This window comes from Ascaphus truei, chromosome 1 (assembly GCF_040206685.1).
Source record: "Ascaphus truei isolate aAscTru1 chromosome 1, aAscTru1.hap1, whole genome shotgun sequence".
NCBI classification, from domain to species: Eukaryota; Metazoa; Chordata; class Amphibia; order Anura; family Ascaphidae; genus Ascaphus; species Ascaphus truei.
The window spans coordinates 5,277,409-5,349,497 of record NC_134483.1 but is presented as its reverse complement, the minus strand read 5'-3'; the positions used below and the strand labels follow the sequence as shown (position 1 = coordinate 5,349,497).

Here is a 72,089-nt window from a genome sequence, read left to right as displayed (position 1 = left end):
AAACTTATCAACACTTTTTATATTTCTGGGTACTCGATTGAACACAACAAGGAGCAAAATAAATTGTGATTTATTTCCTTGCTAGACAAACACACGACAACATCAGAATACAATTAATACAACACTTACTGGGATTGGAAAACAAAATAAATTGTCCTTTGCGAGAAAGCGCAAGAAATGCAGTCTCTGTTGGAAGTACCGTTGGCCAGATCGCAAGTTGCCGATCTGATAACTTGACCAAATCAAAGTATTTCGTAAAAGTTCGTAAGAATTCGTTCGGGAGTCCTTAGGGCTAATGAATTCCGTAGTTTGGGGTAAATTCTTGGTTTCGATGGCATTAACCCCTTGCGTACTGGAACCGTTACCGCTGTGCTGGAACAAAGTCCTGCGTGAAGCGTAGTTACATTATGAATGGTATCTTGATCACATCTGGAACACACTGGGGGATAGTCCGGCGGGCACAGTTATAGGCTGTTCCAGGCTATACTAAACATGTGCACCCAATCCCCTCCGTGTGAATATTTCACCCACCAATGGCCGCGTTGCCGCAGTTTGCAAAACCGGCCAAAAACGCTTTCCGGTTTGCAAAGCGCATGTGTCGGCTTGACACCCATGCAACTTAGCATACCTGGGATACACCCTTTTCTTGGCGTCCTGTAGTCTGGGGTTTGGCCCAAATGTGTCAATAGCCCGGGATCTGCCACTTATCAGGATTCCGGACAGGTTTACATGATGGTGCTCTGAGGCTTTTCATTCCTGTCACTTCAGTAGACTGAGGGTCGCTGGCTCAGCGGGACCTCTTTGAAATGCAGGAAGTTAAATAACCTCAGCTCGTGCACCCTTAGCATATTTGCATGCCAACGCATTTCTTCCTGGGCTTACAGAAACAGTTCCTGCCTGTACATTTTAAATTCACAGTATTACACACTTTATTAAAACATTATGTTCTGGGTGTACCACCTGTAATTTTTATATGTATGTGCGTGTTTTATTTATTTATACTTGCACACCAAAAATCAGGGTGCTGGGTGCCTCCGTTCGCGAGTTAGCCTGCTTAATTGAAAAGGCTTTCTTGTGGGAACTCAAGTTCCCCGATTTCCCACATCAATTGACCTACTTCTCACGTCAATCGACCCACTGCCTTTCAAGTTCTGCAGGCTAACGAGGTACGGCTACATTGTATCTGTAAATCTAATCGCAAGCCAATTATTCAATTGCTATGCGGTTACAGAGTCAAGCACTTGAAATGGATACCCATCTAGTACAGCAGACCTCCCATACACAGTGCTGGCTTTGGTGCTCACACTCCATCTTGTGTCGCAATAGAATATAGCAGGTATTACATTCACTTCCATTACAGCAGGCAGAGAATAGCCTGCAAATGGGGGTTAAGAAGGCTGGGGCAGGGCAAAGACAGCAGTGCAAATACTTTTAACCCCTTCATTCCCAATGCGAGTTGGGGTTAATCAGCCAGGTATGATACCTTTATTTAGACATGATTACCCCTGTTCTCGCTACACTGCACAAGACTACTCCCAAATGTTTTTGGTGCAGACCGATGCCTCAGACTATGGCATCGGCGCTGTACTCAGCCAAGCGAGGGAGGAGGGCAGTGAACATCCAGTGGTTTATCTGAGCCGCAAGTTGCTGCCCAGAGAAGTGGCTTATGCCACCACTGAGAAAGAGTGTTTGGCGATCGTGTTGGCTCTGAGAAAGCTTCAGTCCTATCTCTACGGTCACCCATTCACTGTAATCACGGACCACAACCCGTTAAGTTGGCTTCAAAGTGTGTCTGGGGAAAATGCCAAGTTACTGCGCTGGAGTCTTGCTTTGCAGGAATTTGACTTTACCATCCAGCACAAGAAAGACAGTGAGCATGGCAATGCGGATGGCCTTTCCCGCCAGGACAATCCTTGCGAACTGATAACCTCAAGAGCTGCCAGGCCAGCCCAAACACCGGACGAGGTGGTCGGGGCACAGTCTGCGCTTTGACGTGGGGTGGTGTAGCGGGGAAGGGGTTAACCAGGCCAATAATAAAAGGTATTATACCTGGCTGGTTAACCCTAAACCTTGTTGGGACTGAAGGGGTTAATTGTGTGGCAACCAAAATGCCATGTTTCCCCTATACCATATCTTTATTGTCTCTTTTTTTGCAGCTCAGAAGCTAGCTGCAGTATTATGAATGAATGAGAAAATGTGCAAACTGTATTCGCGACACAAGGGGGAGCTTCTAGCGCTGTGCCAAGCGCTAATTGCATAAGTGTGCCTGCGAGTAAGTGGCTGCATTGAAGGTGGGTATCGTTTTCTAAACCGCAGACGTCTAAACCGCAAAGTAAATTGAATAAGTGGTCTGCGGTCTAGCTGAAGTACCTGAGCGCTACAATGCATCCAGCCGTCTTGTTATCCACTTAACGTGAATTGGTGAAGTGCGTCTGCGGTTACCGATCAAAGCCAGCACAGATACATTGCATGCCAGCTTGTAACCCAGAACGATTATAGGTCAAACCGCAACTCACATCACAGAGCCCCTTCAATTAAGTGGCTAACTTGTGCTAGGAAGGAGCTAGCACTCTAATTTTTGGAATGCCGTTACTTGCAAATGTAACATGCACATACATATTGTTTTTATGTCCCCCACACATACAGAAAGTATATATAAAAATACCATGTGTTTCAGTGGGGTTTTAAAATGTAAAGGCAGGAACCCTTTCCTTCCAGTCCGGCAATGAATCCATTAACATGTCAATATGTTATGGATGAATGAGCTGAGGGATTTTTCATCTCTGTACTTCAAAGGGCACCCTGCTGAGTTGGTGCCCCAGTGTCTAGAGAAGTCAGGAGTTGAAAAGCCTCAGAGACCCTAGGTGTTAGGGTGGCCGGGATATTGCTAAGTACCAGATACCGGTGCGAAGTATGGGCTATTCACATTTGGTAGCCAAACCCCAGACTTGCTGTCGCCAGGTAAGAGGTTGGGCAGGGTATGCTAAGCAGCTTAGGTGTCATCTTATCGCATGCCCTTAGCACACCGGAAAGCAACCTTTTTGTGAGCTACTGGCAAGTCGGGGATAGGCAGGAAAAGTTGTCTCCACGGGAGGGTTAGCTGGGTATATTTAAGATAGGACCCTTAGCCCTATAAAAATTCCTGAAGCCCAGTCCTAGAGAGATTCACCTGATTCAACCAAGATACGTCCATGTACAGCGTCAGCGGTTCCGGAGTGTGAGGAGTTAACTACATCGTAATGAAGATTCGCACCCCTCTTCCAGAATTCGTTTGAGCTAAGGATTCCCGAACGAATCCTGTAAGGACTAAACGAAATCTTTACTCCGGTGGAGATACAGGGGTGGCAACTTGTGCCCCTAGCCGAGGATTGTCGCATGACTCAAATCGAGCACCCACTTGCACACGTGCAGGGGTGCCCAGGTACTTTGTTTTCAACTCATTCATTCCGTGGACATTTGATTTTGTTTCCCCATCCCAGTAAGTGTCTATCCAGTGTAATTGTGAAGATGTGTGTTTGTCTGAAAATAAATAAATTACAATTTATTTTGCCCTTCTTGTTGTGCTCAATCCAGAATCCCGGTATTAATGTGTCGATGAGACCTGGTCTATTGTGACAATGTTTTTGCACTTTCCCTTCCCCTGACACGTTATTCACTTCCCTTACATGTTATTACACTTTCCCTTCCCCTGACACGTTATTGCACTTTCCCTTCCCCTGACACGTTATTGCACTTTCCCTTCTCCTGACACGTTATTGCGCTTTCCCTTCCCCTGACACGTTATTGCACTTTCCCTTCCCGACACGATATTGCGCTTTCCCTTCCCCTGACACGTTATTGCACTTTCCCTTCCCTTGACACGTTATTACACTTTCCCTTCCCCTGACACGTTATTGCAATTTCCCTTCCCTTGACACGTTATTGCACTTTCCCTTCCCCTGACACGTTATTGCACTTTCCCTTCCCCTGACACGTTATTGCGCTTTCCCTTCCCCTGACACGTTATTGCACTTTCCCTTCCCCTGACACGTTATTGCACTTTCCCTCCCCTGACACGTTATTGCACTTTCCCTTCCCCTGACACGTTATTGCACTTTCCCTTCCCCTGACGCGTTATTGCACTTTCCCTTCCCCTGACACGTTATTGCACTTTCCCTTCCCCTGACACGTTATTGCACTTTCCCTTCCCCTGACACGTTATTGCACTTTCCCTTCCCCTGACACGTTATTGCACTTTCCCTTCCCCTGACACGTTATTGCGCTTTCCCTTCCCCTGACACATTATTGCGCTATCCCTTCCCCTGACGTGTTATTGCACTTTCCCTTCCCCTGACACGTTATTGCACTTTCCCTTTCCCTGACACGTTATTGCGCTTTCCCTTCCCCCTGACACATTATAACACTTTCCCTTCCCCTGACACGTTATTACAATTTCCCTCCCCTGACATGTTATTGCACTTTCCCTTCCCCTGACACGTTATTACGCTTTCCCTTCCCCTGACACGTTATTGCACTTTCCCTTCCCCTGACACGTTATTGCGCTTTCCCTTCCCCTGACGTGTTATTGCACTTTCCCTTCCCCTGACACATTATTGCGCTTTCCCTTCCCGACGCGTTATTGCACTTTCCCTTCCCCTGACACGTTATTGCGCTTTCCCTTCCCCTGACACGTTATTGCACTTTCCCTTCCCCTGACACGTTATTGCACTTTCCCTTCCCCTGACACGTTATTGCACTTTCCTTTCCTCTGACACGTTATTGCGCTTTCCCTTCCCTGACACGTTATTGCACTTTCCCTTCCCCTGACACGTTATTGCACTTTCCCTTCCCCTGACACGTTATTGCGCTTTCCCTTCCCCTGACACGTTATTACACTTTCCCTTCCCCTGACACGTTATTACACTTTCCCTTCCCCTGACACGTTATTGCGCTTTCCCTTCCCCTGACACGTTATTGCGCTTTCCCTCCCCTGACACATTATTGCACTTTCCCTTCCCCTGACACGTTATTGCGCTTTCCCTCTCCTGACACATTATTGCACTTTCTCTTCCCCTGACACCTTATTGCACTTTCCCTCCCCTGACACGTTATAGCACTTTCCCTTCCCCTGACACGTTATTGCACTTTCCCTTCCCCTGACACATTATTGCACTTTCCCTTCCCCTGACACGTTATTGCACTTTCCCTCCCCTGACACGTTATTGCACTTTCCTTTCCTCTGACACGTTATTGCGCTTTCCCTTCCCTGACACGTTATTACACTTTCCCTTCCCCTGACACGTTATTACACTTTCCCTTCCCCTGACACGTTATTGCACTTTCCCTTCCCCTGACACGTTATTGCACTTTCCCTTCCCCTGACACGTTATTGCACTTTCCTTTCCTCTGACACGTTATTGCGCTTTCCCTTCCCTGACACGTTATTGCACTTTCCCTTCCCCTGACACGTTATTGCACTTTCCCTTCCCCTGACACGTTATTGCGCTTTCCCTTCCCCTGACACGTTATTACACTTTCCCTTCCCCTGACACGTTATTACACTTTCCCTTCCCCTGACACGTTATTGCGCTTTCCCTTCCCCTGACACGTTATTGCGCTTTCCCTCCCCTGACACATTATTGCACTTTCCCTTCCCCTGACACGTTATTGCACTTTCCCTTCCCCTGACACGTTATTGCGCTTTCCCTCTCCTGACACATTATTGCACTTTCTCTTCCCCTGACACCTTATTGCACTTTCCCTCCCCTGACACGTTATAGCACTTTCCCTTCCCCTGACACGTTATTGCACTTTCCCTTCAACTGACACATTATTGCACTTTCCCTTCCCCTGACACGTTATTGCACTTTCCCTTCCCCTGACACGTTATTGCACTTTCCTTTCCTCTGACACGTTATTGCGCTTTCCCTTCCCTGACACGTTATTACACTTTCCCTTCCCCTGACACGTTATTGCGCTTTCCCTTCCCCTGACACGTTATTGCGCTTTCCCTTCCCCTGACACGTTATTGCGCTTTCCCTCCCCTGACACATTATTGCACTTTCCCTTCCCCTGACACGTTATTGCGCTTTCCCTCTCCTGACACATTATTGCACTTTCTCTTCCCCTGACACCTTATTGCACTTTCCCTCCCCTGACACGTTATAGCACTTTCCCTTCCCCTGACACGTTATTGCACTTTCCCTTCCCCTGACACATTATTGCACTTTCCCTTCCCCTGACACGTTATTGCACTTTCCCTTCCCCTGACACGTTATTGCACTTTTCTTTCCTCTGACACATTATTGCGCTTTCCCTTCCCTGACACGTTATTGCACTTTCCCTTCCCCTGACACGTTATTGCACTTTCCCTTCCCCTGACACGTTATTGCGCTTTCCCTTCCCCTGACACGTTATTGCGCTTTCCCTTCCCTGACACGTTATTGCACTTTCCCTTCCCCTGACACGTTATTGCACTTTCCTTTCCTCTGACACGTTATTGCGCTTTCCCTTCCCTGACACGTTATTGCACTTTCCCTTCCCCTGACACGTTATTGCACTTTCCCTTCCCCTGACACGTTATTGCGCTTTCCCTTCCCCTGACACGTTATTGCGCTTTCCCTTCCCCTGACACGTTATTGCCCTTTCCCTTCCCCTGACACGTTATTGCACTTTCCCTTCCCCTGACACGTTATTGCACTTTCCCTTCCCCTGACACGTTATTGCACTTTCCTTTCCTCTGACACGTTATTGCACTTTCCCTTCCCTGACACGTTATTGCACTTTCCCTTCCCCTGACACGTTATTGCACTTTCCATTCCCCTGACACGTTATTGCGCTTTCCCTTCCCCTGACACGTTATTGCGCTTTCCCTTCCCTGACACGTTATTGCACTTTCCCTTCCCCTGACACGTTATTGCACTTTCCCTTCCCTGACACGTTATTGCACTTTCCCTTCCCCTGACACGTTATTGCACTTTCCCTTCCCCTGACACGTTATTGCGCTTTCCCTTCCCTGACACGTTATTGCACTTTCCCTTCCCCTGACACGTTATTGCACTTTCCCTTCCCCTGACACGTTATTGCACTTTCCCTTCCCCTGACACGTTATTGCGCTTTCCCTTCCCCTGACACGTTATTACACTTTCCCTTCCCCTGACACGTTATTACACTTTCCCTTCCCCTGACACGTTATTGCGCTTTCCCTTCCCCTGACACGTTATTGCGCTTTCCCTTCCCCTGACACGTTATTGCGCTTTCCCTTCCCCTGACACGTTATTGCGCTTTCCCTCCCCTGACACGTTATTGCGCTTTCCCTTCCCCTGACACGTTATTGCGCTTTCCCTCCCCTGACACGTTATTGCGCTTTCCCTTCCCCTGACACATTATTGCACTTTCTCTTCCCCTGACACGTTATTGCACTTTCCCTTCCCCTGACACGTTATTGCGCTTTCCCTCTCCTGACACATTATTGCACTTTCTCTTCCCCTGACACCTTATTGCACTTTCCCTCCCCTGACACGTTATAGCACTTTCCCTTCCCCTGACACGTTATTACACTTTCCCTTCCCCTGACACGTTATTGCACTTTCCCTTCCCCTGACACGTTATTGCGCTTTCCCTCCCCTGACACGTTATTGCGCTTTCCCTTCCCCTGACACGTTATTGCGCTTTCCCTCCCCTGACACGTTATTGCGCTTTCCCTTCCCCTGACACATTATTGCACTTTCTCTTCCCCTGACACGTTATTGCGCTTTCCCTTCCCCTGACACGTTATTGCGCTTTCCCTTCCCCTGACACGTTATTGCGCTTTCCCTTCCCCTGACACGTTATTGCGCTTTCCCTTCCCCTGACACGTTAATGCACTTTCCCTTCCCCTGACACGTTATTGCGCTTTCCCTTCCCCTGACACGTTATTGCGCTTTCCCTTCCCCTGACACGTTATTGCGCTTTCCCTTCCCCTGACACGTTATTGCGCTTTCTCTTCCCCTGACACGTTATTGCGCTTTCCCTTCCCCTGACACGTTATTACGCTTTCCCTCCCCTGACACGTTATTGCACTTTCCCTCCCCTGACACGTTATTGCGCTTTCCCTTCCCCTGACACGTTATTACGCTTTCCCTCCCCTGACACGTTATTACACTTTCCCTTCCCCTGACACGTTATTGTACTTTCCCTTCCCCTGACACGTTATTGCACTTTCCCTTCCCCTGACACGTTATTGCACTCTCCCTTCCCCTGACACGTTATTGCGCTTCACCTGACACATTATTGCGCTTTCCCTTCCCCTGACACGTTATTACGCTTTCCCTTCCCCTGACACGTTATTGCGCTCTCCCTTCCCCTGACACGTTATTGCGCTTTCCCTTCCCCCGACACGTTATTACGCTTTCCCTCCCCTGACACGTTATTACACTTTCCCTTCCCCTGACACGTTATTGCACTTTCCCTTCCCCTGACACGTTATTGCGCTTCACCTGACACATTATTGCGCTTTCCCTTCCCCTGACACGTTATTGCGCTTTCCCTTCCCCTGACACGTTATTACGCTTTCCCTTCCCCTGACACGTAATTGCGCTCTCCCTTCCCCTGACACGTTATTGCGCTTTCCCTTCCCCTGACACGTTATTACGCTTTCCCTTCCCCTGACACGTTATTACGCTTTCCCTTCCCCTGACACGTTATTACGCTTTCCCTTCCCCTGACACGTTATTGCGCTTTCCCTCCCCTGACACGTTATTACAATTTCCCTCCCCCTGACACGTTATTGCACTTTCCCTTCCCCTGACACGTTATTGCACTTTCCCTTCCCCTGACATGTTATTGCTCTTTCCCTTCCCCGGACACGTTATTGCACTTTCCCTTCCCCTGACACGTTATTGCGCTTTCCCTTCCCCTAACATGTTATTACACTTTCCCTTCCCCTGACACGTTATTGCACTTTCCCTTCCCCATGACACGTTATTGCACTTTCCCTTCCCCTGACACGTTATTGCAATTTCCCTTCCCCTGACACGTTATTGGCTCTCCCTTCCCCTGACACGTTATTGCGCTTTCCCTTCCCCTGACACGTTATTGCGCTTTCCCTTCCCCTGACACGTTATTGCGCTTTCCCTTCCCCTGACACGTTATTACACTTTCCCTTCCCCTGACACGTTATTGCGCTTTCCCTTCCCCTGACACATTTTTGCGCTTTCCCTTCCCCTGACACGTTATTGCACTTTCCCTTCCCCTGACACGTTAATGCACTTTCCCTTCCCCTGACACGTTATTGCGCTTTCCCTTCCCCTGACACGTTAATGCACTTTCCCTTCCCCTGACACGTTATTGCGCTTTCCCTTCCCCTGACACGTTAATGCACTTTCCCTTCCCCTGACACGTTATTGCGCTTTCCCTTCCCCTGACACGTTAATGCACTTTCCCTTCCCCTGACACGTTATTGCGCTTTCCCTTCCCCTGACACGTTATTGCACTTTCCCTTCCCCTGACACGTTATTGCGCTTTCCCTTCCCCTGACACATTATTGCACTTTCCCTTCCCCTGACAAGTTATTGCGCTTTCCCTTCCCCTAACATGTTATTACACTTTCCCTTCCCCTGACACGTTATTGCACTTTCCCTTCCCCTGACACGTTATTGCAATTTCCCTTCCCCTGACACGTTATTGCGCTCTCCCTTCCCCTGACACGTTATTGCGCTTTCCCTTCCCCTGACACGTTATTGCGCTTTCCCTCCCCTGACACATTATTGCACTTTCCCTTCCCCTGACACGTTATTGCGCTTTCCCTCTCCTGACACATTATTGCACTTTCTCTTCCCCTGACACCTTATTGCACTTTCCCTCCCCTGACACGTTATAGCACTTTCCCTTCCCCTGACACGTTATTGCACTTTCCCTTCCCCTGACACATTATTGCACTTTCCCTTCCCCTGACACGTTATTGCACTTTCCCTTCCCCTGACACGTTATTGCACTTTTCTTTCCTCTGACACATTATTGCGCTTTCCCTTCCCTGACACGTTATTGCACTTTCCCTTCCCCTGACACGTTATTGCACTTTCCCTTCCCCTGACACGTTATTGCGCTTTCCCTTCCCCTGACACGTTATTGCGCTTTCCCTTCCCTGACACGTTATTGCACTTTCCCTTCCCCTGACACGTTATTGCACTTTCCTTTCCTCTGACACGTTATTGCGCTTTCCCTTCCCTGACACGTTATTGCACTTTCCCTTCCCCTGACACGTTATTGCACTTTCCCTTCCCCTGACACGTTATTGCGCTTTCCCTTCCCCTGACACGTTATTGCGCTTTCCCTTCCCCTGACACGTTATTGCCCTTTCCCTTCCCCTGACACGTTATTGCACTTTCCCTTCCCCTGACACGTTATTGCACTTTCCCTTCCCCTGACACGTTATTGCACTTTCCTTTCCTCTGACACGTTATTGCACTTTCCCTTCCCTGACACGTTATTGCACTTTCCCTTCCCCTGACACGTTATTGCACTTTCCATTCCCCTGACACGTTATTGCGCTTTCCCTTCCCCTGACACGTTATTGCGCTTTCCCTTCCCTGACACGTTATTGCACTTTCCCTTCCCCTGACACGTTATTGCACTTTCCCTTCCCTGACACGTTATTGCACTTTCCCTTCCCCTGACACGTTATTGCACTTTCCCTTCCCCTGACACGTTATTGCGCTTTCCCTTCCCTGACACGTTATTGCACTTTCCCTTCCCCTGACACGTTATTGCACTTTCCCTTCCCCTGACACGTTATTGCACTTTCCCTTCCCCTGACACGTTATTGCGCTTTCCCTTCCCCTGACACGTTATTACACTTTCCCTTCCCCTGACACGTTATTACACTTTCCCTTCCCCTGACACGTTATTGCGCTTTCCCTTCCCCTGACACGTTATTGCGCTTTCCCTTCCCCTGACACGTTATTGCGCTTTCCCTTCCCCTGACACGTTATTGCGCTTTCCCTCCCCTGACACGTTATTGCGCTTTCCCTTCCCCTGACACGTTATTGCGCTTTCCCTCCCCTGACACGTTATTGCGCTTTCCCTTCCCCTGACACATTATTGCACTTTCTCTTCCCCTGACACGTTATTGCACTTTCCCTTCCCCTGACACGTTATTGCGCTTTCCCTCTCCTGACACATTATTGCACTTTCTCTTCCCCTGACACCTTATTGCACTTTCCCTCCCCTGACACGTTATAGCACTTTCCCTTCCCCTGACACGTTATTACACTTTCCCTTCCCCTGACACGTTATTGCACTTTCCCTTCCCCTGACACGTTATTGCGCTTTCCCTCCCCTGACACGTTATTGCGCTTTCCCTTCCCCTGACACGTTATTGCGCTTTCCCTCCCCTGACACGTTATTGCGCTTTCCCTTCCCCTGACACATTATTGCACTTTCTCTTCCCCTGACACGTTATTGCGCTTTCCCTTCCCCTGACACGTTATTGCGCTTTCCCTTCCCCTGACACGTTATTGCGCTTTCCCTTCCCCTGACACGTTATTGCGCTTTCCCTTCCCCTGACACGTTAATGCACTTTCCCTTCCCCTGACACGTTATTGCGCTTTCCCTTCCCCTGACACGTTATTGCGCTTTCCCTTCCCCTGACACGTTATTGCGCTTTCCCTTCCCCTGACACGTTATTGCGCTTTCTCTTCCCCTGACACGTTATTGCGCTTTCCCTTCCCCTGACACGTTATTACGCTTTCCCTCCCCTGACACGTTATTGCACTTTCCCTCCCCTGACACGTTATTGCGCTTTCCCTTCCCCTGACACGTTATTCCGCTTTCCCTCCCCTGACACGTTATTACACTTTCCCTTCCCCTGACACGTTATTGTACTTTCCCTTCCCCTGACACGTTATTGCACTTTCCCTTCCCCTGACACGTTATTGCACTCTCCCTTCCCCTGACACGTTATTGCGCTTCACCTGACACATTATTGCGCTTTCCCTTCCCCTGACACGTTATTACGCTTTCCCTTCCCCTGACACGTTATTGCGCTCTCCCTTCCCCTGACACGTTATTACGCTTTCCCTCCCCTGACACGTTATTACACTTTCCCTTCCCCTGACACGTTATTGCACTTTCCCTTCCCCTGACACGTTATTGCACTCTCCCTTCCCCTGACACGTTATTGCGCTTCACCTGACACATTATTGCGCTTTCCCTTCCCCTGACACGTTATTGCGCTTTCCCTTCCCCTGACACGTTATTACGCTTTCCCTTCCCCTGACACGTAATTGCGCTCTCCCTTCCCCTGACACGTTATTGCGCTTTCCCTTCCCCTGACACGTTATTACGCTTTCCCTTCCCCTGACACGTTATTACGCTTTCCCTTCCCCTGACACGTTATTACGCTTTCCCTTCCCCTGACACGTTATTGCGCTTTCCCTCCCCTGACACGTTATTACAATTTCCCTCCCCCTGACACGTTATTGCACTTTCCCTTCCCCTGACACGTTATTGCACTTTCCCTTCCCCTGACATGTTATTGCTCTTTCCCTTCCCCGGACACGTTATTGCACTTTCCCTTCCCCTGACACGTTATTGCGCTTTCCCTTCCCCTAACATGTTATTACACTTTCCCTTCCCCTGACACGTTATTGCACTTTCCCTTCCCCATGACACGTTATTGCACTTTCCCTTCCCCTGACACGTTATTGCAATTTCCCTTCCCCTGACACGTTATTGGCTCTCCCTTCCCCTGACACGTTATTGCGCTTTCCCTTCCCCTGACACGTTATTGCGCTTTCCCTTCCCCTGACACGTTATTGCGCTTTCCCTTCCCCTGACACGTTATTACACTTTCCCTTCCCCTGACACGTTATTGCGCTTTCCCTTCCCCTGACACATTTTTGCGCTTTCCCTTCCCCTGACACGTTATTGCACTTTCCCTTCCCCTGACACGTTAATGCACTTTCCCTTCCCCTGACACGTTATTGCGCTTTCCCTTCCCCTGACACGTTAATGCACTTTCCCTTCCCCTGACACGTTATTGCGCTTTCCCTTCCCCTGACACGTTAATGCACTTTCCCTTCCCCTGACACGTTATTGCGCTTTCCCTTCCCCTGACACGTTAATGCACTTTCCCTTCCCCTGACACGTTATTGCGCTTTCCCTTCCCCTGACACGTTATTGCACTTTCCCTTCCCCTGACACGTTATTGCGCTTTCCCTTCCCCTGACACGTTATTGCACTTTCCCTTCCCCTGACAAGTTATTGCGCTTTCCCTTCCCCTAACATGTTATTACACTTTCCCTTCCCCTGACACGTTATTGCACTTTCCCTTCCCCTGACACGTTATTGCAATTTCCCTTCCCCTGACACGTTATTGCGCTCTCCCTTCCCCTGACACGTTATTGCGCTTTCCCTTCCCCTGACACGTTATTGCGCTTTCCCTTCCCCTGACACGTTATTGCGCTTTCCCTTCCCCTGACACGTTATTGCGCTTTCCCTTCCCCTGACACGTTATTACACTTTCCCTTCCCCTGACACGTTTTTGCGCTTTCCCTTCCCCTGACACGTTATTGCACTTTCCCTTCCCCTGACACGTTAATGCACTTTCCCTTCCCCTGACACGTTATTGCGCTTTCCCTTCCCCTGACACGTTAATGCACTTTCCCTTCCCCTGACACGTTTTTGCGCTTTCCCTTCCCCTGACACGTTAATGCACTTTCCCTTCCCCTGACACGTTATTGCGCTTTCCCTTCCCCTGACACGTTAATGCACTTTCCCTTCCCCTGACACGTTATTGCGCTTTCCCTTCCCCTGACACGTTATTGCGCTTTCCCTTCCCCTGACACGTTATTGCACTTTCCCTTCCCCTGACACGTTATTGCGCTTTCCCTTCCCCTGACACGTTATTACACTTTCCCTTCCCCTGACACGTTATTGCGCTTTCCCTTCCCCTGACACGTTATTGCGCTTTCCCTTCCCCTGACACGTTATTACACTTTCCCTTCCCCTGATACGTTATTGCGCTTTCCCTTTCCCTGACACGTTATTGCGCTTTCCCTTCCCCTGACACGTTATTACGCTTTCCCTTCCCCTGACACGTTATTGCGCTTTCCCTTCCCCTGACACGTTATTGCGCTTTCCCTTCCCCTGATACGTTATTGCGCTTTCCCTTCCCCTGACACGTTATAGCACTTTCCCTTCCCCTGACACGTTATTGCACTTTCTCTTCCCCTGACACGTTATTACGCTTTCCCTTCCCCTGACACGTTATTGCGCTTTCCCTTCCCCTGACACGTTATTACACTTTCCCTTCCCCTGACACGTTATTGCACTTTCCCTTCCCCTGACACGTTATTGCACTTTCCCTTCCCCTGACACGTTATTGCACTTTCCCTTCCCCTGACACGTTATTGCGCTTTCCCTTCCCCTGACACGTTATTGCGCTTTCCCTTCCCCTGACACGTTATTGCGCTTTCCCTTCCCCTGACACGTTATTGCACTTTCCCTTCCCCTGACACGTTATTGCACTTTCCCTTCGCCTGACACGTTATTGCGCTTTCCCTTCCCCTGACACGTTATTGCGCTTTCCCTCCCCTGACACGTTATTACGCTTTCCCTTCCCCTGACATGTTATTGCACTTTCCCTTCCCCTGACACGTTATTGCACTTTCCCTTCCCCTGACACGTTATTGCACTTTCCCTTCCCCTGACACGTTATTGCACTTTCCCTTCCCCTGACACGTTATTGCACTTTCCCTTCCCCTGACACGTTATTGCACTTTCCCTTCCTCTGACACGTTATTGCACTTTCCCTTCCCCTGACACGTTATTGCACTTTCCTTTCCCCTGACACGTTATTGCACTTTCCCTTCCCCTGACACGTTACTGTGCTTTCCCTTCCCCTGACACGTTATTGCGCTTTCCCTTCCCCTGACACGTTAATGCACTTTCCCTTCCCCTGACACGTTATTGCGCTTTCCCTTCCCCTGACACGTTAATGCACTTTCCCTTCCCCTGACACGTTATTGCGCTTTCCCTTCCCCTGACACGTTAATGCACTTTCCCTTCCCCTGACACGTTATTGCGCTTTCCCTTCCCCTGACACGTTATTGCGCTTTCCCTTCCCCTGACACGTTATTGCACTTTCCCTTCCCCTGACACGTTATTGCGCTTTCCCTTCCCCTGACACGTTATTACACTTTCCCTTCCCCTGACACGTTATTGCGCTTTCCCTTCCCCTGACACGTTATTACACTTTCCCTTCCCCTGATACGTTATTGCGCTTTCCCTTCCCCTGACACGTTATTACGCTTTCCCTTCCCCTGACACGTTATTGCGCTTTCCCTTCCCCTGATACGTTATTGCGCTTTCCCTTTCCCTGACACGTTAATGCACTTTCCTTCCCCTGACACGTTATTGCGCTTTCCCTTCCCCTGACACGTTATTGCACTTTCCCTTCCCCTGACACGTTATTGCGCTATCCCTTCCCCTGACACGTTATTACGCTTTCCCTTCCCCTGACACGTTATTGCGCTTTCCCTTCCCCTGACACGTTATTGCGCTTTCCCTTCCCCTGACACGTTATAGCACTTTCCCTTCCCCTGACACGTTATTGCACTTTCTCTTCCCCTGACACGTTATTACGCTTTCCCTTCCCCTGACACGTTATTGCACTTTCCCTTCCCCTGACACGTTATTGCACTTTCCCTTCCCCTGACACGTTATTGCACTTTCTCTACCCCTGACACGTTATTACGCTTTCCCTTCCCCTGACACGTTATTGCACTTTCCCTTCCCCTGACACGTTATTGCACTTTCCCTTCCCCTGACACGTTATTGCACTTTCCCTTCCCCTGACACGTTATTGCGCTTTCCCTTCCCCTGATACGTTATTGCGCTTTCCCTTCCCCTGACACGTTATAGCACTTTCCCTTCCCCTGACACGTTATTGCACTTTCCCTTCCCCTGACACGTTATTGCGCTTTCCCTTCCCCTGACACGTTATTGCGCTTTCCCTTCCCCTGACACGTTATTGCACTTTCCCTTCCCCTGACACGTTATTGCACTTTCCCTTCCCCTGACACGTTATTACACTTTCCCTTCCCCTGACACGTTATTGCACTTTCCCTTCCCCTGACACGTTATTGCACTTTCCCTTCCCCTGACACGTTATTGCACTTTCCCTTCCCCTGACACGTTATTGCGCTTTCCCTTCCCCTGACACGTTATTGCGCTTTCCCTTCCCCTGACACGTTATTGCACTTTCCCTTCCCCTGACACGTTATTGCGCTTTCCCTTCCCCTGACACGTTATTGCACTTTCCCTTCCCCTGACACGTTATTGCGCTATCCCTTCCCCTGACACGTTATTACGCTTTCCCTTCCCCTGACACGTTATTGCGCTTTCCCTTCCCCTGACACGTTATTGCGCTTTCCCTTCCCCTGATACGTTATTGCGCTTTCCCTTCCCCTGACACGTTATAGCACTTTCCCTTCCCCTGACACGTTATTGCACTTTCTCTTCCCCTGACACGTTATTACGCTTTCCCTTCCCCTGACATGTTATTGCACTTTCCCTTCCCCTGACACGTTATTGCACTTTCCCTTCCCCTGACACGTTATTGCACTTTCTCTACCCCTGACACGTTATTACGCTTTCCCTTCCCCTGACACGTTATTGCACTTTCCCTTCCCCTGACACGTTATTGCACTTTCCCTTCCCCTGACACGTTATTGCACTTTCCCTTCCCCTGACACGTTATTGCGCTTTCCCTTCCCCTGATACGTTATTGCGCTTTCCCTTCCCCTGACACGTTATTGCACTTTCCCTTCCCCTGACACGTTATTGCACTTTCCCTTCCCCTGACACGTTATTGCGCTTTCCCTTCCCCTGACACGTTATTGCGCTTTCCCTTCCCCTGACACGTTATTGCACTTTCCCTTCCCCTGACACGTTATTGCACTTTCCCTTCCCCTGACACGTTATTACACTTTCCCTTCCCCTGACACGTTATTGCACTTTCCCTTCCCCTGACACGTTATTGCACTTTCCCTTCCCCTGACACGTTATTGCACTTTCCCTTCCCCTGACACGTTATTGCACTTTCCCTTCCCCTGACACGTTATTGCACTTTCCCTTCCCCTGACACGTTATTGCGCTTTCCCTTCCCCTGACACGTTATTGCGCTTTCCCTTCACTGACACGTTATTGCACTTTCCCTTCCCTGACACGTTATTGCACTTTCCCTTCCCCTGACACGTTATTGCACTTTCCCTTCCCCTGACACGTTATTGCACTTTCCCTTCCCCTGACACGTTATTGCACTTTCCCTTCCCCTGACACGTTATTGCACTTTCCCTTCCCCTGACACGTTATTGCACTTTCCCTTCCCCTGACACGTTATTGCGCTTTCCCTTCCCCTGACATGTTATTGCGCTTTCCCTTCCCCTGACACGTTATTGCACTTTCCCTCCCCTGACACGTTATTGCACTTTCCCTCCCCTGACACGTTATTGCACTTTCCCTCCCCTGACACGTTATTGCACTTTCCCTTCCCCTGACACGTTATTGCGCTTTCCCTTCCCCTGACACGTTATTGCTCTTTCCCTTCCCCTGACACGTTATTGCGCTTTCCCTTCCCCTGACACGTTATTGCGCTTTCCCTTCCCCTGACACGTTATTACACTTTCCCTCCCCTGACACGTTATTGCGCTTTCCCTCCCCTGACACGTTATTGCGCTTTCCCTCCCCTGACACGTTATTACACTTTCCCTTCCGCTGACACGTTATTGCGCTTTCCCTTCCCCTGACACGTTATTGCGCTTTCCCTTCCCCTGACACGTTATTGCGCTTTCCCTTCCCGACACGTTATTGCGCTTTCCCTCCCCTGACACGTTATTGCGCTTTCCCTTCCCCTGACACGTTATTGCACTTTCCCTTCCCCTGACACGTTATTGCACTTTCCCTTCCCCTGACACGTTATTGCACTTTCCCTTCCCCTGACACGTTATTGCACTTTCCCTTCCCCCGACACGTAATTACACTTTCCCTTCCCCTCACACGTTATTGCACTTTCCCTTCCCCTGACACGTTATTGCGCTTTCCCTTCCCCTGACACGTTATTGCGCTTTCCCTTCCCCTGACACGTTATTACGCTTTCCCTTCCCCTGACACGTTATTGCACTTTCCCTTCCCCTGACACGTTATTGCGCTTTCCCTTCCCCTGACACGTTATTGCGCTTTCCCTTCCCCTGACACGTTATTGCGCTTTCCTTTCCCCTGACACGTTATTGCGCTTTCCCTTCCCCGGACACGTTATTGCGCTTTCCCTTCCCCTGACACGTTATTGCGCTTTCCCTTCCCCGGACACGTTATTGCGCTTTCCCTTCCCCTGACACGTTATTGCACTTTCCCTTCCCCTGACACGTTATTGCGCTTTCCCTTCCCCTGACACGTTATTGCGCTTTCCCTTCCCCTGACACGTTATTGCGCTTTCCCTTCCCCTGACACGTTATTGCACTTTCCCTTCCCCTGACACGTTATTGCACTTTCCCTCCCCTGACACGTTATTGCACTTTCCCTCCCCTGACACGTTATTGCAATTTCCCTTCCCCTGACACGTTATTGCACTTTCCCTTCCCCTGACACGTTAATGCACTTTCCCTTCCCCTGACACGTTATTGCACTTTCCCTTCCCCTGACACGTTATTGCGCTTTCCCTTCCCCTGACACGTTATTGCGCTTTCCCTTCCCCTGACACGTTATTGCGCTTTCCCTCCCCCTGACACGTTATTGCACTTTCCCTTCCCCTGACACGTAATTACACTTTCCCTTCCCCTCACACGTTATTGCACTTTCCCTTCCCCTGACACGTTATTGCGCTTTCCCTTCCCCTGACACGTTATTGCGCTTTCCCTTCCCCTGACACGTTATTGCACTTTCCCTTCCCCTGACACGTTATTGCGCTTTCCCTTCCCCTGACACGTTATTGAGCTTTCCCTCCCCTGACACGTTATTGCTCTTTCCCTTCCCCTGACACGTTATTGCACTTTCCCTTCCCCTGACACGTTATTACACTTTCCCTTCCCCTGACACGTTATTGCGCTTTCCCTTCCCCTGACACGTTATTGCGCTTTCCCTTCCCCTGACACGTTATTGCACTTTCCCTTCCCCTGACACGTTATTGCACTTTCCCTTCCCCTGACACGTAATTACACTTTCCCTTCCCCTGACACGTTATTGCGCTTTCCCTTCCCCTGACACGTTATTGCGCTTTCCCTTCCCCTGACACGTTATTGCGCTTTCCCTTCCCCTGACACGTTATTACGCTTTCCCTTCCCCTGACACGTTATTGCACTTTCCCTTCCCCTGACACGTTATTGCGCTTTCCCTTCCCCTGACACGTTATTGCGCTTTCCCTTCCCCTGACACGTTATTGCGCTTTCCCTTCCCCTGACACGTTATTGCGCTTTCCCTTCCCCTGACACGTTATTGCGCTTTCCCTTCCCGACACGTTATTGCGCTTTCCCTCCCCTGACACGTTATTGCGCTTTCCCTTCCCCTGACACGTTATTGCACTTTCCCTTCCCCTGACACGTTATTGCACTTTCCCTTCCCCTGACACGTTAATGCACTTTCCCTTCCCCTGACACGTTATTACACTTTCCCTTCCCCTGACACGTAATTACACTTTCCCTTCCCCTCACACGTTATTGCACTTTCCCTTCCCCTGACACGTTATTGCGCTTTCCCTTCCCCTGACACGTTATTGCGCTTTCCCTTCCCCTGACACGTTATTGCGCTTTCCCTTCCCCTGACACGTTATTGCGCTTTCCCTTCCCCTGACACGTTATTGCGCTTTCCCTTCCCCTGACACGTTATTGCGCTTTCCCTTCCCCTGACACGTTATTGCGCTTTCCTTTCCCCTGACACGTTATTGCGCTTTCCCTTCCCCGGACACGTTATTGCGCTTTCCCTTCCCCTGACACGTTATTGCGCTTTCCCTTCCCCGGACACGTTATTGCGCTTTCCCTTCCCCTGACACGTTATTGCACTTTCCCTTCCCCTGACACGTTATTGCGCTTTCCCTTCCCCTGACACGTCATTGCGCTTTCCCTTCCCCTGACACGTTATTGCGCTTTCCCTTCCCCTGACACGTTATTGCACTTTCCCTTCCCCTGACACGTTATTGCGCTTTCCCTTCCCCTGACACGTTATTGAGCTTTCCCTCCCCTGACACGTTATTGCTCTTTCCCTTCCCCTGACACGTTATTGAACTTTCCCTTCCCCTGACACGTTAATGCACTTTCCCTTCCCCTGACACGTTATTGCACTTTCCCTTCCCCTGACACGTAATTACACTTTCCCTTCCCCTCACACGTTATTGCACTTTCCCTTCCCCTGACACGTTATTGCGCTTTCCCTTCCCCTGACACGTTATTGCGCTTTCCCTTCCCCTGACACGTTATTGCGCTTTCCCTTCCCCTGACACGTTATTACGCTTTCCCTTCCCCTGACACGTTATTGCACTTTCCCTTCCCCTGACACGTTATTGCGCTTTCCCTTCCCCTGACACGTTATTGCGCTTTCCCTTCCCCTGACACGTTATTGCGCTTTCCCTTCCCCTGACACGTTATTGCACTTTCCCTTCCCCTGACACGTTATTGCACTTTCCCTTCCCCTGACACGTTATTGCACTTTCCCTTCCCCTGACACGTTATTGCGCTTTCCCTTCCCCTGACACGTTATTGCGCTTTGCCTTCCCCTGAAACGTTATTGCGCTTTCCCTCCCCTGACACGTTATTGCACTTTCCCTTCCCCTGACACGTTATTGCACTTTCCCTTCCCTGACACGTTATTGCACTTTCCCTTCCCCTGACACGTTATTGCACTTTCCCTTCCCTGACACGTTATTGCACTTTCCCTTCCCCTGACACGTTATTGCACTTTCCCTTCCCCTGACACGTTATTGCCCTTGTCCCACTCTTGCCCCTTTATTAAGTCCCACAGACAGGGTGTGAGTGATATTTGGGGCAGCAGAATGCAGGCTCAGGGCTCTGATAAGAACTTTATAGCTCAGCTCTGCTCAGTGGGGGTGGGGGGAGTCCTCGGTGTTGAGAGCAGTGGGGCGGGGGGGCTCTGTGTGGGGAGCTCTGTGTGGGGGGGGGTGCTCTGTGTGGGGAGCTCTGGGGGGTGCTTTGTGTGGGGAGCAGTGGGGGGGCTTTGTGTGGGGAGCAGTGGGGGGGGCTCTGTGTGGGGAGCAGTGGGGGGGGCTTGTTATTGTCTTGGCTGCAACTTGGAAAAGAAATGAGGAAATCAAAGCAATCAGCAATTCAAAGGCAAAAACAACAGCTCTGTTACTGCTCCCGCCCTGCCCTGTTACTGCCTCAGCCCTGCCCTGTTACTGCCCCAGCCCTGCCCTGTTTCTCCCCCTGTCCTGCTCTTTGAGAGGGAAAGGCTGGAAAGAGATTCATAGAGAACAGGGGATATATCTGTATATATATATGTAGCCATGTCACCCTTTGCCCCATACGACCCCCCTCTGAGCCTCCGTGGCCAGGAGAGATGCAGGGTGCTGCCGGAGGCCAGCGGCAGACCCGACGGCAATCCCAAGGGTGGGGGCCGTTGCAGGGAGCGGTGCTCTGTCTCCGCGAGTGGGCTGGTTGCCGGGGACGCGATCGGGCCATTGCTAAGGCCGCGGTCGCGTCTCTAAGGTCCCGGCGGCCGGCGAGGAGAGCGCCGCCATTACTCCACCACTCGCGCATGCGCAGTGATCGCGCGAGTGTAGGAGCCAGCCAGGAGAGTCGCGCGAGAGGTAGGGAGAGATTGCGGCGGCCATTAGGGGTTAGTGTAGGTGCAGGAAAGACACGTACGCGGTCCCAATGTTATTGCAGGCGCCCAGGGACTACAATTCCCATAGTGCTTAGCGAGGGAGGCACCAGGTGCCTCATAGGAGCCAATAGGGCTGCAGGACGGTCAGGAGAGCAAGTGGATACATTTTCGCGGGCAGAGAGCCTGCGAGTCAGTCAGAGGAAGGGGCAGACAAGGGAAGGAGGTAGGGTACCAGAGAGAGGGACCCTGTACTAGGCCAGCACCCCCTTGGCCCAAGGAGATAAGGCCCTAGTTAGCCCTGTAGTCCCCAGTAGTGTGAGTGTTGCCAGGGATAGTCTCAGGTTAGAGACCCTGTCACTCATTGTAGTCAGAGCTGGGGAATAGCAAGGGATAAGGGGGCGTAAGGTTAGTCTGCAGACGCATTGCGGCAGGCTTTCGGTGAATTAGTGGCACGAGACAGCTGGGGGGTTCATAGCGGTAACCTGTCCGGGGAGCCATAGCCCAGGGTCCGTGTTGCGAGTGGCGAGGCAACTGGGGGGGTTCATAGCGGTAACCAATCCGGGGAGCCATTGCCCAGGGCGGCGTTGCGCGTAGTACGAGGCAACTGGGGGGGTTCATAGCGGTAACCAATCCGGGGAGCCATGGCCCAGGGCCCGTATTATGAGTAGGGTGGGTACAAGACCTACCTATATAGGATAGGCAACCCCGAATGCCCTAGGAGATTGACCCTTAAGCCACTTAAGGATGCTGTGCTATAGGGATGGCCTATAGTGCAGGGTGTGTCACGTTGCTGTATCGTTAGAGAGGGACTCAGCGGATGCTGCGGTTCCAGTGACGGAGTTCGGACCCACGTTGGGGTCACAGAGAATATCGCCAGGATAGGATCAGACGGATTCATCACACGTCTGACCCTTTGTGAAGCGTTGCTGATCCGAGCACTGGAGTGCTCGGCAGGTATCTACAGTTCTAAGTGCACCACCGGGCCCTTAGCTTAATAGTGACTGCGCAGTCACCCATTGACTCTCTGCAAGAGTGCGGGACATTGGGTGGGGTTCTTTGGACACTGGGTGGGATCACCTAGTGTGGGGGAATCGTCCTGCGAGACGTCACGGTTAGTGTCTCCTCCTGAGAGGGACACAGGTTATGTTATGAATGTCATGTGTCGTATTACATGTTAGTAAAGTCCTTAGTTATTATACCCCATTGTGTATGTGATCATTGTGTTTGTCCTGCGAGGATCCACTCCCCCTCTGGTGGGAGCCATCGCAGGTGGAGGCGCTGCATCGTGTAAGTGAATACCCATAGTGTTGGGTTATACCCCAGGTTCCCCGTGGCGGAAGCTCAGCCCTCCTGTGAGCCAACAGGTAACGCACCACACCAAAGGTAACCCTGTATGTTCCCCGCACTCACACTGTATATGCGATTGGGTGGGGTGGAATACCCGTTATATTTGGAGGCACTGCTGAGAGAGACCTGGGGTGCCCTGTTCTTTTTTTTTTCAAATTGTCCAAGTCCTATTTTTTTGTCCACCATGGTTGTCAAGTCCGGACACGAGGTCCTCGTCTGGGCCTTGAGGATAAATAATATTAGTCCCCGCCGTGTGGTGGCTTTAGAAGGCGTTCCCGCCAATATATCTGAAGATGAGATCTATGAGCATATGCGTAAAATCCCCGGATGGCAGCACGCTCTTCTTATAGACCTACAGCTAGCTTCCACATTCTCGTGGAGATCGCGGATTTTTGTCGTGTCATCATCAAGGGATATATGCCCGTCCGAGTCACCGTCCACGTTATTTATGCCCGGGTGTCCCCCTGAGGGTTACCCTTTAGTATACGCTGACCCCGCGCCATGGCAACTTCCTCCAAGTGAGATGCATGCACGTGATACCGCTCCCAAGGCGCAGAATGATTTTGCAGAAAACCATCCGGGATTGGCGGGAAAACCAGAGCCCCGCCCCCGTAATGTGAGTGACTCAGTGCAGAGCCAGAGCAACTCAGTGATAGAGCACACCCCTCCTTTAAATTCCACCAGGGGGAGTGAGCACAGTGAACAGCCATTAGACCCGTCTGTTCACCAGGAGGAGGAGGAAGGCATTGTCGTAGACATGGAATATTTTCTTTCTGAGCAGGAAACCGAGATAGACTGTCAAGGGATACACCCTAGTGTGTATGTGGCCTGGCGCGCGCCCGGAGTAGATTCTCTTCATATGCTCCTGCCTGCAAGAAGCCCACGCTCAGGGAGCCAACGTGGCTCAGGGACCCCTCGACTTCAGGACCATCGAGGTGGAAGGAGAAATAGGCATACAGTGTTTTAGCCCCACGTGCGGCTGTTCTAGAGAGACATTGACATGGTGGTCTTACTGTGAATGTTGCGGTGTGCGGTTACTGAGGTCTATTGTGCCCCAGCATGCAGAAGTTTCCAGTGAAGAGGTTGAAGTTCCATCGGTGGCGATGCGCCTACCGGCGAACCACCCCAACGATGATACAGAGGAGACAGAGGAATCACAGGGTAAGGTGTCTATACCCCCAACTTCTTCTAGTGAATCCAGCGACCCGTCACTTGTGGTGATGCGCCTGCCAGCGGACCACTTTAGTGACACCAATGAACACACTATCTCGGCGAATGCAGAGCCTGCTGTGGGCCCGTGTGCCCTACAATGGTCAGTCCGACCTACTACAGAGGTACCATCAGTCCTAGGCTTGGGACTAGTACCTACAGACGACAAGGGTGAGTCGACTGCCCCAGGGGTGTTGGGGGTGAGCCTCCAGGTGACCGCGGAGCACGATGGCTCCTTAAGTCTGGTCGCCCGGGCAAAGGGCTCCCCTCTGCATCGCGTCCTGGTGGAGGTGTCCTCATTAGAAGGTAGCTGTCCAGAGAAGAGAGTGGACCCGTGTCTACCGCCGATCCTTCCGGAAGAAGGGAAGCCCATCGTCAGCCAGCCGAGTGGTAAGGAACTCCCTTGTTCCCCACAGACTCCGATGGAGGTGGCCGAGAAGAAGGCCAAAGCCACGGTTCCTGAGCGGAGTGTGAGCCCGTGCGCTCCGACACAAGTGGTCCCAGGACTGGGATCCAACGCGCCCGAAGTTCGAGTCAGTGAGTGGACTGTCCCAGAAGAATTGGGGACAGGTCCCAATACCGCCAAGGTGGGAACTGACAGCGTCCCCGAGGACCTGTTGGCCACCGTGAATCACCGCAGTGGTAAGGTATCTACCCTTTATCCCCTGCCGGGTGAACCAGAGACAGTGAGAAAAGAGACATGGTTTACTTTTCGCTTCCCAGTGGAAGCTTCGCAAGCTCTTAAGGAAAAGGACTGTGTTATGAGTGGTGTAGTAGAAGTTGCCTCCTGTAAGCCCAAAAAGAAGCGGCACATTCACCACGTAGTGGACCGCGGGAAAGGTCCTGGCCGCCTGGCCTGCTGCTTACAGGCTCTGGATGACCAAGTAAAGGTTGGTGTGAAGGACACTGTGCTATTCCTTCCACCAGGGGGAGGAAGTAGCACTGAACCAGTGACTGTTACGCCAGAGTGTGCTTTCCGAGAGATTCACCCCGGGGAGGCTCACGGACGCAAAAGTGAGGTACCCCCATCTGATCAGTAGGGGCACCCCACAAATGGTCTCAGCAAGCAGCTGATACTCAGCTGGCCTCGGGTACTATGGGGTGTGATGTGACATGTTTTGGTGAGGTTAAAGTCGACCTAATAAGTGTACCGGTTATACCCTGCAGTTTTTCATTGTGTAAAATTGTGCCATGTTATGTCATTCCCCAAGCGAGGGCGTTGGGTTTTTCACCAGGGGGAGAGTGTAGCCATGTCACCCTTTGCCCCATACGACCCCCCTCTGAGCCTCCGTGGCCAGGAGAGATGCAGGGTGCTGCCGGAGGCCAGCGGCAGACCCGACGGCCATCCCAAGGGTGGGGGCCGTTGCAGGGAGCGGTGCTCTGTCTCCGCGAGCGGGCCGGTTGCCGGGGACGCGATCGGGCCTTTGCTAAGGCCGCGGTCGCGTCTCTAAGGTCCCGGCGGCCGGCGAGGAGAGCGCCGCCATTACTCCACCACTCGCGCATGCGCAGTGATCGCGCGAGTGTAGGAGCCAGCCAGGAGAGTCGCGCGAGAGGTAGGGAGAGATTGCGGCGGCCATTAGGGGTTAGTGTAGGTGCAGGAAAGACACGCACGCGGCCCCAATGTTATTGCAGGCGCCCAGGGACTACAATTCCCATAGTGCTTAGCGAGGGAGGCACCAGGTGCCTCATAGGAGCCAATAGGGCTGCAGGACGGTCAGGAGAGCAAGTGGATACATTTTCGCGGGCAGAGAGCCTGCGAGTCAGTCAGAGGAAGGGGCAGACAAGGGAAGGAGGTAGGGTACCAGAGAGAGGGACCCTGTACTAGGCCAGCACCCCCTTGGCCCAAGGAGATAAGGCCCTAGTTAGCCCTGTAGTCCCCAGTAGTGTGAGTGTTGCCAGGGATAGTCTCAGGTTAGGGACCCTGTCACTCATTGTAGTCAGAGCTGGGGAATAGCAAGGGATAAGGGGGCGTAAGGTTAGTCTGCAGACACATTGCGGCAGGCTTTCGGTGAATTAGTGGCACGAGACAGCTGGGGGGTTCATAGTGGTAACCAGTCCGGGGAGCCATAGCCCAGGGTCCGTGTTGCGAGTGGCGAGGCAACTGGGGGGGTTCATAGCGGTAACCAATCCGGGGAGCCATTGCCCAGGGCGGCGTTGCGCGTAGTACGAGGCAACTGGGGGGGTTCATAGCGGTAACCAATCCGGGGAGCCATGGCCCAGGGCCCGTATTATGAGTAGGGTGGGTACAAGACCTACCTATATAGGATAGGCAACCCCGAATGCCCTAGGAGATTGACCCTTAAGCCACTTAAGGATGCTGTGCTATAGGGATGGCCTATAGTGCAGGGTGTGTCACGTTGCTGTATCGTTAGAGAGGGACTCAGCGGATGCTGCGGTTCCAGTGACGGAGTTCGGACCCACGTTGGGGTCACAGAGAATATCGCCAGGATAGGATCAGACGGATTCATCACGCGTCTGACCCTTTGTGAAGCGTTGCTGATCCGAGCACTGTAGTGCTCGGCAGGTATCTACAGTTCTAAGTGCACCACCGGGCCCTTAGCTTAATAGTGACTGCGCAGTCACCCATTGACTCTCTGCAAGAGTGCGGGACATTGGGTGGGGTTCTTTGGACACTGGGTGGGATCACCTAGTGTGGGGGAATCGTCCTGCGAGACGTCACGGTTAGTGTCTCCTCCTGAGAGGGACACAGGTTATGTTATGAATGTGATGTGTCGTATTACATGTTAGTAAAGTCCTTAGTTATTATACCCCATTGTGTATGTGATCATTGTGTTTGTCCTGCGAGGATCCACTCCCCCTCTGGTGGGAGCCATCGCAGGTGGAGGCGCTGCATCGTGTAAGTGAATACCCATAGTGTTGGGTTATACCCCAGGTTCCCCGTGGCGGAAGCTCAGCCCTCCTGTGAGCCAACAGGTAACGCACCACACCAAAGGTAACCCTGTATGTTCCCCGCACTCACACTGTATATGCGATTGGGTGGGGTGGAATACCCGTTACATATATATATATATGTATATATATGTGTAAGGATGTGCATATATTAAAGGTTCCGCGCTGTCAATTACATAGGCAGCGCCATATTGTCCCTGTTTGCCAGCGAAGTTACTGCGTACCAGTTGGGCTGCGCATGCGCGAGGGAAGCGCGCGAAGGGGTTGAACTATGAACTCTGATGGTGAGAAGGTCAGCTGAGGCTGAGGACCAATGGGATGCGAGACTGTGTATGCAGGAACCGGATGCGTGTGGGCGGTGGGGCAGAGCAGCAAGGGAGGTGAAGGAGGAGGTTGGCGGAACCTCGGGTGCGAGAGCAGAGGGTCAGTGACCCGTCTGTTTAGGTAGGATAGGCCCACAGCCCCAGGAGTCTTCCCCCCGCCATCGTAGGGTGCTGTATTTGTAAGGACGCCCATAGTCGTCAGGGACGTTCCCCTTTAGTGAGGTTCATATGCGGAGCTGCGGAGTTGCGGCCGCCATCTTGGATTTCCCCGTCTGATGGTGCTGCAGAAGGGAGAGACGGCGCAAGGCTGGATTATCACTGGGGCCCTGTGGAGTGTCAAGGTCATCGTAGTGACCGGAAGGTATCCTTGTCTACATGTGCACCTACACCGGTCACCAGGCGCTGATCCCGCCTCCCACTAACTAATTGGGTTTCCTAAGAGAATTGCATATGGTACTATACTTTACTGGTTATGAGACATACTCCTAAGGAGAGCGGCAGAGTTGCTTATGTACAGGACACTATCCCAATAAGGTGTGGCCGAGCCACGTTGTGTGTGTGTATGTAAATGTTATATGATAAGTCTGCATATCATTTGTTATTGTGTGATATAAAAAGGTTGCTGTTGCATACTGCTGTTGTTAGGTTCTTGCTCAGGGCATAATCTCTATAATGGGGATCCTGGGTAAGTGGAGGCGCTGCACCACAAGTGATAAAGGTATACCCCCAGGCTCCCAATATGCGGAGGCTCAGAGCTCCTGAAGCCACAGGTTTATGCACCGTAGTCCCTTAGTTCAGACGTTCACAAAAAGGGCTACATTTGGAGGCGCTGCTGAGATCTTAGACCTGGGGTGCCCCCACATATTTTTTTTGTCTCTATTGTGCAACCAACCCACATCATGTCGGTGCCCTCGGCGCTCGAGGTGCGCAAGTGGGCCCAACGGCGCGGGATCCCCTTGAACCGTGTTTTCGCGCTGGGCCATGTCCCCGCCATGATCTCGTTAGGCACAGTGACCGAACAGGTCCGAAAGCTTCCTCTCCTGGACAATGCCCAAGTACAAGACCACTTTTATGACCATGACCAGACCTGGCGCCGGATCTTGTATGCCACTGAACAAGATATATGCCCCGAGGCTTTGCCCCATATACTGCTGCTGCCCGAGGCTCCGGGGGTGCGCTGCCCACTAGTCCAGGCGGACACCTCTGCGCCCCTGGCCACCTCTACCCCTAGGAGAGAATATGCTCCCACCACAGGTGCCGCGACGGGAGGCCCCGACCACTTCCCTGACAGTGGCCTACACCCTCGTTGGCCAGCCACCCTGAGCCTAGGCTCGTCGTCCACCCCGTCCGGCCTGCGGGCTGGCCTCAACCGCCTTAGCGTATCAAGATTGGACGCTTACCCTGCAGTCGGGGACAGCTTACCAGGAGACACCTCTATTCCCGCCATAGCCGCCGCTATCCACAACACCACCCAGTCGCTCCAGTACAGGAAGTTAAAAGCCTTCTCCGGCGAGAAACCCACGCCTCCAGGGGAAGTAGGGATAGAGGACTGGTTGGATCATACCGAACAGGTACTGCCTGAATGGACCTGCACGGACGCGGTCCGCAGACAACGCATAGTTGAGTGCTTACGGCCCCCCGCGTCCCATATGGTGCACTACTACCGAGATGACAATCCGGAAGCTGACGCGGCCGATCTTATCTACTGCCTGACCAAGGCCTATGGAGCCCCGGTGGACACGTACACGTTGATGTCCAAATTTCATGCGTTAACCCAGAAAGAGGGAGAAATGGTGTCCGATTTTCTCAGACGATTGCACCTGGACCTCTGGAATCTGGTGAGGAAAGGCGTATTACCAAGGATAGAAGCTAACGGACTACGCACCACTCAGCTGTTGCGGGGCCTCTTACCCCTACACCCCGTGTCGGTGCGGGTCAGTAGCTGCCTAACGCCTGGACAAGCGTTGTCGTTTCACGACCTAATGGACCGGGTTCAAGCGCATGAGACGGTGCTGCTGGGGCGTGACCTAGCCACCGGGAAGAAGCCCCAGCTCGGAGGTAAGGAGGCCAAGAAAGTGGAACCCAAAACCGATGCGCCTGAATCTGGGGACCCTGACCCCGAGGATGCCCCCACCCCCGTGACACCCAGACCTCGTCCCCCGACCAGGCGGAGCCCCCCCACCAGGAGAGACGAGGCTTACCTCAGCCAAATACAGTGTTATGCCTGTGGAAAGATGGGACACTTGCGGGCCCACTGCCCCACCTCACGAAGAACGTCGTCCCGACCGGCGCATTCAATGCCGTGCCAACCCCTGAAGGATGACCAGGCATCACCGCGTCCTCAGGGCTCCCGAATCGGCCCCGCCTCCATTATTCGCGTAGTTATCGAAGGCATCTACGCCGCCGCATTGTTGGACACGGGATCCCAAGTAACGATCGTATACCGGCCCTTCTACGACCAACACCTACATCAACTACCGTTGCTATCGGCGGATGCCCTGCGGCTACGGGGACTGAGTCATGAAGATTACCCCATAGACGGAGTAGTAAAGGTGCAGTTAGATATTCTCCAGCTGAATACTGGTAAACATCACCCCATGGAAGTAGAGGCCCTAGTGTGCCCCGAGCCGCAGGACCACCCCAGCGCCCCAATCATCTTGGGGACCAACGCTGACATTGTGCGCGCGGTATTCCGCCAGTTTTTGCAGGAAGCAGGAGAAGCCCCACTGCTGGCCCTGGCGGCCTGTCCCGCCCTTCAAGAGGTCTGCGGTAAAATTGCGACCGAGGAAGAGCATGGTGTCCTCTACAGTCAAGAATGGGGACTGACCCAGATTCCCCCGGGGGAAGGACGAATGATGGTCGCCGCTTGCCATTACCCCCGTCGACGGTCGGAGGATCAGCTCTTCACCTTGGAGAGTGTGGCCCAGGACGAACAACGTTTGGGCTACAAGGTACTAACCTCGGTCAAGGAATGGCCCGGGAAGATCCCGAAGCGCACCTGGGTATATGTGCAGAATATATCCCCGTACCCGATGACTATTGACCGGCGACAGACGCTAGGGAGGATATACCCGGTAACTTCCGAGGAGGAGGCCTCGACGGAACTAGCTAGGAGCTCGCCGGCTACCATAGCGCCGGCATTGGAATTTGACTTTGGCGACTCGCCCCTCCCGGATGAGTGGAGGAAGAGGCTACAGGATGAGCTACACGACCGAAGGGGGGTGTTCTCCACTGGTGACATGGATGTGGGGTGCAGTCGCAGTGCCCACCATACCATCCGACTGAGCGACGCCACCCCCTTCCGGGAGCGCTCCCGCCGGCTTGCCTCAAAGGATGCTGACGAAGTGAGGGGATTAATCGACGAGATGAAAACGGCTGGCATCGTGCGGGAATCTCGGAGCCCGTACGCCTCACCCATTGTGGTAGTCCGCAAGAAGAACGGGACGGTCCGTCTATGTGTGGATTACAGAACGCTGAATAACCGTACTATCCCCGACCAGTATACACTGCCCCGAATCGAGGACCTCCTGAATGCATTGACCGGGAGTAAATGGTTCAGTGTGCTCGACCTCAGGTCCGGGTATTATCAAGTGCCCATGGGCCCGGAAGACCAAGAAAAAACGGCCTTCATCTGTCCTTTAGGGTTTTACCAGTTTACCCGCATGCCTCAAGGGATCTGCGGTGCCCCGGCCACGTTCCAGAGACTAATGGAAAAAACCCTCGGAGACCTTAACCCGCGAGAGTGCTTAGTGTACCTGGACGACATTATTGTGTTTGGGCGGACGCTGGAAGAGCATTCCGAGAGACTGATGAAGGTGCTGGATAGGCTTGAGGGGGAGGGCCTAAAACTGTCGCTAGACAAGTGCAAATTCTGTCGGACCTCCGTAACGTATGTGGGCCACATTGTGTCAGCTGATGGGGTGTCCACCGACCCCGGAAAGATCGAGGCGGTGATGAACTGGCCCAGACCTCAAAATGTTCAGGAGCTGCGGTCTTTCTTGGGGTTTTGTGGCTATTATCGGCGGTTCGTGGAGGGGTATTCCAGCAAGGCCAAGAGACTGAATGACCTTCTCAAGGTGCCTCCGGGAGAAACCGGGAGAAAGGGGAGCTCGGCGCAGACACCCTTTGGGAAGACATGGACTGCAGAATGTGAACAGGCCTTCAAACACTTAAAGACCAGCCTCACTCAGGCCCCCGTCTTGGCCTACGCGGATCCTGAGCGAGACTATGTCCTACATGTCGATGCTAGCCTCAGCGGGCTAGGAGCGGTTTTGCATCAGAAGTATGAGACCGGGCTACGTCCAGTGGCCTACGCGAGCCGAAGTTTAACCCCTAGCGAGCAGAATTACCCGGTCCATAAGTTGGAATTTTTGGCGCTAAAATGGGCGGTGGTGGACAAGCTGCATGACTACCTATATGGGGTGCAGTTCGAAGTACGTACGGACAACAACCCCATGACCTATATAAACACGTCTGCCAAATTAGACGCCACGGGGCACCGTTGGTTAGCTGCTCTAGCCAACTACAGGTTCAACCTTAAATACAAACCCGGACCCACCAACATAGGTGCCGACGCCCTGTCTCGTCGCCCGGGCCTTCAGTCCACCCCTGATGAGGAAGTTTGGGAAGAGATACCGGGTCCAGGAATTCGTGCCCTCTGCTCCGTGGCTGCGGTAGTCGACGACCACGTAGCATTCTCAGAATTGCGGATTGTTGACTCGTTGGGATGTAACTCGCGGGCTATCCCCCTGGCCTATCAAGGTCGAGAAGGGATGAACATCACTGAGGATAATATCATCTCGTGGAGGGACCTAGTGCATTATCAAACACAAGACCCCATAGTGGAGTTAGCCCGTCAAGCGGTACAACAAGATAACCCTTCTATACTGAAGCGAGCCCCCGGAGACTTGGTGAAACTCCTGCTAAATGAGTTTGGGAAGTTTGAGATGGACAATTGTTTGCTATATCGGGTGATATCCTATCATAACCATCCCGATCGGCGTCAGTTGTTTTTGCCGGAACGTTTGAGAACCCTAGTCCTCAGGGCCCTTCACGATGACCATGGTCACCTGGGCATTGACAAGACGTTTGGGCTACTACAGGATAGGTTCTATTGGCCGAGAATGAGGGAGTCTGTGGAGCAACATTGCCGGAGGTGTAATCGCTGTTTACAACGAAAGACACTGCCCACCAGGGCGGCTCCCATGGCACACTTGAAAAGCTCGGGTCCAATGGATTTGGTGTGTATGGATTTTCTCTGTATCGAGCCCGACAGTCGGGGAGTTAGTAATGTTCTTGTGATCACTGACCACTACACTAGGTACGCCCAAGCGTTCCCTACGAAAGACCAGAAGGCCGTAACGGTGGCCCGAGTACTATGGGAGAAATATTTCATTCATTATGGACTACCAAATCGTCTTCACTCCGATCAGGGCAGGGATTTTGAGAGTACCCTGATACGGGAGTTGCTCACTCTATTGAACATTGCCAAATCGCGTACTACCCCGTACCACCCCGAAGGGGATGCTCTGCCTGAACGGTTCAATCGCACTCTGTTAGATATGTTAGGAACCTTGACGAGCCCGAAAAAGACGGAGTGGAGTAAACACGTCGAAGCATTGGTACATGCGTATAATTGTACCCGACATGAGTCCACCGGGTATACTCCGTATTTCTTGATGTTCGGAAGAGAAGCCCGTTTACCGGTGGATGTGCGCCTGCGGATATCTACCGATGGGGTATCCAATAGGACGCACTTTCGATATGTCCAGCGACTAAGGGACAGTTTACAGCTGGCCTATAGATTGGCTGAACGGACGACTGCGAAATTGAATGCGGGAAATAAAAGGCGCTACGATCACAAAGTACGTCACAAGGAAATTCACCCCGGAGATGCGGTCCTCTTACGCAACTTAGGTGTTCCTGGGAAGCATAAATTGGCCGACCGGTGGCGGGAGGGTGTGTATGAGGTGGAGTCACAGATGCCTGGTCTTCCTGTGTACCGAATCAAGGATTCTGAAGGCCGCGTAAAGGTGTGGCATAGGAATCATCTGCTTCCCATACCTCAAGTAGGGACGGACGAATTGGAAATTCCAGCCACGGCCATAGATGGAGAAGTTGAACACACAGAGGATGGCCCAGAGACTGTAAAAATTGCCACCTCTGAGGATCCAATGGAAGGAACCTCTCAAAGGGGCCTTCCGGCCGTGGAGGCATCTCCCGAAGGAGCCACGGGTAAAGAGCCTTTTGGCCCGAACATTGATCAATTGACTCCCGTGAGTCAGCCTCTAGACCCCCAAAGTCCATGTTTTACACCCCAAAGAGACTGTGCTAATGCTGAACACCCCTCAAGGGTAGAGATGGAAATACCAGTTGAGACTGAGCACTCTGCAGAGGAAGATCAACCCCGCCGAAGTCAAAGAAACAGTCAACCTCCCATGCGAATGGCATATGATCAGTTTGGGGCACCCCATTATGAGGCTCAGCAGTGGGCTCGGCATAGGATGCAAGCTATGATGGTACTGTTTAATGAGATGTGTAACCTAATCTAGGAAGAGAGGGTTGTGTACATAGTTAATATATGTGCTTAGGTAGTCCAGCGGGGACGCTGGATTCTGGGGGGGGGAGAATGTAAGGATGTGCATATATTAAAGGTTCCGCGCTGTCAATTACATAGGCAGCGCCATATTGTCCCTGTTTGCCAGCGAAGTTACTGCGTACCAGTTGGGCTGCGCATGCGCGAGGGAAGCGCGCGAAGGGGTTGAACTATGAACTCTGATGGTGAGAAGGTCAGCTGAGGCTGAGGACCAATGGGATGCGAGACTGTGTATGCAGGAACCGGATGCGTGTGGGCGGTGGGGCAGAGCAGCAAGGGAGGTGAAGGAGGAGGTTGGCGGAACCTCGGGTGCGAGAGCAGAGGGTCAGTGACCCGTCTGTTTAGGTAGGATAGGCCCACAGCCCCAGGAGTCTTCCCCCCGCCATCGTAGGGTGCTGTATTTGTAAGGACGCCCATAGTCGTCAGGGACGTTCCCCTTTAGTGAGGTTCATATGCGGAGCTGCGGAGTTGCGGCCGCCATCTTGGATTTCCCCGTCTGATGGTGCTGCAGAAGGGAGAGACGGCGCAAGGCTGGATTATCACTGGGGCCCTGTGGAGTGTCAAGGTCATCGTAGTGACCGGAAGGTATCCTTGTCTACATGTGCACCTACACCGGTCACCAGGCGCTGATCCCGCCTCCCACTAACTAATTGGGTTTCCTAAGAGAATTGCATATGGTACTATACTTTACTGGTTATGAGACATACTCCTAAGGAGAGCGGCAGAGTTGCTTATGTACAGGACACTATCCCAATAAGGTGTGGCCGAGCCACGTTGTGTGTGTGTATGTAAATGTTATATGATAAGTCTGCATATCATTTGTTATTGTGTGATATAAAAAGGTTGCTGTTGCATACTGCTGTTGTTAGGTTCTTGCTCAGGGCATAATCTCTATAATGGGGATCCTGGGTAAGTGGAGGCGCTGCACCACAAGTGATAAAGGTATACCCCCAGGCTCCCAATATGCGGAGGCTCAGAGCTCCTGAAGCCACAGGTTTATGCACCGTAGTCCCTTAGTTCAGACGTTCACAAAAAGGGCTACATATGTTATTTTCTCAGCTTCAATTTGAAAAGAAATGTGGAAATCAGAGGCAAAACTAACAGCCCTGTCTGTTACGGCCCCAGCCCTGCTCTGTTACTGCCCCAGCCCTTCTGTGTTGCTGCCCCAGCCCTGCTCTGTTACTGCCCCAGCCCTGCTCTGTTAATGCCCCAGCCTTGCTCTGTTACTGCCCCAGGCTTGCTCTGTTACTGCCCCAGGCTTGCTCTGTTACTGCTCCAGCCCTGCTCTGTTACTGCCCCAGCCCTGCTCTGTTACTGCCCCAGCCCTGCTCTGTTATTGCCTCAGCCTTGCTGTTACTGCCCCTGCCCTGTTACTGTCCCAGCCCTGCTCTGTTACTGCCCCAGCCCCATGTGAGAGAGAAAGGGAGGGGGGAGACAGAGGGAACATTATGGATATATGTTTAATCCTCTAGCTTTATTACAACCTCAGGGGTTATGTTATCCCCAGGTTACCCCCTTCATATCATTGGCCAAAAGGGAGCAGTGAGGGAGCAGGCGGTGTATACACCGCTACATGCAGAAGTAACTCTCTCTCCCTAGCACAGTGTCTGGGAAATGTTACTGTGCTGCTTCTATGTGTCACTGGTACTGAAGGCTAGAAAACTACAACTCCCATGATGCCCTGCGTGTGAGCATGCGCAGTAGGACATAGTGCTGTGACCCGGATGTAGCAGGCAGTGATACAGGGAGGGTGTGAGAGCTGCACATTGCCCTCACCCGGTAGGAGGAGATTACTGGTAATACAGATACTTCCATGTCTCAGTGCGCTTAGCATAGTGTGGGGACCAGTCCCAATTAGGGGCCCCTATAAATTACAGTCACTTATCTGTGTGAGTTAAGCCTCTCTGCCCTATCCAGTAGGAGGTTACAGCTCAGCAAGCATCTGATCATCTCCCCAGCACCCACCCTGCACCCACAGAGGGGAACCACAGGTCCTGCACCCAGCCTGCACCCACAGAGGGGAACCACAGGTCCAACTGTTACCCACCCTGCTCCCACAGAGGGGAACCACAGGTCCAGCACCCATCCTGCACCCACAGAGGGGAACCACAGGTCCAGCACCCACCTGCACCCACAGAGGGGAACCACAGGTCTAGCACCCATCCTGCACGCACAGAGGGGAACCACAGGTCCAGCACCCATCCTGCACCCACAGGGGAGAACCACGGGTCCAGCACCCACAGAGGAGATCCACAGGTCCAGCACCCATCCTGCACCCACAGAGGGGAACCACAGGTCCAGCACCCAGCCCTGCACCCACAGAGGGGAACCACAGGTCCAGCTGTTACCCATCCTGCACCCACAGAGGGGAACCACAGGTCCAGCTGTTACCCATCCTGCACCCACAGAGGGGAACCACAGTTCCAGCTGCTGCCCATCCTGCACCCACAGAGGGGAACCACAGGTCCAGCTGTTACCCATCCTGCACCCACAGAGGGGAACCACAGGTCCAGCTGTTACCCATCCTGCACCCACAGAGGAGAGCTGCCGGTACCAGAGGGCCCATGAGCTGTGAGTCACAGGGATCTCTCCCACATTGTAATATTTAGATAGAGATGTTGGTGGATTAACCACTGACGACTGTAATATACATGTAGCCCTCTTTCACCCTAGTGTGAAGAGTGTACTGGTGCTGGCATTACCTGTTGGCTCACAGAGGTCCCAAGCCTTCGCCACGGGGAGCTATAGTAACAACAATCTCAGTGCAGCGCCTCCACCTGGCAGTGATCCCAACATAGGGGGAGGAGCCCCTAACAGGAACCAAAATACTGATACGCACACACACTATATGATAACCATAACCTTTACTAAGAACATAGATAAATGAGTGAATGAGAATAATAATGCTACTGGTTACAGCTACCCTCTATAGCCTCACACGGCCGTACCCCACCACTGTGTTACCCCCACACCGTGTCCACAGTACCTGATGGGGCCCTCGGGCGCTCCACCACCCTGGTGTCCACAAGCAGATAAACCCCCACACTTACATGTGGTCAATGCTGCCACTATGAGGTGTGTTTATAGGTTGGTGCACTTATTGAAGTAGGTACCTGCCGGGTGCTCCAGCACACGGGCGCGCCGACTGGTAGCTTTACAGGATCTGCTGATCCAACCATGATGACGGCCTCAATGATGGGTCCTCCCCCGTGTGGGTTGTATCCAGCTGGAGTATCCCACATACAGTCCATACACCTTGCAATGGGATTTAATCCCAGATCCCAATTTTCAGGGCTGTGCAGTGTCGCAGCTGTGTCCCTGATCTATCAAACAGCTAATGGAGCAGAGTCCCTACCTAAGGGCTTGTCTCTACAGCAGCCACAAGCTGAGCAATTGAGTCGGGCCTAGCTGGGGTCTAGGGGGAATCTGGCTTAGTGCAGAGGGTCGCGGACCCCTGCACCTACCTGCTACCCTGTCAGAGTCCCAGCTCCAACTGACTAGCGTGATCTCTGCGCCCGAAATCTATCCACTCCCTGCAGCAGGGAATCCTGGAGCCCTATTGACTCTCGCGCAGCATGTGGTCCCTTGCCCCTGTGCCTTTTATGGGACTTGTAGTTCCCCACGGAGCCTCCTATTACTCTTGTGCCTTGCGCGCCTGTACTGCGCATGCACAACATAGCCCAAGATGGTGGCGCAATGCGGAGTAAGCCTCCGGCGAGCCGTTCACCGCTCCCTACTCCCCCGCGGTGCCGCCCCCACCTGCCTCCGGTGCTAGGCGCGACCGCGCCGGGAGGTGAGGGGCACCAGGGGAACCCATGACACATACTGTAAAGCGTGTTGTGTATTACACATATATCCTCTGGGTTAGAGAGAGACCAGCAGGACTGCACCTTGGTTATCTTGGGGAGGATACAAGACTGATTCACCTTTATATATTCTGCCCCAAAGTGGGTTTCATGGGATGCTTTAATTAGTTGCATTGTCAGCGAGGGTTGAATACAGAAGTGAGGGGTTTGGTGACTATTGAGTGAAAGAGAGTTCCGTAGGGAGTGAGGGATTATGGGAAAGGCTGTAACATGGGAGAGGGCTGTGTAGGTAAATGGTGCAGAGATGAGGCGTCCTGGTGTTGAGTTTAGGAGGCGAGTACGGGTGTAACAAGAGATCTGAGGTGAGATATATGGAGGTGCAGAGGAGTTTAGAGCCTCAGAGGACAGGGTTATAATTGGCACACTAAGCCCCACCCTAACTCATCTCTCTAACCTCTCACCTCTGGCACACTAAGCCCCACCCTCACTCATCTCTCTAACCTCTCACCTCTGGCACACTAAGCCCCACCCTCACTCATCTCTCTAACCTCTCACCTCTGGCACACTAAGCCCCACCCTAACTCATCTCTCTAACCTCTCACCTCTGGCACACTAAGCCCCACCCTCACTCATCTCTCTAACCTCTCACCTCTGGCACACTAAGCCCCACCCTCACTCATCTCTCTAACCTCTCACCTCTGGCACACTAAGCCCCACCCTAACTCATCTCTCTAACCTCTCACCTCTGGCACACTAAGCCCCACCCTAACTCATCTCTCTAACCTCTCACATCTGGCACACTAAGCCCCACCCTCACTCATCTCTCTAACCTCTCACCTCTGGCACACTAAGCCCCACCCTCACTCATCTCTCTAACCTCTCACCTCTGGCACACTAAGCCCCACTCTAACTCATCTCTCTAACCTCTCACCTCTGGCACACTAAGCCCCACCCTAACTCATCTCTCTAACCTCTCACCTCTGGCACACTAAGCCCCACCCTAACTCATCTCTCTAACCTCTCACCTCTGGCACACTAAGCCCCACCCTCACTCATCTCTCTAACCTCTCACCTCTGGCACACTAAGCCCCACCCTCACTCATCTCTCTAACCTCTCACCTCTGGCACACTAAGCCCCACCTTCACTCATTTCTCTAACCTCTCACCACTTGCACACTAAGCCCCGCCCTAACTCATCTCTCTAACCTCTCACCTCTGGCACACTAAGCCCCGCCCTAACTCATCTCTCTAACCTCTCACCTCTGGCACACTAAGCCCCGCCCTAACTCATCTCTCTAACCTCTCACCTCTGGCACACTAAGCCCCGCCCTAACTCATCTCTCTAACCTCTCACCTCTGGCACACTAAGCCCCGCCCTAACTCATCTCTCTAACCTCTCACCTCTGGCACACTAAACCCCACCCTAACTCATCTCTCTAACCTCTCACCTCTGGCACACTAAGCCCCACCCTAACTCATCCTCTCACCTCTGGCACACTCCCATTTTCTTTCTAAAGAAACCCTCACTTCACTTATCCCCCCCCCTCTAACGACTTATCTCTCTTCTCTCTTTTGCCTCTAAGCTACTTAAGCGATTTGTATATACAGGCACACCACGCATTAACATACGCAATGGGACCGGAGCATGTATGTAACTATGTAACACAGGCATACCCCGCATTAACATACGCAATGGGACCGGAGCGTGTATGTAACTATGTAACACAGGCATACCCCGCATTAACGTACGCAATGGGACCGGAGCATGTATGTAACTATGTAACACAGGCATACCCCGCATTAACGTACGCAATGGGATCGGAGCATGTATGTAACTATGTAACACAGGCATACCCCGCATTAACGTACGCAATGGGACCGGAGCATGTATGTAACTGTGTAACACAGGCATACCCCGCTTTAACGTACGCAATGGGACCGGAGCATGTATATAACACAGGCATACCCCGCATTAACGTACGCAATGGAACCGGAGCATGTATGTAACTATGTAACACAGGCATACCCCGCATTAACGTACGCAATGGGACCGGCACATGTATGTAACTATGTAACACAGGCATACCCCGCATTAACGTACGCAATGGGACCGGAGCATGTATATAACACAGGCATACCCCGCATTAACGTACGCAATGGGACCGGAGCATGTATGTAACTATGTAACACAGGCATACCCCGCATTAACGTACGCAATGGGACCGGCACATGTATGTAACTATATAACACAGGCACACCCCGCATTAACGTACGCAATGGGACCGGAGCATGTATATAACACAGGCATACCCCGCATTAACGTACGCAATGGGACCGGCACATGTATGTAACTATGTAACACAGGCACACCCCGCATTAACGTAAGCAATTGGACCGGAGCATGTATGTAACTATGTAACACAGGCATACCCCGCATTAACGTACGCAATGGGACCGGAGCATGTATGTAACTATGTAACACAAGCATACCCCGCATTAACGTGCGCAATGGGACCGGAGCATGTATGTAACTATGTGACACAGGCATACCCCGCTTTAACGCACGCAATGGGACCGGCACATGTATGTAACTATGTAACACAGGCACACCCCGCATTAACATACGCAATGGGACCGGCACATGTATGTAACTATGTAACACAGGCACACCCCGCATTAACGTACGCAATGGGACCGGAGCATGTATGTAACTATGTAACAAAGGCATACCCCGCATTAACGTACGCAATGGGACCGGAGCATGTATGTAACTATGTAACACAGGCATACCCCGCATTAACGTACGAAATGGGACCGGAGCATGTATGTAACACAGGCATACCCCGCTTTAACATACGCAATGGGACCGGAGCATGTATGTAACACAGGCACACCCCGCTTTAACATACGCAATGGGACCGGAGCATGTATGTAACACAGGCACACCCCGCTTTAACACACGCAATGGGACCGGCACATGTATGTAACTATGTAACACAGGCACACCCCGCATTAACATACGCAATGGGACCGGCACATGTATGTAACTATGTAACACAGGCACACCCCGCATTAACGTACGCAATGGGACCGGAGCATGTATGTAACTATGTAACAAAGGCATACCCCGCATTAACGTACGCAATGGGACCGGAGCATGTATGTAACTATGTAACACAGGCATACCCCGCATTAACGTACGAAATGGGACCGGAGCATGTATGTAACACAGGCATACCCCGCTTTAACATACGCAATGGGACCGGAGCATGTATGTAACACAGGCACACCCCGCTTTAACATACGCAATGTGACCGGAGCATGTATGTAACACAGGCACACCCCGCTTTAACATACGCAATGGGACCGGAGCATGTATGTTACTATGTAACACAGGCATACCCCGCATTAACGTACGCAATGGGACCGGAGCATGTATGTAACTATGTAACACAGGCATACCCCGCATTAACGTACGCAATGGGACCGGAGCATGTATGTAACTATGTAACACAGGCACACCCCGCATTAACGTACGCAATGGGACCGGAGCATGTATGTTACTATGTAACACAGGAATACCCCGCATTAACGTACGCAATGGGACCGGAGCATGTATGTAACTATGTAACACAAGCATACCCCGCATTAACGTGCGCAATGGGACCGGAGCATGTATGTAACTATGTGACACAGGCATACCCCGCTTTAACGCACGCAATGGGACCGGCACATGTATGTAACTATGTAACACAGGCACACCCCGCATTAACATACGCAATGGGACCGGCACATGTATGTAACTATGTAACACAGGCACACCCCGCATTAACGTACGCAATGGGACCGGAGCATGTATGTAACTATGTAACAAAGGCATACCCCGCATTAACGTACGCAATGGGACCGGAGCATGTATGTAACTATGTAACACAGGCATACCCCGCATTAACGTACGAAATGGGACCGGAGCATGTATGTAACACAGGCATACCCCGCTTTAACATACGCAATGGGACCGGAGCATGTATGTAACACAGGCACACCCCGCTTTAACATACGCAATGGGACCGGAGCATGTATGTAACACAGGCACACCCCGCTTTAACACACGCAATGGGACTGGCACATGTATGTAACTATGTAACACAGGCACACCCCGCATTAACATACGCAATGGGACCGGCACATGTATGTAACTATGTAACACAGGCACACCCCGCATTAACGTACGCAATGGGACCGGAGCATGTATGTAACTATGTAACAAAGGCATACCCCGCATTAACGTACGCAATGGGACCGGAGCATGTATGTAACTATGTAACACAGGCATACCCCGCATTAACGTACGAAATGGGACCGGAGCATGTATGTAACACAGGCATACCCCGCTTTAACATACGCAATGGGACCGGAGCATGTATGTAACACAGGCACACCCCGCTTTAACATACGCAATGTGACCGGAGCATGTATGTAACACAGGCACACCCCGCTTTAACATACGCAATGGGACCGGAGCATGTATGTTACTATGTAACACAGGCATACCCCGCATTAACGTACGCAATGGGACCGGAGCATGTATGTAACTATGTAACACAGGCATACCCCGCATTAACGTACGCAATGGGACCGGAGCATGTATGTAACTATGTAACACAGGCACACCCCGCATTAACGTACGCAATGGGACCGGAGCATGTATGTTACTATGTAACACAGGAATACCCCGCATTAACGTACGCAATGGGACCGGAGCATGTATGTAACTATGTAACACAGGCATACCCCGCATTAACGTACGCAATGGGACCGGAGCATGTATGTAACTATGTAACACAGGCATACCCCGCATTAACGTACACAATGGGACCGGAGCATGTATGTAACTATGTAACACAGGCATACCCCGCATTAACGTACACAATGGGACCGGAGCATGTATGTAACTATGTAACACAGGCATACCCCGCTTTAACATACGCAATGGGACCGGAGCATGTATGTAACACAGGCACACCCCGCTTTAACATACGCAATGGGACCGGAGCATGTATGTAACACAGGCACACCCCGCTTTAACATACGCAATGGGACCGGAGCATGTATGTTACTATGTAACACAGGCATACCCCGCATTAACGTACGCAATGGGACCGGAGCATGTATGTAACTATGTAACACAGGCATACCCCGCATTAACGTACGCAATGGGACCGGAGCATGTATGTAACTATGTAACACAGGCACACCCGCATTAACGTACGCAATGGGACCGGAGCATGTATGTTACTATGTAACACAGGCATACCTCGCATTAACGTACGCAATGGGACCGGAGCATGTATGTAACTATGTAACACAGGCATACCCCGCATTAACGTACACAATGGGACCGGAGCATGTATGTAACTATGTAACACAGGCATACCCCGCTTTAACATACGCAATGGGACCGGCACATGTATGTAACACAGGCACACCCCGCATTAACGTACGCAATGGGACTGGAGTATGTATGTAACTATGTAACACAGGCATACCCCGCATTAACGTACGCAATGGGACCGGAGCATGTATGTAACTATGTAACACAGGAATACCCCGCATTAACGTACGCAATGGGACCGGAGCATGTATGTAACTATGTAACACAGGCATACCCCGCTTTAACATACGCAATGGGACCGGCACATGTATGTAACTATGTAACACAGGCATACCCCGCATTAACGTACGCAATGGGACCGGAGCATGTATGTAACTATGTAACACAGGCATACCCCGCTTTAACATACGCAATGGGACCGGCACATGTATGTAACTATGTAACACAGGCATACCCCGCATTAACGTACGCAATGGGACCGGAGCATGTATGTAACACAGGCACACCCCGCTTTAACATACGCAATGGGACCGGAGCATGTATGTAACACAGGCACACCCCGCTTTAACATACGCAATGGGACCGGAGCATGTATGTAACACAGGCATACCCCGCTTTAACATACGCAATGGGACCGGAGCATGTATGTAACACAGGCACACCCCGCTTTAACATACACAATGGGACCGGAGCATGTATGTAACACAGGCACACCCCGCTTTAACATACGCAATGGGACCGGAGCATGTATGTAACACAGGCACACCCCGCTTTAACATACGCAATGGGACCGGAGCATGTATGTAACACAGGCACACCCCGCTTTAACATACGCAATGGGACGGAGCATGTATGTAACTATGTAACACAGGCATACCCCGCTTTAACATACGCAATGGGACCGGCACATGTATGTAACTATGTAACACAGGCATACCCCGCATTAACGTACGCAATGGGACCGGAGCATGTATGTAACTATGTAACACAGGCACACCCCGCATTAACGTACGCAATGGGACCGGAGCATGTATGTAACTATGTAACACAGGCACACCCCGCTTTAACATACGCAATGGGACCGGAGCATGTATTTAACACAGGCATACCCCGCTTTAACATACGCAATGGGACCGGAGCATGTATGTAACTGTGTAACACAGGCATACCCCGCATTAACATACGCAATGGGACCGGAGCATGTATGTAACTATGTAACACAGGCACACCCCGCATTAACGTACGCAATGGGACCGGAGCATGTATGTAAAGTGAAAATGTACTTAAAGTGAAGCACTACTTTTTTTCCCACTTATCGATGCTTGTACTGTACTGAAATCGTTATATACGTGCATAACTGATGTAAATAACGCATTTGTAACCAAAATAGCTTTATAGAAAGAAAATCTTTAATGTCAGCTGATTTTTTTTCTTACTAGTGCTGGCAGATGCAAAATGGATGAACGGAAAATTATGTAAAAATTATGTCAATTACCCCACTCACTCAATCCCCCCCACAAAATACATACCAAAACCCCCCAACCCTCTAAATACATGTAACCCCACCCCACAATACATAATAAAAATACCCGCTCCCGCCAATACATTTTAAAAAGACCCCCACCGCCTTAATACATTTTAAAAGCCCCCCACCGCCTCAATACATTTTAAAAGACCCCCACCGCCTCAATACATTTTAAAAGAGCCCTCCCTCCCCATACAAAAATCGGGCCGCACGGGTAAAATAATCACATCTCCTCCAACACCCCTCATATCACCACCCTGCATGTCCCATATATGCCCCCCCCTGCATGTCCCTCACATCATCCCCCCCCCCTGCATGTCCCTCACATCATCCCCCCCCCTGCATGTCCCTCACATCATCCCCCCCTGCATGTCCCTCACATCATCCCCCCCCTGCATGTCCCTCACATCATCCCCCCCCCTGCATGTCCCATATATGCCCCCCCCTGCATGTCCCTCACATCATCCCCCCCCCTGCATGTCCCTCACATCATCCCCCCCCTGCATGTCCCTCACATCATCCCCCCCTGCATGTCCCTCACATCATCACCCCCCCTGCATGTCCCTCACATCATCCCCCCCTGCATGTCCCTCACATCATCACCCCCCCTGCATGTCCCTCACATCATCCCCCCCTGCATGACCCTCACATCATCACCCCCCCTGCATGTCCCTCACATCATCCCCCCCCTGCATGTCCCTCACATCATCCCCCCCCTGCATGTCCCTCACATCCCCCCCTGCATGTCCCTCACATCATCCCCCCCCTGCATGTCCCTCACATCCCCCCCTGCATGTCCCTCACATCATCCCCCCCCTGCATGTCCCTCACATCATCACCCCCCCTGCATGTCCCTCACATCATCCCCCCTCCCTGCATGTCCTTCACATCACCCCCCTCCCTGCATGTCCTTCACATCACCCCCCCCTGCATGTCCCTCACATCATCCCCCCCCTGCATGTCCCTCACATCATCACCCCCCCTGCATGTCCCTCACATCATCCCCCCCTGCATGACCCTCACATCATCACCCCCCCTGCATGTCCCTCACATCATCCCCCCTCCCTGCATGTCCTTCACATCATCCCCCCCTGCATGTCCCTCACATCACCCCCCCCTGCATGTCCCTCACATCACCCCCCTCCCTGCATGTCCTTCACATCACCCCCCCCTGCATGTTCCTCACATCAACCCCCCCATGTCCCTCACATCAACCCTCCCATGTCCCTCCTCCCTTTCTTCCCCTACCTGAAGCAGTGTGCAGGTTGCGGGCGGCAGAAGCACGGCAGTAAGCGGAGGCTCTGAGCGGGCTCGGGGGGGGGGGGTGATTGGATGAGCCAGGGGGGTGATGGATGAGCCAAGGGGGGTGATGGATGAGCCAAGGGGGGTGGGGGAGTGATCGGAAGAGCCAGGGGGGGGGTGGGGGAGTGATCGGAAGAGCCAGGGGGGTGGGGGGGGCTATCGGAAGAGCCAGGGGGGGTGGAGGGGGTGATCGGAAGAGCCAGGGGGTAAGGGGGTGATCGGAAGAGCCAAGGGGGGTGGGGGAGTGATCGGAAGAGCCAAGGGGGGTGGGGGAGTGATCGGAAGAGCCAGGGGGGGTGGGGGAGTGATTGGAAGAGCCAGGGGGGTGGGGGAGTGATTGGAAGAGCCAGGGGGGTGGGGGGGTGATCGGATGAGCCAGGGGGGTGGAGGGGGTGATCGGAAGAGCCAGGGGAGTGAGGGGGTGATCGGAAGAGCCAGGGGGGGTGAGGGGGTGATCGAAAGAGCCAGGGGGGTGAGGGGGTGATCGGAAGAGCCAGGGGGGATGAGGGGGTGATCGGAAGAGCCAGGGGGGGTGGGGGGTGATCGGAAGAGCCAGGGGGGTTGGGGGGTTGATCGGATGAGCCATGGGGGGTGGGGGGGTGATCGGAAGAGCCAGGGGGTGTGGGGGGTGATCGGAAGAGCCAGGGGGTTGATCTGAAGAGCCGGGGGAGGTGGGGGGTGTTCGGAAGAGCCGGGGAAAGGAAGAGCCAGGGGGGAGCTGGGGAACTGAAGAGCTAGGGGAGCCGGGTAAAGGAAGCGCCGGGGAGAGGAAGAGAGGGCACACCGCCGCAGCGTGCGCACGCTGCCCCCTGGTGTCCGTACTCGCGAAGCATGTGTACGTACACAGGGGGCAAGGTGCAATTAAAAAAAATGTACGTACTTGTGAGTGTACGTAAAACGGGGTATGCCTGTACAACCGCCTGACTCACTTTGTCTCCTACAACTCCCTGACTCTTTACAATCTGATTTCCGTCCTGTACACTCCACTGAGACAGCACTAACAAAAGTGACTAATGACCAACTCACAGCTGAATCTAAAGGTCATTTCTCCGTACTAATTCTCCTGTACTTCTCTGTTGCCTTCCACACTGTTTATTACACCTTCTTCTAAACATTCTCCAATCCATGGGCCTCCGTGACGCAGCCTTCTCCTGGCTCACTAGATATAGAGAATATAAGTATCTGTGGTGCTACTCTATAACAACGTGTGTGTGACAATGTAAATCTAATTAGTGACCAGTATACAGATAATATAGAGTGTAAAGCACAACATCTTCAAAAAGTTACCACAGGTGCAGTACTCCACAAATGCTCTCCTACTTGAGCAAAAAGTCCAAATCTAAAGTTCAAAGAAGAGTGCTGCTCCGTGGTGGACAAACATACAACATCAAAAACAAAAAAAGAGAGAGAAATAAGGGGAACCAGTAGTGTTATACTGTTTGGGAAAATGTATAATATGAACAAACTCTGTATCGCACTCACAAACACGCTTATAATATAAGCAAAGGATAGAAAAACTTTTTAGGATCCTTTGGTTGATGCGCAAGCCGCTTGCGCTGGTATTTCCGAACTGCAGTTTTGGTTTCCTCGCGGCGTGGCTGCGTGGCTGGGGGTTACGTGCAGCGTATCTCTTCCTCCGTCTCCTTTGGTGCCGGATATGCGGCTCAACTATCTCTCTGCAATCTCCTCCTGTGGAATGGGACTTGGCCGTGCTCGTTTCCCTGCGGAGAAACACAAGCGGCATTTTGATCGCAGCCAAACACTCGCGGCCAAATGTCCTAGACATATCTTCCAGGTTGTCTCACTGCTACCTGAAGATAAACATGTCCATAACAATTAATATTTTTCCCCCATTCCACTGCCACAACTACACCAAGACCCCCTCACTGTCATAACACCACAATATCCACAAGCCCGGTGTCTACTTTTAGTAGATGAGGTTGAAAAAAAGACATGCGTCCAAGTTCAACCTATGCTCAATTTAGACAACAGATACTTAATCCTATATCTGTACTTTATTGATCCAGAGGAAGGCAAACAAAAAACCCCAGTGACACATCATCCAATGATATCTCATAAGGGGGGAAATAAATTCCTTCCTGATGGAGAGGGGGAGAAGCGAGAGAGAGAGAATATGAGGTGATAGCCAGAGAGAGGAAAGGGGGAAATGGAGAAATCAGTGAGAAGTTTTTTGTGAAAGCCAGGTCTAGGTAGTGGCCGTCCTTGTGCGTTCTGGCTGCAGTCCACTGTTGAAGGCCAAAAGAAGAGGTTAGAGAGAGAAAGCGGGAAGCCCAAGGGAGAGAGGGGTCATCAATGTGGCAATTGAAGTCCCCAAGGACTGAGTCTGAGGAGAGAAAGAAAGAGCCAGGATTCAAAGTGAAAGAGAAAGGCAGAAGGGGGATGAGTAGAGGTAGATGACCGCCACGTGGAGAGCAGAGAAGATCTGGACTGTGTGAGCCTCAAAGGAGGGAAAAGCAAGAGAGGGGGGAATAGGAAGGATTCGGTAACTGCAGCGAGAGGAGAGCAGGAGCCCCACGCCTCCACCCCTGCCATCAGGGCGCGGAGTGTGGGAGAAGGAAAGGCCACCATAAGAGAGGGCAGCTTCCAGAACAGAGTCAGACTGAGTGAGCCAGGTCTCAGTTATAGCAAAGAGAAGCAGGGAGTGGGAGAGAAAGGAGTAATGCACAGAGAGGAACTTGTTAGAGAGGGAGCGAGCATTCCAAAGGGCACAGGAGAAAGGGAGAGAGGAGGGAGGGTGACAGGGGATGGGTATGATGTTGGATGGGTTAACACCAGAAGGAGTAGAAGTTGCATGTGGGAGGCAAGGACGAGAACATGTAGAAATAAAGCAGGGACCAGGATTGGGAGAGATATCCCCAGAAGCGAGGAGAAGCATGGATAGAAAGAGGATGTGTGAGGATGATTTGTAGGGGTGTGTTTTAGAGCAGGGGGTATAGCTGTGTAGTGTCGGAGGGCGCAGGTAAGAAAGGAGTTCATGTGAACAGAGAAGTGGGGAAGAAAGGAGAGATGGAGATATATGAATAGAGTTAGAGACATAAGGAGGCTGGTGGAAGGAAGTGCATAATTTGAAAATAAGTGAGGTCACGGCAAATATAAATAGTAAAGTGCTGAGATGTGCAGTCTGGATAGATATTATCCTCCTTTCCAGCGTAGATCAGATGTGATGAAGTGTTTAATATTGCTTACAATAGAATAATTATACTAGATGATATAGGTACAACATAAGGAATATACATATAACCTATTACATTAATATATACATATGTATTTCAATGAGGACATTATACATGGAGAGATCGATGAAGCTACTCTAATGAGATGTAATGACTAAGAACATTAGATAATGTAAATACAACATCAATAACATACATAGCAATGTCAAGGAATGTGCTGCTAACCAGACAGGTACCTAACTATAAATACAGAGTATCATGAAAAGGGGGAATTGCCCCCAATTATAGATAACACGATAAGATAACATGGGATGGAGGACAGAAAAGAAGAGAGAAAACACTGTTAGAGGCATGAAGACATTAAATCACTTGAGGAAGGGAACAATATCTATCTCCATAGTGAGTCCTCTGGGAAAGAAGGTCCTCAATATATGGATCCAGAATGTTTCCCTCTTTATTCATTCTAGATCCCTGTCCCCCCCCTCGCCAATTCTGTATAACGTGTTTAATGACAAAGGTTAAACCAGTAGGATCCCCCTGATGGTGTTCTAAAAAGTGATTGGATATACTATGTGTAGTCAATAGTCAATTTTCTTTTAGTACTACTAAGATGTTCAATAATTCTTGTTCATACTCGTCTCACTGGTTTCCCCACATACTGCAACTTGCAGGGGCATTCTAACAGATATATTATGTGGTCGGATCTACATACGATACAGGAGTCCACCAAGAATTTTTCACCACTCACATTTGAACAAAATTCAGTATTATTGGGGGACCAAAATTGGCATGCTCCACACGTTTTTTAATTTGATGTTCAATTTGTGCTTACGGAGACGCTCAAGGACAATCCGGACACGTTTCTGGTGATCCATGATGTTATCTGAGAAGACTAGGATGTCATCCAGGTATGCCACTACGAATTGATCCAATAACTCTCGGAGGACATCATTGATTAAATGCTGGAAGGTAGCAGGGGCATTACAGCGTCCAAAAGGCATCACCAGGCATTCATAGTGCCCATAACACGTTCGGAAGGCTGTCTTCCATTCTTCACCGGGTCGAATACGGACCAAATTATACGCTCCCCTGAGATCTAATTTGGTAAAGATCTTGGCTGACCAAATTCTTTTCAATAGTTCGGGAATCAGAGGTGACGGGTACCTGTTCTTCACAGTAATCTTATTTAGTTCCCGATAGTCAATGCAGGGACGTAGAGAACCGTCTTTCTTTCCCACAAAGAAGAGCGCAGCGCCTGCTGGGGAAGTAGAGGGTCGGACGAAACCCTTTGACATGTTCTCCTGTAGGTAGTCATTGGAGACCTTCAATTCCGGCTCTGAGAGGGAATAGATTCTTCCGAACGGAATGGCAGCACTCGGTAATAATTCAATGGGACAGTCATAAGACCGATGTGGGGGAAGCATATCCGCGTTCTTCTGGTCACACACATCTAAAAATTCAGTATGGAGTCGGCAGTAGATTTTCTTGGGACGAGGTAATCTTATGTATTTCCACACACTCTGGTATATGAGTTTTAGGTAGCTGGCACTGCTCCGAGGGAAACGTGAGTGTCTTGGTCTTCCAGTCAATTAGTGGGTTATGGATCATGAGCCATGGAATTCCCAGAATCACTGGAAACAAAGGCGAAGGAATGAGACCAAATGAAATCTTCTCATGGTGATTGGGCTCCATGATTAGTGTTAAGTTACTTGTTTCATGGGTAAAAGGTCCAGAGCTCAAGGGAGAACCGTCGCCGACTTCTATCCTTTCTGGTGATTCCTATGCAATAAATGATACCGATCGGTTCTTGGCGAATTCTAGGTCCATAAAATTCCCTGCTGCCCCTGAGTCGACCATTACTGTGGTTGAAAAATGATGTGTCCTCGATTATAATAGGAACCAGGTGTGGATGTAGAGAAGGAGGGTTATCTTTACTTTGAGAAGCAGAGAAAACGTTGAAATAGCGTGCAGCTTATTTCTCTTAGGGCTCTGGAAAGAAGACCGTCTGAACTTGTTTGGACAATCGGCAAGATAGTGCCCATCGTTTCTGCAATATAAAAAGAGATCTTCTGTTCGGCGTCTATTTCTTTCCCCGGTTGAGAGAGGTCCCCGCAATGTGTTTACTTGCATCGACTCCTCAGTCTCCCTGGAATGTCTTGGGGTACTGATATCTCTAAACCCGGGGTTGCTTGGCAGGAACCCCTGTCTCTCCAATCGTCTTTCCGTAAGCCTGTGATCGATTTGGATGCATAAATGGACAAATTCCTCAAATATCTCTCTGGAGGCACCACCCGGGCTAGTTGGTCTTTAATTTGCTCCGAGAGACCCTGCCGAAAATGATATCTCTGCGTGGCCTCATTCCACTCAGTATCGTTAACCCATCTGCGGAATTCAGCGCATACTCAGCTGCTGAGCGTCTTTTTTGACGAAGATTGTTCAGAGTTGCCTCAGCAGTTGCACCACGGTTTTGGTCATCAAAAATCAGACTCATGGCTTTGATGAACCCCTCCAGATCCCTTAGTAGTAGGCTATCCTGTTCTAACATAGGGGAAACCCAAGCAAGTTCCTCATCCTTGAGCAGGGTTATGATTAGTCCAACCTTGGCTTCGTTGGTATTATAGATGGTGGGCTGAAGCTTAAACAGAAGTCTGCATTGATTAAGGAAATCCAGGAAAGATTTTTTTTTTCCCCCCCAAAAAATTTTTTCCGGAAGGGGTAAACAGGGACGCGGTTTGCACAGGCACAGTGTTTTGAACAGATGTGGTGATTAAAGCTGCATGTACTTCACAGTTCTCAGCTTCTGCGGCGGTGGCTCGTTCGTCCAAGCCGACAGCACGTTCCTCAGCGCGGGCGGCCCGTTCCTCTGAGAGGAGGGAACATTCTTCCAAGCGGAAGACATGTTCTTCCCAGCGGGCACCATGTTCTTTCACGCGACCAAGACGATTGAAAACGTGTCCTTGTTGTTCTTGGTTACCAACCATGGCACGATGCAAGTCATGGAGCATCCAAGCCTGGGTCAGGTTTGTTTCCGGCGGAATCCATGGTAGGTCCTGTTTTTTATTCTGTCAAGGATTGGTCTTCGACTGGAGTGGATTCCAGTGGCAGGAACAGCAGGGAGTGTAGTAGGTGTCACAAGCAGAGGTCGGAGGCAGACGGCAGATAGCGTAGACGGGTCAGCAACAAGGAGACTGGAACAGGACAATAGCAATAACACAGTAGTAAACACAAGAACCTAGCAAGAGCTGAGGAACCAGTATAAACGGGCAAGGGAGGAACAGGAAAGGGAGGTTTATATAGGCAGGCTGAGGGGTAGAGCCGAGGTGTCGGGTTTCAGGGTCTGGAATGTTCCTTAGCTTAGCAGCAGCAATCCCGGTGGACAAGTATGGCACTGCAGGCTTGGAACATGACACAACAGGGTTAAACACAGGTGTGACTCGTGGCATTCATGGCAGCCTTGACGGAACAATAACCCTTGAATGCTGCGAGTTAACAAAAACGGCTCTGTGAAATGTTCGGATAACGGCCGCTGCATCTGTATGTTTGTTTTGGCGCCCCTGTCTCCTCTGACTCCTTTGGGACTGTTTTTGTGTTAATAATATTAGGTTTGAAAGCTTATACTAAATGCTGTGTATTTGTCCAAGAAAACAGATCATACTAATTGCATTTCTTCTCTTTTATACAGGCACAGCTGTCACCCAACAAATATAAACCAAGGAACCTCCTATCTCAGCACCTCCAGAGAAACACTGCCCATTACCAGCATGGACAGAGGGGCACTGCCCACTACCAGCATGGATAGGGGGGCACTGCCCACTACCAGCATGGATAGGGGGGCACTGCCCACTACCAGCATGGATCCACTCCTGTTAAGTGAGTATAGTACATTTTTGGTGGCTTTGAAACCTGCAAGAAGGGAATGGCTGATTATTTAGCAGTTATGTGAGTCAAGCCCCAAACTAATTCATCTTGTGTTCTCGTATAATCACTAGCCTGTAAGATATGTGTTCAATTCTTTAAGTCATTTTCTGCCAGAAGGGCCAGTTAAACATTTCTTTACGAGAGGTATTATAATATACCAATATCAGAGGAGGTGAAATCACAATAAGATTCCCCACTCCCAGCTTTACATGAGGGATTTCCCTTCTCTCGTTGGCAGGTTTTCCAGTGATTGTACAGGAGAGGTTAGAGATTAAGTCAGAGAAAGAAGAGCTGAACACTGAGGAACATCTGACCCCAATAATGAGAGAAATAGATGTATTTCCGGTTGGTGGTAAGTACCCTTTCCTTGTACTTGTCTTTATTCAATTGTTTAAAAAAATGGACTGAAGTTTCTACAATATTAGGGAAAATAATATAAAGCATGGATACAGTTATAAGCTACACGTTCTAGTGAAATAAAAACAGCCATAATTTGTCTGTTATATTGAAAATATTATTGTTATTGAGGTCTGAACACAAACTCCACCATGTAACAAAAAATAAAAAAAGCACACAAAAAGCATAAATTGAAGAAGATGGAAGTGGTGCAACGTGGAACTGAGAGGACCCTATTTCCTGCCACACAGTAATCCAAAGAAATCTAATGTTCCCAGCACACAGGGTCAAAAATGAGGGAATATGTCAAAAAAGTATTTAATGAGCAAAAAACACAAATCAAACGATATGTGAGTAAACAACAAAACCACAACACATCAAAAAGAAAAACAGGAGAAAAAACAAGGAAGGGAAGAAAGGGATGGGATGGGGTGAGAAAAATATATAAAATGTACAGGGTAAGGGGAACGGCAAAGTTTCTGGGTACAAACCCCTTCTTCAGGCCCATTCCCAAGAGACAAAAAATGTCTAGTGGTTCTTCCCTATCACTGTACAGATCTCCCTACAGAAAAAATTGCACAAACACAGCGGGCAACCAAAATGAATAAACACATAGGTATCTGTACCTGTTGCGGGTACACAAATGAAATCATACCACACACTTCATGATTTAGAGATGGAAAATACAGATATCTGTTTCTCCTGCAAAAATAGATGTTGGGCTGTCAGATTTTAGATACAGGCGGGAATGTGGAGAGCACAGACACAACCGTGAATGTGGCGCCTGCCTAAGTATTAGGGAAATGAAGTTATGAGTGGGCTCCTACAGATAAAGCATGATTTACTGGCACATTTGTCATTGCGGGTGGTGTATATCCCTCCTCTCCCCCCGCACAATTTTTTGCTGCATTGCGGCCGGGAAATTTTTGTTTTTGCGTTGGTTGCAATACTCCGCAGAAAACATAGTTGCCGTTAGTGTGTCCTCAAAATTTAAAAAACCTAAATCCAATGTAACTCCTCCCTTATTTCCATTCATTTTGTACGATATGATATATGTAATGGTATTTAAATGTAACCCACCACTTATTCCCCTAAAAACTTCAAATGACTTAGAAATATTTTAAAGTATGAAATATTTGTTTTTAGATTACAGTAAATGTCTTTATGAAAAATACAATAATACACATTTCTTCGCTCTTATTCCAAATGTACAATCTTTTTCTTCAATTGGCATCTTCTACGGGCTGGCTGGCTCTTGGACATTTTCACCTGTAAAGAGAGAAAATATTGTATATTGATAATTGAGAAGAAATACAGTAGTGTACTGTGCGAATTACATGTGTGGTACATCATGCGTGTGTTTCTACACACGCAAGTACATTTCTATATATGCGAGTTTCTATGGGACCTGGTTGAAACACATATGCGTGTCATTGAAATTCAGGGTATTGTCACAAAAAAAATAGATGCATAAATTGCATAACATTACTTGACAGAATCAATGGATCTTTTTCCTGCACAAACGCTGTGTTAATGCTCATCAGCCCTCCAAACCTGCAAAACATGACTGAAAACAAGAATTTAACAATAGTAAATTTTGCATTTTTTATATATCTCTCTATCGTCTCCCTATCGTCGCTCTATCGTCGCTCTATCGTCGCTCTATCGTCGCTCTATCGTCGCGCTATCATCGCGCTATCATCTCGCTATCATCTCTGAAACAGGGCAAGCAGAAAAATAAAAAATTAGGGTAAAGGGATAGTGCAGACTATCCAAAAATATACAGAAAAAGGAAAAAAGGGACAGGCACTCCTACAGTATATGCAAAAAAGATACATTTATTGAAATTTATTGACTCAATGTTTTTGTCCCCACTCTCACTTTCTTGAGAGAGGTCCCAGTGGGGACTGAAACTTTGAGTCAATAAATGTCACTTTTTTGCATATAGGAGTGCATGTCCCATATATATATATATATATATATATAAAAAAAAAAAATATATATATATATATATATATATATATATATATATATATATATATATATATATATATACTGTATATAAAAACGAAACTTTAATAAGTGATGCTTTGGGCTCTGAATGAACTCTTGCACGCTCTGTATAGAGTAGGGTACATTTTCGGACACATTTTGCTACAACAGATTTTTTTGTACTTTAAGTGCATAGTTTTTTCTTTAATAAACAGGGACCTTATGGCAGATACATATTTTTGGCTGCATATTTGTTTGGTGACAGAAGCGGATAGATATGATTGCAACTCACTAAGTGAATATATTAACTCAATGAAAGTACCTTGCGCAGGAGAAAGGCGAGTTGGCTAGTTTAGCCTCGTGTATTAACCCTGGTTGCATATCTAAGTCACGTACTCACAAGTGTGCTGTTCGTGACAGATGGTATATTGTGACGGATTGAGGGGAGATATTGTTCATTTGAGGGACCTTTGCGGAAGGTAAAAAGTGGGTCCGCTATATAGCTGTGTATTAACCCTTGTCCCATGCACAAGTCACGTGCTCACAGGTATGTGACAGTGATGTCACAAGAAGAGTCTCCACTCCCAGCTTCACAGGATGGATTTTCCTTTTCTCGTTGCCAGGTTATTCAGTAATTGTACCGAATAGATTAGAGATTAAGTCCGTGAAAGAAGAACCAAACACTGAGGATCATCTGACCTCAATAAAGAGAGAAATGGTTAAACGAGCTAGAGAAGGAGGGTTGGGGGGGATTGAACAATAGGTGAAGGAGGGTGTGAATTGAGTGGAGAAGTAGTTGGGATTGAACGAGAGGGGAGGAGGGAGAATTGAGCGAGAGTAGTAGAGAAGGGGGGAATTGAGTGTTAGGAATGGGAAGGGGTGAAGGGGGTAGGAAGAGGAACGAATTAAGGGGGAGGAGGAGGAGCGGGGAATTGAGTGAGAGGAGGATAAGGAAGGGGGATTTAGGAGGAGGGGGGTAATTGAGGGAAGCGTGAATTGAGTGAGGAGGTGGGGTGGAATTAGGAGAGGGTAATTAAGTAAGGAGGTTTGAGGGGGAAATGAGTGAGATGGGGGAATAAAATAAGGAAAAGTTGGAGGGATTGAGTAAGATGGTGGGGAATTGAGTGAGCGGAATAGGGGGAATTGAGCGAAAGGAGGAGGGGGGGTAATTGAGCGAGAGGAAGAGGGTCAGGGAGGGAATTGAGGAGGAGGGGGGATCTAGTGAGTGGTAGAGGGTGGGAAATTGAGTGAAAGAAGTGGGGGAATGAGTGAAATTGGAGAGGTATTGAGTAAGAGGAGGGGCAAGTGAGTGAGTGAGAGGAGAAGAGGAGATTGTTTGAGAATTGGAGGTGGCTGGACTGAGTATGAGTGGAGGAATTGAGTGAGAGGAGGAGGGTTGAATTGAGGAGGAGGATTGGGAAATTGAGTGAGAGAAAGATGAGGGAATTGAGTGAGAGGAAGAGGTCATGGAATTGCGTTGGAGGAGGAGGTTGCAGAATTGAGTGAGAGGGGGTAGTGGGGGAATTTAGCAAGGTGGATGGGGAAAGGAATTTAGCAATAGTGGTGGAGGGGGAGAATTTAGTAGGGCGGAAAATTGAGTGAAAGGAAGAAAGTGGGGAATAAATAAGTGGAGAAGGAGGGGAATTAAGTGGAGATTTGGTAGGGAAGATTGAGATTGTGAGGATTCGGGGGTCACGACGGCCGCAGCGTGACCTCCCCTCACCTCATGTTGCGCCTGCTGCTGCAGGGCATCCCCCTCGCCGGTCCCGTCCGGTCCCCGTGGTTGGGGGACTCCCTCCTCGTCCCCGGCGGGCGGCTGCTGTTCCGCAGGCGGCTGGAGCTATGGCGGCTGCTGCTGCTCATGGGCGCGCTCCCCCTCATTACGGAGCGCGCGCCGGATCTAGTTAATTTATTCACTGCTCCTGCAGTGAGGCCCCGCCCCCAAAACACACAGCCTACAATCAGGCCCTAAGACTGCTCACCTGCATTCTTCTCTAGGCAGCCTATCCAGGAAACTCCATACACTCCTCCAGGTCTGCCTCCTCTTCCTATTCACCAGCCGCACTATATAATGCCTGTCTTGCCATTCCCACATCGCTCGACATAGTCTCTGCTTACGGACGTCTACTCTGGCTCTCCCTTTGCTCTTCGTTTATTCAGGTTGTGACCCGGCTTGGCGGACGTTCCTCTCTGGCTCTGGACCCCGGCTCCCACTTGACCTTGCAGCTTCTCTCATCCCTCGACTACAGCTTGGACCTCGACCTCCCGGATCTCTCTCTCCCTGACCTTGGCTAACGGCAACGACTTCGTCTCTTCTGTACCGGTACCGGCAAATATTGCTACACCTATTCACACTCGGCCTGGCAACGCCAAAACACCACACTCCGGACACGCTCCTTCTGCTGCGGGTGCGTGCACATATACGTCCCCACTTCAGTATAAGGGACGAGTCTGGTCTGTGGGCAGCACCGGCGTAACAGAGATAAAGGTGGAGAATTGAGTGAGAGGAGGATGGGAGGTATTGAATGAGAGGAGGAGGTGGTAGAATTGAGTGAGAGTAGAAAATGTAGGAGGAGGAAAGGAGGTTGAGTGTGAGGATATTGGGGAATTAATCTGGAGGGGGAGGGAATTGAGTTAGGAGGAGGAGGGGAATTGAGAAAGAGGTGATAGAGAGTTGGGGGGGATTTTGTGAGTGTAACAGGGTGGGAAATTGAGTGAGATGAGGATGAGGGGTGGGGGGAGCATTGAGCAAGAGTGGAGGAGTACAACGCTGCTCATCTCAAGACCGTAAGCCGGCTTGCAAGGCTGAGGTAGGATATCAAATCACCGACCTGAACTGTGAGATAATCCTGAACTGAGTATAGCTTACTCAGGGTCAGGCTGGGATAAAGGCAGGCAGCAAAGGTGCAGATTCGGGGTCACAGGCTGATGTCAAGGCAGGCGGCAAATGTGCTGAGTCATGGTCAAAACGTAGAGATCACTGATGGGTGCAAACAAACAGGAATGCTAAAGTCTAACAGGAACAAACATGAAACCATGTTCTGGCAACTTCCTTGAGGAAATCCAGCCTATATATAGGTAGGTTGCTAGTAGCTAAGATGGCCAGTGCAACCTCTGTGTGGGTGAAAGCACAAGATCTAAGCACAGGAATTGGAACATGCACGCATGATTGGACGCCGACCACGCCGAAGCCTCACAATCGTCGCCCCCCCTTCAGGATCAACTTCTGGGTGGTACAAGATGGACTTTGATGGGAATCTCTGATAGAACCTCCTCACCAGTGAGCAGGGGTCATGAACATCCTCGAAAACCACATAAGAGTGTTCCTCTGGACCGTAGCCCTTCCAGTGGTCTAGATACTGAAGTCTTCCTCGGGATCCCCTGGAATTGATGATCTTTTTTTTTTTTAACAAAAATTCTTCTTGACCATCTATCAGGAGTGGATTTGGGGGAGTATCGATAGCAGGGGAAAAGGAATTCTGGGCCACTGGTTTAAGATGGGAGACACGAAAGACTGGGTATATGCGGAGAGTTGCTAGAAGCTCTAATTCGACAGCCACTGGGTTAACTTGTTTGATAATTTTGCATGGTCCTATGTATTTGGCACCAAGTTTGGCGGAAGGTGTCCACAACTGGATATTTCTTGTTGATAGCCAAACCTCGTCACCTACTTGGAAAGACGGCAGTGATTGCCTATGCTCGTCACCGTGGAATTTCTGTTGAAGGGCAGCTTTCCGCAAGGCAGCATGGATTCCCTTCCAGCAATCTTGACTTTCCTGAAACTTGAAATCCACAGTGGGGACTCCAGAAGGTGTAACCGAGGTTGGGAGGACTGAAGAATGATATTTATAAGCACAGAAAAAAGGGAGATTCTTGGGTGGTATCGTTAACGAATTGGGGCAAACGCATCCCAGGGAAGCAGGTCTGCCCAGTCGTCCTGATCGTCCGAAACAACATTGGAGATATTGCTCAATGATTGGTTGGTCCTCTCTGTGAGACCGTTGTACTGTGGGTGATAGGCAGAGGAAAAGTGGAGGATTATTCCCCATTTTGTGACAAAAGGCCCTCAAATTTTGATACAAACCTGCAAGCCTCGTTTGGAGACTATGACCATAGGAAATCTATGCAGGTGAAGAATCTCCTCGAGGAAGATGTCTGCAAGTACAGCAGCAGTGGGTAGATTCTTGAGTGAATCTAAATGAGCCTGCCGCATGAAATGGTGGACAATCACCAGTATGGTGGTCATGCCTTTAGATGTTGGCAGTTCCACAATAAAATCCATTGCTAAGTATATCCAGGGACAATCAAGAACTGGCAGGGGTGTGAGTAGGCCTCAGGGGGGGGCATGAGGTAGCTTTGTCATGGTAGACCAGGTCTTTTAACACATTTACAGTTGAGAAAAAGAAAGTACACCCTCTTTGAATTCTATGGTTTTACATATCAGGACATAACAATCATCTGTTCCTTAGCAGGTCTTAAAATGAGGTAAATACAACCTCAAATGAACAACAACACATGACTCTTGATAAAGTCAATTAGACGAAACCCGTAGAGTTATGTGATCAAGTTCCTATGGCCTTATATATATATATATATATATATATATATATATATATATATCTACATTTAATTTACTGTAAGAGCTGCGAGAAACAAATTTCAGGTCTTTGGGAACATCCACAAATGTTATTGGGACCACTAGATATCCAGGTGCATCAATTTTAAAGCCATGAGTAAAGAGAACATTTTGTTAAGTAAGTAGTGATAAGTAGATTCTGAAAAGTATTTTGTATTAGTAATTTGATTTACAGATAGACAAAACTCAAATGTTTTCATTTTGTTTTCTTCTCTTAGAGAACTGCCTGAATGATGAGCAGAACTGGTGCCCTGATATGTCCAGAAGCTGGTCGATTTCTCGCAGTCCAGAAGTGCTAAAAACTAAGGATTCCTGTCACATATTGGACATGTGCAAGGAACCAGTGCCATATAATGGTGAATTTACAGGCCTTGTACAGCACGCAGGACAGACTGACTCTAAGTATGGGTTAAGCAAAAGATATGAGCGAGATTCAAGAAGAAGCCGCGATGCTCAGCTTTTTGTCTGTTGTAAGTGTGGGAAAAGTTTCACACTGGATAGGGACCTGCTCACACACATCTGTGTCCACACTAGCGAGCAACTCTTTACCTGTACAGACTGTGGGAAAAGTTTTTTATTGAAGCGGAAACTTCTTTCACACCAGAAGATTCACTCAGTGGAAAAAACTTTCACATGTACAGAGTGTGGGAAAAGCTTTTCACAGAAGAGCAGCCTCCTCATACATGAGAGGATTCACAAAGGGGAGAAACCTTTCACGTGTGCAGAGTGTGGGAAAAACTTTTCACAAAAGAGCCACCTCCTCATGCACCAGATGATTCACACAGGGTTGAAATCTTTCACATGTACAGAATGTGGGAAACAATTCAGTACTCAGAGCCACCTCCACCAACACGAGAAGATTCACACAGGGAAGAAACCTTTTACATGTACAGAGTGTGGGAAAAGTTTTTCACTGAAGAGCAGCCTCTTCATACATGAGAGGATTCACACAGGGGAGAAACCTTTCAGATGTACAGAGTGTGGGAAAAGTTTTTCACTGAAGAGTAGCCTTATCATACATGAGAGGACTCACACAGGGGAGAAACCTTTCTCCTGTACGGAGTGTGCAAAAACCTTTTCACAGAAGAGCAGCCTCCGCTTACACCAGATGATTCACACAGGGATGAAACCTTTCACATGTACAGAGTGTGGTAAAAGCTTTTCACAGAAGAGCCACCTCCGCCAACATGAGAGGATTCACACAGGGGAGAAACCTTTAATATGTAAAGAGTGTGGGAAAAAATTCAATTCTCAGAGCCACCTCCGCCAACACGTGATGATTCACACAGGGAAGAAACCTTTCACTTGTACAGAATGTGGAAAGAGCTTTTCGCTGAAGAGAAGCCTCCTCATACATGAGAGGATTCACACAGGGGAGAAACCTTTCCCATGTACAGAGTGTGGGAAAAGCTTTTCACTGAAGTGCAGCCTCATCATACATGAGAGAATTCACACAGGCGAGAAGCCTTTCACATGTACAGAGTGTGAGAAAACATTTTCTTGTAATAATAACCTCTTCATACACAAGAAAATTCACAAAGGGAAGAAACCTTTCACATGTATAGAGTGTGGGAAACAATTCAGTGCTCAGAGCCACCTCCACAAACACGAGATGGTGCACACAGGGGAGAAACCTTTCACATGTACAGAGTGTGGGAAAAGCTTTTCACATAAGAGCAGCCTTATCACACACCATAGGATTCATACAGGTGAGAATTAATGTGCTTGATCAGAGTAAGAATTGACAAGTAGCATAGCAATACCATGTTGCTAAAAATGGATGGGAACCTTAATACTTACCATTATTTTTTACCATGTTGTACCGATATGCTGGCTGCAGAGAGCTGTGGGGATGGGTTTATCAGAGAGAGGAGTAGAGGTGAGTTTGGCAGAGAGTGAGGAGGGGGAGGGTCTTGCAGAGAGGATTGAGGTGGTTCTGTCGGAGAGGAGGGGAACGGGTCTGAAAGCTTCATGACTGTCATATGCTGCAGCTTCAAGGAATCCTCCTGCTGGTAATCTCACCCCTTCCTCCCGTCCCACATGCCTCTTATCCCCTCCCCCCCCCTCTCTGACTCAATCCAAAGAGGGAATTGGGTCCTAAATTAAAGGCAGGAATGAGATAGATCAAGGCCTATACTAATTCAACCCCTGAGATACAAATATAAGGAACTTATAATGCAGTCTGAAAGAAAGGCAGAACCTCTACACCAGGGGTGCGCAAGATTTTTTTGGGGTGGCGCGGGTGGTTGCAGAGATCCCGCACTCATCCCCAAGGCATTTCGATTAAATGCTGGGGGACTGGGCAAGGCCTCTGCAACCTTTACTTATCGAGATTCAGCCGGCACAGGATGCATCCCCATGGCAACGCAGCGTCATGTGATGTCATTCCACATGACCCCACGGCATCATTTGATGCCGTGTTGCCATGGCAAGGTGACGTCAAATGACGCAGCGGGTCACGTGACCCCGCAACGCTTTTGATGCCGAACAGAGGTAAAGGGTGGGGGCGCGAGAACGGAGGAGAGCAGGCAGGGGGCACAGCAAGAAAACTTTGCGCACCCCTGCTCCACACTACAGGAAAATAAGATTCTTCAAAGACCACAGCACAGGGACTATGAGAAAAAGATGCAAACTCGTGAAATGGAGAGATGATATTCAAAAAAATACGTTTGAAAGTCTTCATATGGTACCTTGTTAAAAGTATGGTTCTGGAAATTCTGAATTCTTTGTGGCGGAGGACAAATTATTTCTTGAATCTAAGATTCGGGTGCAGGACTTTCCACGAGATCAGTCTGAATATCAAAGATTGCGTATACTGACTGATCTGTGTTGTTGATTTGAAGTGCTGGTTGTTTAAAGTGTGTGCAGTTAGAACCAGAAGCAGTTTGAACAAGGAAGTGGTTAAACAAGGTATAGTTTATTGAATTACAGTTTACTGTTAGTACTTATAAACTTCATAGTTGCTAGAATGAGCAGGATTGAAAATGCCACTAAATGCACATCTTGCCACATGTATGTGCACTTGGAGCAGCTGTTCCAAGGAGCATACCGCTGTAAGAGGTGTGAGCGGGTGGTCTCTTTAGAGTCAAAAATTGCTGATCTGAAGAGGCAACTTGCAATATTGAGGGACATTGGCAATCTTGAAAGTGATTTAGAGCTCACTGAGCAAGCCCTTGCTTCGACTAGTGGTGCAGATGGTGGGGCTGTTAGTGAGAAGCAGGTAGGTAGCTGGGTGACAGTTAGAAGGGGAAGCAGGGGCAATAGGGAGAGGCAGGTCATTTCTGAGCTGACACATCCCAATAGATTTGGCATATTGAGTAAAGATATTGGGAATGTCAGGGCAGAAATGGCAAGGTTGGGGGAAACTAATTCCTCTAGCAGCCAGGGGAATAGTTCCCCCAGCACAGTGGGGACTCAGGATGCTCAGATACAAAGAAAGATTGTGGTGGTAAGGGACTCCATTATTAGGAAGGTAGATAGGGCAATCTGTTGCCGTGAGCGCATGAACCGAACAGTTTGTTGTCTCCCGGCTGCTCAGGTTCGGCACATTGCGAATCTGGTAGACAGATTGTTGGGGGGGGAAGGGGTTTGAGGGGGGCTGGGATTGACCCGGCGGTCTTGGTACACGTTGGCACCAATGACAAAGTTAGAGAAAGATGGAGGGTCCTAAAAAAATATTACAGGGATCTAGGACAAAAGCTTAAGGCAAGGGCCTCCAAGGTAGTATTTTCTGAAATACTACCGGTGCCATGCGCTACCACAGGGAGACAGTCAGAGATCAGGGAGGTTAATGCATGGCTAAGAAAGTGGTGCAGGAAGGAGGGGTTTGGGTTTTTAGAGCACTGGGACTCCTTTTCTGAGAGGTGCCATATATATTCTAGGGACGGATTGCACCTCAATGAAGAGGGATCTTCTGTGCTAGGGGGGAGAATGCAAAAAAGGTTGGAGGAGATTTTAAACTAGGATGGAGGGGGGAGGGGAATGAAACAGATAATGAACTAAATGGAATAGAGGAGGATAGAAGATGGTATGGAGGTAGAATGTGGGGAAGTGTGAGTTTGACAAGCAGTGAGACACCTATAGTAAATACAGATAATATTAGAAAACTTCTAAAGACTAAACCGAGTGGGCGCAGAAAGGAAGGAGCAGATAAGATAATAGTACAGGCTAAAAAAACTTAAATGCATGCTTGCTAATGCAAGAAGCCTGACAGATAAAATGGGGGAGCTTGAATTAATAGCTGCAAGGGAGCAGTATGATATCATAGGCATTACTGAAACATGGTGGGATGAAACTCATGACTGGACAGTTAATTTAGAGGGTTATTCCCTTTTTCGGAAGGATCGAACAAATAGAAGGGGAGGTGGAGTATGTTTATATGTTAAACCGGATCTAAAACCTATTATAAGGGATGATGTCTATGAAGGGAATTATAAAAATGTAGAGACTTTGTGGGTAGAAATTAGCAGTTGAGGTAAAAGTATAAAGAAAATGTTTGTGGGAATATGCTATAAGCCACCAAATATCTGTGAGATTGAGGAAGCTAAAATACTTTTGCAAATGGAGAAGGCATCAAAACTGGGTCATGTTTGCATACTGGGGGATTTTAATTATCCAGACATAGACTGGGGCAATTAGATTAGCATTACAACAAAAGGAAACAGGTTTTTGGGGGTGCTTAAAGACAATTATATGACCCAAATTATTGAGGAACCAACCAGGAGAGGGGCAGTTCTGGATTTGGTCATATCAAACAATGTAGAAGTAATAACAAATATTCAAGTTCTTGAACATTTGGGTAACAGTGATCATAACATGGTCTCATTTGAAATAAATGATCAAAAAACAGATTACTTGGGTTCAACAAAGACCTTAAACTGTAGAAAAAGCAGATTTTAATAAACTGAGGTCTAATCTACATGTAATACACTGGGATGATGTTTTTGCAGGGAAACTATTCCCTGTTTCTGCAATCACCTGCCTCCTGTGCAGCTCTGGCCTGATTGTGATATTTAGTGACTGCCCCGCCCTCAGGAAGTTGCTGGACATAGACTTTGCAATCCATGTTACAAGTAACTGTGCTTGTCACAGACACTCTGTTTGGCCTGCTAGGACCCCTTGTGCCTTGTATCCTGCGCCTAGTCCCCTGCTGCCTAGGGCTTCTTGCATAGTAGCCTCGGCGCTGCTTCCTTGTTCCTGGCAGACTTCATCACGCTGAAGCGGCTATGCTGGTTTCCCCAGTGTTTCCTGTGGCGTGTTTGCACCTCTGGTTCCTGCTTCCTCCAAGTGGAGTTTGCTCCTGTCCGGAAGTCCCTGTACTGAAGCTTCTGGTTCCTGTGACTCCTGGCCTTTTCCTGACGCGCTGCAGAAGCTTCGCTGAAGCTTCTCGGCTGCAGTGGCTTCTCTCAAAGTTCTATCCTCCTATGCTGGAATACCTTCACCCAAGATTTTCTGTTGATGACCTCGGCTGGTTTCCTCGACCACCGCTCCTGTGCCGCCTGCCTTGACCCCTGCCTGGATAACGTTAACCCTGCTTTCTCCAATCCTGACCTAGCTATGTCTGACCATGGAATCCGCACTCCGGACCTGACTCTGTGGCCGAAGGTCGGTTCTTATACATCCCCACCTCAGCCCCGCGGTCCGGTACCAGTTTGTGGCAAGCACGTACGTAACAGTAAGGTAATAGAATCAGAGCAGGATGTAATTTCTCTTCAGAAGGACTTGGAGAGACTGGAAACTTGGGCAGGTAAATGGCAGATGAGGTTTAATACAGATAAATGTAAGGTTATGCATTTGGGATGCAAGAATAAAAAGTCGACTTACAAATTAAATGGGGATATATTGGGGGAATCCTTGATGGAGAAGGATTTAGGAGTGCTTGTAGATAGCAGGCTTAGCAATAGGGCCCAAAGTCATGAAGTAGCTGCAAAGGCAAACAAGATCTTATCTTGCATCAAACGGGCAATGGATGGAAGGGAAGTAAACAATTATGCCCCTTTACAAAGCATTAGTAAGACCACACCTTGAATATGGAGTACAATTTTGGGCACCAATCCTAAGAAAAGACATTATGGAACTAGAGAGAGTGCAGAGAAGAGCCACCAAATTAATACAGGGGATGGACAATCTAACTTATGAGGAGAGGCTAGCTAAATTAGATTTATTTACATTAGAGAAGAGGCGTCTAAGAGGGTATATGATAACTATATACAAATATATTGGGGACAAGGAGCTTTCAAAATAACTATTCATCTAAAGTATAAAGGACACGGGCCATCCCTTAAGGTTGGAGGAAAGGAGATTTCACCAGGAACAATGGAAAAGGTTCTTTACAGTAAGGGCAGTAAAATGTGGAATTCATTACCCATGGAGACTGTGATGGCAGATACAATAGATTTGTTCAAAAAAAAGGTTGGACATCTTTTTAGATGGGAAAGGTATACAGGGATATACCAAATAAGTATACATGGGAAGGATGTTGATCCAGGGATTAATCCGATTGCCAATTCTTGGAGTCAGGAAGGAATTAATTTTTCCCCTTAATGGGGTTTTTTTGTTTTTGCCTTCCTCTGGATCAATAAGTAAGTATAGATATAGGATAAAGTATCTGTTGTCTAAATTTAGCATAGGTTGAACTTGATGGACCTACGTCTTTTTTCAACCTCATCTACTATGTAACTATGTAAAGATGAACTATCCTAATTAAGGTTGCATTCAAAGTCTAAATAAGACCCAGCTTCCTCATACATTAAAAACTTTAAATCCATATATTTTTTAAATGTATTCAAAGTTTCAGAAAATCTAGCTGTCACGGGAGACCATACTTTTAACACCATTTATATATTACCGGGATCATACATTAGGCAAAGCAAGATAGTAAAAACAAATTGTATTTTATTTAGGTAAACCCTAAATAACAACAAGAAGAATTACACAAGAAAGTTAAAAATATACTTACTGAGGGAAAATCCAGTCTTTCCTAGGCTCAGGACACCCGCTTGGATGAGCTTACCCTGACCGGGATATACACCTGGTTATCCTGGTCCTCTATTCGGCTTGCAATACCAGCCGCGACCGCTACGTTCAATTCTCAGAACTTGGTCCTCGTGTCTGACTTGGTCTTTGCGAGGCAGACTTTCCTAGCTTCAAAACGAAGCCGGCTGCTCTGCTATTTCAAGCAGAGCAACTTTGAAAAGCCGCATTAGCTTCATCGACTCAAGTCACTAGATGGTCTGGTTCTCTGTCTTGGCCATCTCCATACATACACTCCGCTAAGCTATCTTTAGCATGGAGGTAGGAAGAGCGAACAATCAGAGTGGGAACCCTATCCCACTAGCCAATAGAAACGGGCTCGTTTCTTGGCTGACATCAGAGGCGGGGGCATGTCAAGCCGGCTCGGGATGCCCCATGGTGGGACATATGAATCGACCAATGGGAAATGCGCCAACATTCTGCTGCTTCCCATGGTTAACCCATTGCTACCTACTGGCAGGCTCCACTAAGTGGCAGATCAGAGTGTCCTCCCTGCAAGGGGTCTCTGTTCTCCGGACTCAGTACTCTGCCCTGACCCATCCACTTAGCACCCCGACACCTCTCAACATCCCGTCTCCTCTTTGAACTACGGACTCTATGCAGACTTGTTGGCACCTTAAGTAGATGCACTGGCGGACTGCATAGAGCCTTATAAGAAATGTATAAAACATTTGAATACATGGGGGACCTTGGGGAGACTCATGACAGTAAGGGAAATAGGACTGAGATATCCGAGTGCGGAAACCAGGAGTCTGGAGGACACTGGCCAGCCCCGGTGTAATTCCACCCGCGTACCGGCAAATAATGCCTGCTCGTTGGGTAGAATTAAGGTAATAACGGTAGCTCCGGCCCCCGAACTCCTGCAACAAAATAATTGCATTCTTACCCAAATATCTCACCGAAAACTTACTTGGGAAAAGGGAACGTGGAACAGCAGGGGTCACTTTAACTTTTCATGTAATAATACCTGGCCCCTGGCTTATAGTGCTAGGTAGCTGCCAGGGGCCCAAGGGTAACCAGAGGGCTTAACCTTTATTATATAGCCTAAAAGTATAAATGGGATAGTGACAGTTTACAATTCGTAAAGCAATTGAATCAGCCTATTCCCCTATTTCTCCTCCCTAATGATTATAATACTCAAAGTGTATGTTAAGAGTGCATTTCATAGGTGTACGGGAGGTATCTTTCCTTACACAGCTATTTCTTACCAATAATAGTGAATCCCAAAAAAATACATGCGCTTACCTATTGTGTAAAAAAAAATCTTTTTAGCTCGAAGGGAAAAACCTGAGAACTCGAAGTCTCTACATTTGTAGAGAACATACCACCACCTAAACTATCGAAGGAACAGAAAGATTGTTTAAATATGGTAAATACATTTCCAGAAACTAGGATAGCAATTAACTTCCTTAAAGTGGATAAACAATTGGACCAGGCTGTTTTCCTATTGAACATTATAAGATTTTAAGGTATGGTAAGGGAAACTCCCTTATTGGGTGCTCCTAATACTTTTTAGTGGTGCTGTGGAGCAATCAATGTCCTCATAATATGAGCAGGGTTCCAGTCCCCTAATAAGTATAATAAACAGTCTTAAACATTTCAGGTGTCCCAACACTTATAAATAAAGATGATGTGTGGTAGCGAGCTCCAACATATCGAGGAAAAAACCTTCTAACCTGTCCGGTGAGCTTCTACTCCATCTGGCGGTCCCTCTCTGAGCGGGTTTCCAAATTCTCCCGTGGCTTCACGTATCCTCCACACTTCAGAACGTCCTGTGTATAAAGTGTATACTTACACTACCGACTAATTCCTCCGGTGTGTTTCTTGTTGGGGGTGGACTCTGCTCCGTGGCGTGCATCCGTCCCAATCGAAAATCATAGGTACAGCAGGGTGAAATGAGCACCGCAATCGGGATCAGGCTGGAGGCAAAGTGCAATTCAAAAAAAGAACTTTATTGCGGCATAAAGGCCAAAGATAAAATTACATGAGGAGGATCTTCTGACGCGTTTCGTCCGCAGGGGGACTTTATCAAAGAGTGATAAAGTCCCCCTGCGGACGAAATGCGTCAGAGGATCCTCCTCAAGTAATTTTATCTTTGGCCTTTATGCCGCAATAAAGTTCTTTTTTTGAATAGCACTTTGCCTCCAGCCTGATCCTGATTGCGGTGCTCATTTCCCACTGCTGTAATTATAAGATTTTAGTTAAGGTGGTTGGCAAACCTTTTTGTAAGTTTTTCAATAAGTCAAGACAATGACACACCCTTTGTCCAACCATGAGACAGGCCACTATAACCCTATCCATAAAGAATGGAGTGTAAGAACAGACTGCGCAAACTACGGACCAATAACGTTACTACAGATAGAGAAGACATGTTGCTAGGATTTTACTTAGATTAGAATATATGATGCCACAATTGGTTCAGAAAGATCCGTTTGGTTTCATATCCCATAGGCAGAGATTTCATAACATTAGAAGGGTAGTTAACATAATTAATGTATTAGCTAATACCACGGATCGGCCATCCATGTTATCACTAGATGCTGAGAAGGCGTTTGACAGTGAATCGAGGTTCCTGTTTAAGGGACAAAATATATTTTAACTAGCAAATGGCTTTTATAACTGGTTAGGGCCTTACATGATTCCCCAAGGGCTTATATCTTGAATAATAGCCCGAATACAGAACAGTTCTATATTCATTTGGGAATGAGTGCCCTTTATCACCCCCTGCCCCTCACCTCCCACTCTTAGGCTGCGCTTATAGTGCCGGCGATGCGACGTCGCGTCAAAACAAATGCATTGAATCCGTCGCATGCGCTTATAGTAGGCGCGATGGAGCGACCTGAATCTCTGTAGTCAGTAGAATTTGATTTCTACAGCGACGGACTCACCATGTGACAGACTATAAACCAATCAGACAGCTTCTGATGCAGGGAGAGGGGGGATGTGTGTGTGTGTGTGTGTGTGTGTGTGTGTGTGTGTGTGTGTGTGTGTGTGTGTGTGTGTGTGTGTGTGTGTGTGCGCGCGCGCAGGGAGAGGTGATGTGTGTGAGTGCAGGTAGAGGGAGGATGTGTGTGTGTGTTTGTGTGTCTGTCAAGTGAAACTATATTAACAACTTTAAAATAGTAAATTCTCCCAGAATTAAAAGTAAAGTAAATTCAGCATACAAACAGAAATGACAAATCCTCTCCATTTCTGCCTTCCCCCTTGCTCTTGTCTCCGCCCTTCTGCCTTCCCCCTTGCTCCTGTCTCCGCCCCTCTGCCTTCCCCCTTGCTCTTGTCTCCGCCCCTCTGCCTTCCCCTTTGGCTGACTTCACTCCCCTTGTAGCAAGAGACGTCTCCAAAACTCAAATGACAACTTTCACAAGGGCTACGGAGACGGGTGACGTCATCCGTAGCTGTAGCCGGCACTATAAGCGCAGCCTTATTTGCATTTTCCAGTGAACCTCTGATAGAATTCATTAGGCAGGAACCCAATATGGAGGAGAACAAGAGATCAAGTGCAAAAATACTGTATACAGTATTAACACAGTGTATACTTAGTAATAAATGTTCCGATGATCGGTAGATACAGTAGTCCTGTGATGGGTGCTGCTAAGGTGGTGGGTTTGATCCAAATCCACTATAGTTGTAGTAGCAAAAAGGCATCCGATGTGCACTCTCATCCAGTTCAATAGAAAAAACAAACGAAGGAGAACACAGATAGTGTAATATTGTTATGAATAAGTAAATGTAGGAGATCATTTAACTCACATTTTCTGTGAGTAATACAGGCCTTTTATTTGTTTCAAAGTAACCAACTTGTATGGTGTAATGCGTCGTCACTGGAAGGGTACGATTCTCCCGGCAAATTAAAGGAGAGGACACAGGGATAATGAAGAAAACTTTATGTTGAGCAATAATAAAAAAAATAGCAAACACTTACAGGTAAGCAAGTTAACGTAGTCAGTCAGACCCTCGGGGTCAGGTAGTGGGAGGTTCAGTACTGGAGAAAACCCTTATTCGGTGAGCCTCCGTTGTGGCCCCTTAAAGAAGTCACGTCTGACGAAACGCATTGGGCCACACTACAGAGACTGAGCATTGCCTACTGAACCAGAGGAAGTGGGAAGGATCACCCAGGACACTTGTACCCTTACACAAAGTGACTTTATGTGGATGGCTTTCCATTTAAAATCCGTTCTGCATGGTAAAATCCTTGGCCAGATTGTTCTAACTTCAGTCCACACGGATTACTTAAAATCCCCCTATGTGGCTCGGATATGCGGCTTTAAAATATCACCCCATCGGGTTTCACGTAAATCCATTCTGCGGATTGTGTTTATTTCTAATCCGTCGTCGTATTGTAAGGAATAAATTACGATGGATTCATCCGCAGAAAGAAATGTTTAATCCGTTGATAAAAGTCACAAACAGAGCGACATCATGCCACGTGGCCATCAGTCATCGGCCACTTTTCCACAGAACCATTTGAGAGAGGAGAATGTGAGACAGAAGCCTGAGAGGCTGAGAGAGACACACAGTCACACAGACACAATTTAAATTTCATCTATTTTTTTAAATTTAATATTAATTTCTATTATTATTTTGTTATTTATTTTAAATTAAGTCAATTTGTTTTTTTTAATGAGTGGTGGTAGCGGCAGCGAGGTTGGGGGGCTATCTCTGTCACTGTACCCTTCCATTTAGACTTGATCTTGGGAAGTCCTATTCAACAACTGTTTTA

General features: G+C 49.5%; 1 protein-coding gene across 2 annotated transcripts; it reads left to right on the top strand.

Annotated features, from left to right (window-relative positions):
* Positions 1-36,062: 36,062 nt before the first annotated feature.
* Positions 36,063-63,932, top strand: LOC142468973 (uncharacterized). Of its 2 annotated transcripts, XM_075575764.1 has the most exons (4): positions 36,063-36,744; positions 53,078-53,265; positions 53,552-53,665; positions 60,556-63,932. In XM_075575764.1, the coding sequence occupies exons 2-4, from the start codon at positions 53,157-53,159 to the stop codon at positions 62,055-62,057; spliced, it is 1,725 nt and encodes a 574-aa protein (XP_075431879.1). In that variant the 5' UTR covers positions 36,063-36,744; positions 53,078-53,156; the 3' UTR covers positions 62,058-63,932. The 2 variants fall into 2 exon arrangements, with proteins under 2 accessions (XP_075431879.1, XP_075431967.1); XM_075575852.1 differs by lacking the exons at positions 36,063-36,744; positions 53,078-53,265 and adding an exon at positions 57,862-58,024 and having other exon boundaries at positions 53,583-53,665.
* Positions 63,933-72,089: the final 8,157 nt, after the last annotated feature.

What these genes read in the sequence shown, in the direction of transcription:
- LOC142468973 (XM_075575764.1), top strand. Translation starts at nt 53,157, where the DNA reads ATGGACAGAGGGGCACTGCCCACTACCAGCATGGATAGGGGGGCACTG. An exon ending in CATGGATCCACTCCTGTTAA is followed by an intron (nt 53,266 to 53,551) that starts GTGAGTATAGTA and finishes TCTCGTTGGCAG; the next exon opens with GTTTTCCAGTGATTGTACAG. An exon ending in AGATGTATTTCCGGTTGGTG is followed by an intron (nt 53,666 to 60,555) that starts GTAAGTACCCTT and finishes TTCTTCTCTTAG; the next exon opens with AGAACTGCCTGAATGATGAG.